This window comes from Cavia porcellus, unplaced genomic scaffold (genome assembly GCF_034190915.1).
Source record: "Cavia porcellus strain 051 isolate PalLab524CR breed Dunkin Hartley unplaced genomic scaffold, mCavPor4.1 scaffold_10, whole genome shotgun sequence".
Lineage (NCBI taxonomy): Eukaryota > Metazoa > Chordata > Mammalia > Rodentia > Caviidae > Cavia > Cavia porcellus.
The window spans coordinates 56696845-56768933 of NW_026947493.1; the positions used below are offsets into that span (position 1 = coordinate 56696845).

Consider the following 72089-nt stretch of genomic DNA (forward strand, 5'->3'; position numbering starts at 1 on the left):
TGAGGTCAAAACAAGAGGAAGGAGATGGGCTGCATCTGTAGGCAATCATCTGCTGATGAGAAAAGATCTGGGATCTACCCTACACTCCCATTTGTCTCCTCAGCCACAGCAACAACACAGACTCAAATCTAAGCCTGCGAGGAGTTGAGAAGACAGTTTTTTCCAGATCCTATTATGGCAGTAGTAAAGCAGAAAAGGGAAGCAAATAAATATTTGTTGGGTCAGCCAATGAACAGTGCCAGCTGCCCAAAGGAACTGTTAAGTTTAGACTAGCAGATCAACTAATTCTAGATGGAATCCTTCAGTTAGGCTTAACAACTCCATGGAAGGGTTTCCATGTATCGCACTTCAGCGAAGGACTTTAGGCATGATGTGACTAGTGCCAATGCCAGTTTGAGTACAACTAGACTGTAAACATTGTTATTTATGGCTAATACTTATTCTCACCAGTATTTACTATCCTAAAGCACCCACCTGCACTTATTGAACATACACTGGCTGCACTATTTTGAGTAGAGAAGACAGTGCTCTTTCCTGTGAACAATGAATATGAGAAAGTGGCTGTTTGAACTTGGGGCTGTAGTTAAAGCCATGGTCATGATTTTATCTGTAATTGTTAATTTCTGGCCAGAAACCTAACTATAGCTTCCGACATGCTAGCATATCTAAATTTGCATTTCATGTTCACTGATCTTACTCAAATTCAAAAATGCATTTTTGGGCTGGGGATTTGGCTCAGCAGCATAAACTCTTGCCTGACAAGTACGAGGTCATGAGTTCGATCCCTGGTACCAAAAACAAACACCAAAAATGCAAGGATTCAGTTTTTGTAATCACTGGCCTCACTTATTTGTGGTGGTAATAGTGTCAGACCAAGTACAGACAAATTCTTAGTATATGCAGTCTAAAATGTCATTTAAATGTCAGAATAAAAAGACTTGCATTTTAATGGACTAACTTAAATAGGAAAAAATTTGGGGCTTAAGAAATAACAAACAAGTTCATGATTATTACACAAAAGTATGACTTATACAAGCCTATACAACAGCTCTAGATGAATATAATTTGGCTTAGGGTTTTTACAAAGAGTTTAAGAGAGTAACAGTTTTTAAGATTAAAAACAAATTAACTGGTCAAGAAATGAACAGGTATTACTACTAGTGGGTGGAAGAGACTCCTCCTGGGATCTTCACATAGGGGATTTCTGTGAAATAGCAGCTGTCAGTCTTAAAAACACATACACTGAAAATTTAAATTTCAATGATTGTTTTTGCTATTCAAAGTCGAGGGCTCAAAAAACAAAGGAGAATGCAGTAAAGGCAATGCGATGAACAGCAATGTGCTTCACTACGCAGCCCTCTGAAGGTCACTTAAGATGATATTAGGATTTCTGTCTGCAGTAGTTGAGTATATGAATTTTAGTGTAATTCACAAAGTCCTCTATAAGTAATAAAATCTATTTCAAAATAAGACAAATTATTTTCAGGACCTAGAACCAGACTTCTAGTATCAGACTGCTGAGCCATATTATATAGATGATACTCTAAGGAACAGCTTTCTAAATAAATGTGCTTTAAGTGGGCGGTCTCAGAGTGGCAGGCAGATGAAACACATTTTAAAAAGCTATGCTGGATGGCTGCACTATCTATACATGAGCTTAAGTCTTAAAAGTTTAAGTTATAAGATCATACACAAAATTTAGTTACAATTTTTTAATTAATATTGGTTACATTTGAAGTGCACTGCACCTATTCACAAATGCTTCTGAAAGATGATCAATGAAATAAAACAGAAACTTAGAAAATCACAGACTCATTCCACATCTGTGATATACGGCTTTTAGATACAATTCAATTTACAGTAATCCTAGGGAGAGGGAAAACACAGAAAGTAGAGGAGAATATGGTATTCGACACTGGAAGACACAGCTACTGTTGTAATGGAAAAAATAATTTATTAAATGAATATAATACTGAGAGCAAAATGCAATATACAAGTAAAAAAGTAAATTCTAAATATAAATAATAGCGGTTTACCTAATTAATAGTTTCTTTCCCTCCATTCAAAACTTTAAATACAATCTTTAATTTAAAAATGTCATTTTAAAATATGTGGTTCCCTTTCAGACAGACATGTAGCACTATACTTACCCGGCACTTGGCAAAGATCATCTTGTTTTACTATTAACATCAATTAGTGTTAATTTAAGTGATTGTTCACAATATGCTTTTTTTTTAAAGCCTAGAATAATTTAAAAATGAATAAGCACACTAGTTTATTATATTTATTTCTGCCTTTAAAAATAATAAACACATTTCTAATATGCTTTGTGGAAAATGTTCTTAGCCAGAATACTTGTGTATTCTGACACAGACCTAAAATCTGGGTACTTTGGTATAGTCTCCTTTTAAGAACAAAGGTTAATAACATCCACTGGATGTGTTGCTTTATGTCAGTAGAATTTTAAACAGCCACACATCAATATGCACAGTAAGATACTGGTAAACTTTTAGGTAACAAAGTAGGAAAAACAAACCCTCAAAGATTGTTATTCTATTTCCCCAGTAGAGTTTTCTCAGGTTTTATAAAGCTTATGTAGTTCAGTATACCAGCTGGGATTTCAAATGCTATCACTGCAATATATATTAACAGCAATATGCAAAACAGTAGAAATAGAGAATCAACAAATAACTTCATACTATAAAAATGAAACAAGGCACTTTTGATAAATATCACAGAGCTGAAACAAGCATAAACATTTTTGTGAAGTTGACTCACACCCTAAAGGATGTTTGTAAAAAGGAAATAGTAAAGGCACTACATAATTCATCCAGTTCAGTACCCTATTAAAGAAATTCACCAATTAAACTTGGCACAAAGTAGTTTAATTATAAAGTGCATCACTTGGCGAAATATATTTAAAAGAAAACTAGCCAACTACATACAACAACATCTTCATAACCACAGAAATAAAAACGCAATGCCAAGTGTCAAGCTAGTTACAGAATTAGTAGTATATATGGCTTTTTATTGTTTTTTAAGCGTTTACTACCTTAGAATCTATATTTCCTAAAGAATATGCCTTGATTAGCAAAAAAAGAGGTAGTATTCCGAAAGAGGAAAACTCACTGAATCTACAGGTAGAAATCTAAAATATAGAAAATAAGCTGTAACAGCAATAAACTAGGATACTTACAGTATCTTGATATTACGAATTGGATTTTAAAATCAAGGCTATTTTGCACTTTAGCTGTATGACAACAGTTCTTTAAAATAGTTTTCCTTTGGTACTAAGAGAATCATCTTATTCTTTTATATATTAACATTTTAAAGTTATTTTTATTTAGAGATGACAAACATGTCAACATTAAATGCTCACTTCATCTTTACCTTTAATATGTTCAATGATTTAAGCCATTAATGAAAACAGTTCATATTACAGATACAAAGAAGTATCACACAGATAGTAACATGCAATTAATTTCCATTTGACTAATATAACTGGCAATTTAAAACAGGTGCAAACAGACACACAGGCACACAACCTAGTTTGGAGCAACATTATAGGCAAAACACCATAATAATTTATGCACAGTATTTAAGAATTGGGCATTGGGTACAGAATTCTAGCTAGATTTTTTTTTTCAGTGTATTAAATACAAGGTTGGATAAAAGACAAAAGCAGCAGTGAATATATTTATGACTCCAATAATTTAGAAAAATTTTATGTAAACTTCATATATTTAAATTCTTTTTTGTAACTGTTTCAGTCTTTTCTTTTCAAATGGCATCTGCCACTCTATTCTAAACTTGCTGATGTGTTCAAATGGAGGGAAATGCTTGCACTGTGTTAGTCTTCTTCAGCATTATATGCCACTTCTGCCACTTCTATTTCTGATAGGGCATTTTCAGGGTCACTGAAACTTAAGTGTAGCTTATTATCAGCTCTGTAAAAAAAAGAGAAATGTGTCAGTGAAAGACTCGATGTATGCTATTTTACCATTTAGTATTACTTTAAAAAATCTTTTATCCATGGAAAATATTTAATATATATGTTTAAATATTTAATATATATGTAATAACATTTTATCAGAAATTTAGTATTTGTAATAACAGGTATCCAGTAATACTTTTGGAGATATTACCACTAAAGTATTAATAATTACCCTGATAGGTATGCAATAAAAATTCTATGTGCTTTAAATAAATTATTTTTTCATCATTCCTATGAGCTAGACAGGATGGTAGCTATTATGGCATTCTACTTTTTGAATGGAAAATGGGTGATATTGAGGGAAATTAATTTAAGTTTTATAAAACTAATCAGTTAACTTTGTCAAAACCCAGTTAATCCAACATTGCTTCAAAATATACAGATTGATGACAAAGATATTTTTAGAGAGAATTTAGTTTACAGTCTTTATTAACTCAGCAGTTCATGATATAATACTAGCAAGTTCATAAAGCACATAGAGTATAAAACATACAGAGAATCATTTCTTTGCAACTATTTAAATGATTAGGCTACAATAAAGTTAACATTATGTACCTAGATTCTTCATCTAAGACATCTTGGTCAATTGTAAATGCAGAGGACTCCACCCTTAGGATCTGTCCATTTTCTGTTTCGGACACATAAAATGATTCTTCAGGTTCTAGAGACAATGTTCTAAAAGTATGTTTAAAAGCAAAAAGTTATTTTCCATGAATAATGTTCATTTCTGTGGACATATGTAGTGATTGTGGTTTTCAGGTGTTATGTCTAATGTGGTTATACGGCTAGCTGCTCTCCATTGGAGTCATCATGGAAATCCATAGCTATAATTGATTTAGGATATGCTAATATAAAGATATATCAGAACTTTCACATGTGAAAAGTTAGCATATATGTCAACAAACAAAAATGCCATTTAGATGCATTACAATGGCTCGTGTTGATGCTGAACAATGGAATGTTGATTTAGCTGATGTTTCCCACCCTTCAAATGTGCAGCTTCCTAAATTAAATATAAAGACAACTTTTCCAATTTACAAGGCCAGGATTCTATAACTTTCAGATTGAGAAACATGGTAAATCATATTAAAATACGAAGGACATTTGGCCCAGAGTACTGGGAGCTGACTTAGTAAGACTACAAACATGAGCATCATCCTTACCTGATTTTGTTTTCTAAGGTGTCAATGTGAAGTTGCTTCTCATTAAGCAATTTCTTCAGGGATTCCACCTCTTTTTGTTTTTCAAGTAGTTCTCTCTGCAAATGGTAGTTGGTCTCTTCTAAAGTTTCACAGAAAGCCTTAAATACACACACACACACACACACACACACACACACACAGAGAATACAACTAATTACTGATATAATATCTTTCTCAAATGCATTACTGAAGCTAAAATAGTATGTATACAATCTAAATGATTTATTTTCTACAGTTTTTAGATTTATTTTGGCATTTTAGTCCTTGTGCACCATGGAGACTTATAATTACAGGTCTCTTTTCTTTATAATTATTATAGTAGTAAGCCAATGAACCTGGAAGTAGATATATATTATAGTAAGATTTAAAAAAAATTTATGTGCTTATATTATGACCTACTTTACATAAATGTATTTTAAAATATAGACAATACTGTTAATTTGCAGAAAAATATAAACTATCAAAATTGATCTCCTCCAAAACAGATAATCTGAATGCAGGACAGCCATTAAAGAAACAAGAACAGTTGTTAAAAATCTGAAAACTGAAAACAAACTGAAGAAAACACCAGACTCAGGCCTACATGCAAGTGCTAGTGTACACTTAAGAATGAATAATATCATTGCAATCCTACTTAAACAGTTCTGATGAACAAAAACTTAGAAAATTGATATTATCTTGTCAGAAATTTCAATGCTGACAGTAAAAGGAAAATTACAGACTCAAAAATTCTAAGTAAAATCACTATCATTCAATTAAAATATGCTGAATTTCTCAATCTCACAAATAAGTAATTTTTTATCATCCGAAAAATCTACAATTAATTTGCCACTTTAAAAATCAAAGAAAAAAACCTCTGATTATCATCGTTATGAATGCTAATAAAAGCATTAATAATGCAGACATACACTTAGCAAATTAGAAATACATGGCTTCCTTATCCTGACAACAAAAATAAGGACAATAAATAAACTTAATTCAGAACTACTAACAGCTCATAGATAACACCCTATCTAATTGTGAAACACAGGATCATTTCCTTTAAAGTTATGGAGGAAAGGGATGTCTACCATAATGGCTTTAATTTACCTACAGAAGACCAAGCCAGTCCAGTAATACAGGAAAATGAAATGACAGATATTAGAGATAAAAAAAGGAAAAAATATAATTGTTCATACTGTTGAGAATATGATTGACTATACAGAAAATCCAAAACGATCTAAAAACTACAGACAGATTTCAGAAGGATGTGACATAAAAAATACATAAAATCAAACACATAACAGTAATACTGTGGTACTCTGGTACCCGTTATTAATTCACTGTGGCACTGCCAAAGCCAATGAGTATCAAATGAATTTTTCCAAAGACAAAATATGATCAGAAAGAAATAAGCTGTGAAAGTTCTTTTAAAAGTTTCACATTTTACTGGGGTATTATTAGAAGGTTCTCTTACAATACAGAAACTTAAAACACAGAAAAGCAATTAATTATATAAACATGTGATAAAAGCATTTTCTTCCGTGGGGCTGTATGGTGACTCAGACAAGTTCCAGCTAGCTGGACAGGTCCTCAGTGAACACACGGGGCCGGAATCTGGAATGATCTTTCTCATCAGAATTCTACTAGAACTGGGTGTGATGAATTCTGAAGCCAGTGATACATGACTGTAATGTGGAATTTTGAAGAAGAGTAAGGCAGAGAACCCTTTCTCTGCCAGGCACTAAGGTTTAAGAAGCTACAGTAATTAGTAGTATACTACTGGCAGAAGGACAGAGAAACACACTGGACAGAGCTGACTGACTACAAACAGTTGTAACAAATGACTTAGGATTGAGGAAGAGTTTCTAACAAATAAAGGAAGGATGAACATCTCAATAAATGATGTTGAGATGGATGACCACTTGCACAAAAAGAATAACAATTAAATAACCTGATGTGAAAAGGCAAAGTTTAAGCTTATTAGGGAAATTTTTTGAAGAATATCTTTATGACCTGAGTTGTAGGGGAGGAACAAAAATCACAAAAAACATGTCAAAGTATGTGACAGGAAATTTACAGAAGTCCTAAAGAGCTACATTTTATATCAGCCGGTAGTCAAGAAAATTAGACTAAAATTAAGAGACTGACAATACAATTTGTGAAGCTATGGAGCAATGGGAAAATATATTGTTGGTAAAAGTACAAACTAATTTATCAAATTTGGGGAGTAATTAAGCATATGTTGTGAATTTGAAGAACATATTTTACTTACAATTCCACTTTTGAGGACTATGTGCTAAATTGTAGGACATATTTATACATACCTTATATAAGCCCTTGAGTTTCTTCCAAGAATAAAAAGCACTCCACTAAGGAATCTTAGGGAAGATGTATACACGAGTAGGAAGCAGTACTTTAAAAGCCTTAGTTTTCCTAACACACTGATGGAGATATTTAGCTCTAATAATGAAATCATAAAAATTATTTGTCTCCCTTCTGTTAATTAAAGGAAACTCTATGATGTATATGATTTTCCTCTTTGATAAGAGTTCATATTATTCCACTGATACTGGAAGATATGCTAACAAATGATTCTAAAAAACAGATTCATTGTATAACTCAGATTGTGTCAACAATCTTTCAAATTTCTCAAAAATAGGAACAAGAAAACAGTTATTAATGCAGAATAATTGAAGATTGGAATTTAAGTGTAGAATAGAAAGTTTAAGGATTTTGGCTTTAGTTACTTGAACAAAAGTTTCTTTAAAGTTAATTATAATTCATTCTAATTATAAACTATTCATTAATGCCAGTGTAGTAAATCTCATTTCTTTCAACTATTTTATACTGATACTAATAGTAGATTTGAATTTCCCAAAATGTAGACTAAATTTATGTCCTTGGCTTTAATCTCTTCTAGTATAGGTACATGAGGGGAAAGAAACGACTGCCTTCAACAGAGTACTGGGAGGACAAGGCTAAAGAGAGATTTACTAGACTTTTGAAATTTCATTATTCTTTGAATAAATTTAATTTTATACTCCACAAGATATGGATTAATAAGTCATTTTAGAATTTTTCTTAAAATGAGAGGGTACCTAAGAACATCTCAGACTGTAATCTCAAGCACTCAAGAGGCTGATGAGGCAAGAGGATCACTATGAGTTCAAGGCCAGCCAAGGCTACAAAGTGAATTTAAGGCCAGTATGAACTACACAGTGAAACACTGCCTGCATAAAAGATTCCCATAATACATAGATATATATCTTACAAGGTCACTGTATGTTTTAGTTTGAAGAAGATCTAGCATAGAATTTGCTTGTATTTATTACTCAAATGAACTTTATTTTCAAGTAAAGTTTTGGAAAATGCTGAGGAAGATTCTGGGAGATATATTTCATATTACTTTATTAAGCATGTAAATTTAATACAGCTTTGATGATTACTTAAATTGTTTCAAACCGAGGGTAACTTTAAACCCAGGATACTCGGCAATGAACTTCTCTTATAATGACTTACCCAGGCCTAAAAGCCTATAGTGTGGCGGTTGAGAAACTCTTGCTCAAACTAACTTCCACATTTTCCTTATCCAATCATAATGCCTAACTGCAGTAGCCAGTGTGTTTTTCAAACTAAAAGATAGTGAAAATATAATAAATTCTTAAAAAAAAATAGTACATGCAAAAATTTCTTACAGGAAGGATACTACATTTAAAGAAATGAAATCATGGAATATGTGAAGTAGAAAAGAAATGATAAGCAATTATTTTCCTTAGTTCAATATATACTTACAATAGGATGCCAAATCTCTAAACAAATGGTAGATCAAAGTAACAAAATGGCCAGAAGCAAGACCACATATTGCTGGGAAGACAAACTCAGAGATTTAGTTTAGCCAAGTTACTAAACAGACAAAAAAGAACAATAACAACCTGTCTGAACCAAGAGTTGTCAAAATACATTGCCTAAAATGTCTAGGATTCAACAAAAAATTATGAGACATGAAATCGAGCAAATCTAAGCACACTCATGAAAAAAGGTAACTCAGAATATCCTCAAGTATTAGCTATACTGGACCATAATTTTTAAAGCCGGTGTTACATATATTAAATGACGCAAAATGATGCATTAGAGACTTTTATTACCCAATAGAGTTAGTCAATAAAGAGAAACAATGATAAAAATAAGCAAATGGAAAGTCCTGATTTGAAAAATAACAGAAATGAAAAATTAACAAGATTTGACACAGCAGAAAAATGAATTTGAAGACAGATCAACAGAAATTATCTAGTCTCTAGAATAGAGAAAAAAATGAAGATAAATGAGCATCACTTCAGAGATGTGGCACAACATGAAGCATACAAGTTTCCAAGAAATGGGAGTCCCAAAGCTGATAAGAGAACGGGACTGAAAAAAATATTTGAAGAAATAATGGCTAACAAATTTCTAAGTCTGATGTAGGGCATTTATCTGCCAAGAAATTAAAAAGACAAAGTCAGATAAACAAAGAGATTCACATCTCCATAACGTATAATCCAATTGTTGGGGGTCGAAGGTAGAGAAGATCTTGAAAGAGGAGACGGTAAACAACTCATGGAAACAACAATATAATTAAAGACTGACTTTATCATCAGAACCAATTAATGCTGGAAGGCAGTGCAATGCCTTCAAAGTGCTGGAAGAAAACACCTGTCAGTGAAGGTATCATTCAGAAATGAAAGTGGGTAATATCAAATATTTTTGAAACTGAAACAATCTTATATTAGTAGTGGGAATGTAATATGGTACAATCACTTTAGAAAACAGTGCATCAATTTTTTAAAAGGATAAACACAGATTTGCTGTATGATCAAACAATTTCTGTCCTGAATATTAACTCAAGAAAAATGAAAACACATGCCTACTTCTATGAAATTGTTCACAGCATTATTTGTAATAGTATGAAACTGGAAATAATGCAAATTTCTCAATGGGTAACTGGATAAAGAAAGTTGTGATATATGTGCATGCATACAGTGGAAAATCATTTAGTAATAAAACATACAGCAATAAAAGCTATAAATGATGCTAGATGAAGATTATAAATACCATATACTAGTTTTATATTTATTTATCTACATATCTGTATGTAGACATTTATAACACTATGTATATGAAATATTTAGAAAAGACAAATATGTAGAGAGTGAAAGATTAATGGCTTCTTGGGCTGGGTATGTAAAATGGTTTACAGAAATTGTTTGGTGGGAGTATAGACTGCTACAACCACTGCAAAAGTGAGTGTGCAGGTTCCTCAAAAAACTAGTATTGGAGGTCCTACTGAACCCAGCTATACGCCTTCTGGCCATTTTCCCAGAAGAACTGAAAACATCATACTACAGTGACATATGTGCACCTATGTTTATAGTTGCACAATTTTTAATAGCTACAACTTGGAAACTCCAAATGCCCATAAACTGAGGAATGAATAAAAAAGATATGGTATTTTTATAAAATGAAGTACTGATTAGCTATAAGGAGCGAGAAACTCCAGGCTTTTATAGGTAAATGGATGCAACTTACTCATACTCATAAGAGAAATAAACCAGACATGCATGTGTAAACACTGTATTGTTTCCCTAGTGTAAAAAACTGAAAGAGTAAGTAAGATCCAAAATGTGTAATACATATTGTGAAAGGAATGGGAGAAAGGAGAAAAGAAAGTAGGGAAAAGATTATACATATGCACAAGATAGATAGTTATACTATTAATCTGTATTAGTTTATAAAAAAGGATGGTTTGTGCTTTCATTGTTTGATCAATTTTTCATGTCTGTATCTTGTAACTGGAACAACTACTTTGAAGAAAACAAAATGCAATATATTCGCCATTGTTAATTTCCTATTATTTTGTTCTGAGATTTTGTCTTTTTTTATTCTTTTTTTTTTTTTAAATTAAAAAAACAAATTTTTGTTTTTGAGGTGATGAGAATACAGCAGGATTATGATGGTGAAACAGCCTATACAGTTATTAAAATATAAATTTACAATAGACTAAAAACAAATGGCTTAGTTTTATGGATGAAGATTTTACTTCAATAAGGTTGTTTTTTAAAAAAGCTGTATTAGTCAGGCCAACATGACGAACTGTCTCAGTTTAACTGAAAAACATCATACACCTTACCAGCTAAGTTTTTACCAATTAAATATCATCTGGGGGAAAACTTGCATAAAATCCAACTTATTATTACCAAATCTGTTTGTAAATCTAGCCCATTGCTTCAAGAAATAGGTCACTCTACCATGTCAACTAATGTAATCTGAATAGCATCAAACACAAGCTAAACTGATAACAGAAAATCACTTCCACCTCTGAGGAGGTACGTTTGATTTTAACTGTCTGATTTTAATTGTAGGTTTGATTTTAATTGTAGGTTCACAGATACTTAGATGAAAGAAAGCTCAACGTACAAATAATACAATTAAATGAAGTGAAGCTAAATTCCAGAAAAATTTTTGGGTTTTGCAACAGTGAAAGAAAGGACTTTATTTTAGATCTTCTATATGGCATGTATAACTTCCACATATTTTAAAGAAACAAATCTTTGGCTAATATATTAAAAAATTTGTGTAAAACTACTGCAGTCTGCAATAATATTTTGCTGTTTGTTATTCCATTTGAGGAATAATGTAGTTATTGTACTGTATTAATTCCTCTTTCATTTGATATATAAAACAGCACTTACCCTGCTTTCTTCTAGGCTATCAAATGGACCTGGCGGATCATCCAGACAAAGAAATTCTCTCACTGCAAGGCTTTTCAAAGTTAAAAAAAAAAAAAAAAATTAGTGTGGGTACAAATTAAGTTTACAAAAGATAGCAAACAGCAGAAGTTATGAAGCTCATCTGTGTTTTAAGCAAACTGATTTTGTGGATACACCAAAATAAACATGTTAGTTACCATGTCTTTATACGAGAAACAAAAACAAGTATTAAATTGTAGAAGATGCAACTTTAAGATGTTTTTTTAAGGTCTTATGAAATTAAATAAAAATCATGAATTTATTATTACATACTACCTATAGATATAAAATACAATTCAGAATAGCGGTATAAGAGACCAACCTAAGTAGTGAATAGTTTCTTTGTAACTTCAAAAGAAAATATTAGTCTTAGCTAGGCTACTAAAGTCATTATTCTATTATGAATAAATGTAATCTTCAATTCATATTCCATTTGTTTCTTTTTGATGAATGTTTCAAAAATAAGTGAAAATTCTGGCTGGAGTGGTGCACTCCCGCAATCCCAGCACTTGAAAGGCTGAGGTACGATTATCACAAATTGGGAGGCCAGTCTGGGCCACACAGAGTCCAGGCCAGCCTGAACCACATACTGAGACCTTGCCTCAAAAAAAAAAGTGAGCTAAAAGTATTTCCTCTGAAGTAACTTAAAGATTTTCCTTGCCATTTTATTTAAATATTTTTAAAATAGTAATTGAAGCAAATATAATTTATTAAATATTTTCTCAGTTTGAGAAAACAATTCTGAAGCTCCCAAAATTTAACTTATTTATGTAACCAAAATTTTAAAATAATGAAATAATATTCTTATGTTAATAATTTGTAGTCAGAAGTAGGTAAAGAAGACAGGTTAGGAAGGTAAGTAATCAAACTTCCTTATAATAAAAATAAGCTCTGTCTCTAAAAAAGCAATTTTGGAGTAAGAGACAGCTCTATCTGTGTGCAAAATCGTAAATGGAGAGCCTTAATTGTTTTCATTTCGTGAAGGTATAAGAACATGATAGATGTACTTATTACATCAACAGATGTTAAGTGAAGTTAAGGGAGTGAGACTTGGGCTCAGGTGGGACCAGACAAAGTTGATCATGGCAGGGTGTCATGAAGAGATGAATAGGTTTTGAGTAGAATCTTTCCAAAAGAAAACCAATATAACAATACAGAGAACAATACTAAGAAAATAATAAAGAATATCCCAAAGGTAGAACAAAGAAGTTAGTAAAGTGTCATGTGGAAAAGGGAATTTTGGCTTATAGAATGCTAATATAGGTAAAAATGGACACACATTCAGGGAAACAGAAAACACTGGAGTATTTATAATCATGGAATAAGAGATGAAAGAGATCTTAAATGTGATCTATCTGAACCATCCGTAGTATGGTTTTTGTCCCTTTTACAGGCTCAGCCACATATATACAGTACCTAAATACTGCCAGAGGATGGGGTAGTATCTTTGCTTTTTATATGAATCAGTCCATGTGTGAATAAATTCCCATACTGCTAAACATATGTCAACAACGTCAGCTTACTTCCTGTGACCCAACATCTTTAAGAATCAACAGTAATAAACTAACATTTTCAAAGTATATTGTATACTCAGGGCTTTGACACACATTATTTATTTAATTTTCACAACAATCGTGTGAGGTTAGGATAGGAACTGTATCTCCATTTTACAAATCATACCAAATTCAGAGAGGAAAAACAACTTACTTGCTGTCACAAAGAACAAGTGACATAGTTGCATTTTAGTCTCTCTTCTGAGTCTAAATATATGGCCTTTTATCTTTAAGTTCTTTTATGTGTCGGTTTACTTATGTCCTTTTTCCTTCTAGGCCATTTCTCTCTAAACACATTCAGTTTGTCCATATACCTCTTTAATCATACATGGCCTTTAGGATACTTAATTGGTCTAACAGCGCACAATAGATCAGAACTACCACACAGTTTTTCTGCATAGATACAATCACACCCACCCATTATTTACACTGCAGTACTTATTATTACATAAAAATGAGCCACAGAAAATGAACTCAGCTTAGCTTTGAGGATAAAAATACGCATGAAACACTAAATGAACAGCATTTAAAATGGAAAGGAAAATGTTAAGAAGCATTTGGAAGGACCTTAATACTTTCAGTGTACGACAACCTAATGTGAAACATTTTCTTACAGTTTTATACCCACATCTCTTCTACTTAATGACTTCCTTTTATGTTCACTACTTACTTTCTGGACTACTGTAGCTAGGCAGGGAAAAATGTGTAAAGGAGTTTATATTCTTTTTTATACCTTTGGTTTATAGCAGAAATTTAGCTAAGATCAACAGTGATATTGGCTCTCTGCTGAAAGGATCTACTTTATTTTACTTTAATGATCTATGGCTCATGGGAGTTCTTAAATTTAGCAGATTCCCTGAGTTTTTTCCAATGTACTAGCTTCCAGGTTATACCAATTGCCCCTACTTTTAAAAATCTTTAGCTTACAAACAAAATTTGAAACTTCTACAATTTAATTTATAGTACACTTTTTAGTGGTTCACTACATTTCTTCTGCTTCAGCAAACTCAGGTGGCAGAGAATAAGCCAGCACCCTCTCACACTATATTCCTATCCAAAGAGAAGGACAGGTCACACAAAAATCTCTGAGAAATGGTGAGGTTTGAGAAACACAGAAATTTCAACACCATCCTCCCCAAAGGAAATCTTCACTGCTGGTTGGGAATCACAGACTAGAGAACTTGAATTAGATTCAATAAATATTTACTGACGGTTTATGTGTGCCATGGTTCTGCTCAGTAATTTTCGGTATATTATTAATGCATGATTTATAAACAAATCAAGTGAATTCTAATAACAAATACCAAAATCTCTGTATTACCAAATGATATATGGAAATCACTTTTTAAAACCTTATTCTTTTTTTGAATTGTTTCATTGAGAGGTTGGACATAGCCCCTAACCTCTGCTTCTATTTGACTATGACAGTGGCGAGATAACAAAAATACCAGGATAGTAGGTATGTTTTTTTCTAAGAGGAAAAATCTAACAATCTTGAATAAAAAAGGCAAGGGAAGATTCTATATTATTCTATTCATCTTATTATTTGGAGTAACTTTTTAGCATATCTGGGAAAACTGTTTTGGAATTGAGATCAATTATTGGCTTAAATTATTCAAAGATAAATGAGACAGTAGATGGTATACTTTAATATTGTTTTTATTTTTACATCAAAGTTGCACTATAATTTCAACTCTTTACTTTAAAAAATATTATTTGTAGTAATTGTATTTTCAAGCCATGATCCTAATAAACTAATTCCATGTATGGAGCTTTTATCTTATATTTATTGTTGTTTTTCTTTCTTTTCTTTCATAGATATGTATGTATTTATGCTTCACAAATCTTTTTTAAAAGACCAGTGATTTAATAGTTAGATGTATTTCAAAGTCTGTAGTTAAAAAAAAAAGGTGGACCCTAAGATTAAGACCTACAATTCATTAAAAGGTCAATTACAAACTAAAAGATAGTACATCTCAATTCTGCCAAAACAGCAAAGTTATTGCCTAGAAACACTGGAGGGATTTCAGACAGACACGTTATATTGGTTAATACTGCTTTTAGTGTTCTCCACCAGTTAAAGAAAAAGATGACATAAAATGCAACCTTGAGGTTAAAGACTCAGGGGTCATGGCTGTGAACAGAAGGGGACAGGGGATGAGACGGGTGGGTGAGTGTGAGGTGGAAGGGCTCATGCCCAGCTTCCTACCCTAGATGGAAAGCTGGGCGGCAGAGGCCCAGTTTAAACCCTGATCATCTCTTACCTAGGCCCAGAAATGTCCCTAAATATCAGTTTTATCCCTCTAATCCAGAATATCTCCCTGTCTACTCTAGCTAAGGGAACAGGGCTAAACTCTTGGGGGTGCTCATAAAGACCCATCCTCCACTCAAGTCTAACGTCTTATCTGATACTCCAGCAGCAGTACCCCTCAGGCCTACAGTGCTTTCATGCTTCCATGCCTCTGCTGTGCTGGCTGCTCCCTGCCCCATCCCTGCCTTCACCTGGCTAACTCTGACTCTTCATGACTCAGCCTATTAGCTATTCATGAAAGCCTTTTCTAAATCACTTTCTCTGAGCTCTCCTGGGCTTGGTATTCTATGAATGACATAGCATCTTGAAGAGATCCTTTCCACAGAACTGACACATTCTCTGTTCACCAAGCAATCTATTCCACTCAGAAGTAGATGATAAGTAATTGGACTATACAGACTATATCCAAATGAACCAACAGAGCACAAAATAAGAATTCAACAAATAATCAGTTGTGAGAGTAACATGATTGGAAATAAAATTTATGAGGCCCTTAAGAATACCAGAAAAGACATCCAGGAGAACATGGCAGATAGATAGCAGCAGCTACGGAGGCTCTCTAAGATACCCCACTTAAAATCCAGGAATGGTGCGGGGCGAGAAGTCCTAAGCAAGGGAAGATATACCCTGCCAACCCAGGAACAAACTAAACTAAGAGAAACCAACTGGAAACACAATCCCAGTGCTATAACAGGAACAGGACAAGGTCTCAGCGCGGAAGCTGGAGCCTGCACCACTGGAAGCCACGATTTGAATTTCCTGCAGCCGCTGCTGCATCCCAATTGGCATGGCAAGCAGAGAGGCGCGAAAGCTCTGAGAGTGGGAAGTGGCGAATGGAGTTGACAGTGGGACTGGCCGGGAGCCCTGCATTGACCTGCAGTGAGTGAGCGGATTGGGGACCCTTCCATAGAGTAGGAGGCTTCAGCAAAGGACATACTGGGACTGGGCAGACTAGCCAGAACAGGATGCTGCAGTGACTTCAGTCACATACTCCCCTCTCAAGCAGGCCTGGCTTGGGTGACGCCGCTGACTAAGACCCAGTAAGCTAGCTCAAACCAGGTCCCAGTGCCTGGAGGTGCACCCTAGCAGTGAAGGCTTTGGTAGGTTGACTTAGAGGGGCGGGCCCTGGGCATAGCTGCCCAGGTCTGTGTCTCCCTAGTACACTGCAGTGGGTGGGAACACCTAGCCGGCACAATTCAAACAAACTGTAACTGACAAAGAAAGAAACTGGGCCTCCTATATACGCTTGTATGGAAGGAACAAAAAATATGGGAAGAGGGAGCAACAAGAAAGGGTCCTGGGCCTCCAACGCTGAGAAACATGCAATATCAGACATGACACCAATAGACATAAAGTGGTATCTCCAGAGCCTCATAGACAAGTTCAAAAATGAGGTTATTAACGACCTAAAGCAAGATATAAGTAGAATAGTTAGAGAAATGCTAAGCATCACCCAAGAAAAAACAGATGGTGGAATGAAAGAACAGAAAAAAAGGAGAGAATTGTTTGATGGAGAAAATAGAGAAAACATATGATACATGAAGCAGGTTCAAAGAGATTACCACGAAACTAAAAACTCTATTGAAAGCTGGCATAACAGCTTGAAAGAAACTAAGGATAGATTATCTGAACTGGAGGGCAGATTTGTAATGTGGGAGCATGAAATGAAAAACTTCTTAAAAATAACAAGAAAACAAACAGCAATAATACAAAGGCTAGAAGATGAGAAGAGGCTCTATAACTTAAGAATTAAGAACATAAAAGAAGAACTAGGGACACAAACAAATGGACTACAAAAGCTATTCACAGAAATAATCCAGGAGAATTTCCCTAATTTAGCAAAAGGTAAAGATACTCAGATGTATGAGACATACAGGACCCAGCCACCTACAACCCAAACAGAGCTACACTCAGGCATATAATAATCAAAATTCCAGAAATCCAATATAAGAACAGAATATTAAAAGCCATCAGAGACAAGAAACAGATCACTTACAAGGGAACACCCATCAGAATTACAGCAGACTTCTCAGCACAAACCATCAAATCACAAAGAGCGTGGGGAGAAATAATTCAAGCTTTGAAAGATAATAACCTCCTGCCAAGATTGATATATCCTGCACAACTGTCCCTGGAAATCGATGGAAAAACAAAGGGCTTCCAGGATAAAGAGCTAGGGGAATTTGCAACCACCAATTCAACTCTACAGAGAATACTGAAGGATATTCTAAAAAAGGAAAATACCAAGATTCCAAAAATAGTGACAGAGAGGCCACAATGAATGAAGCAGTAAGAGAAATGAAGAAGACAAACTGACAACAAACAACAGAAAAAGAGCTCAACAGAAGTGAGGCAGAGAAGGTTGGATGGTAGGAACAGCTATTTTGGAGAAAACAAGACATCATAATAGCTAGTGCTGATTTAGTATCATCTTGTTCTGAAGTTCCATCAAGCTTTTATTCTTCTGTCTCCATCGGTTTTAACAGGTTATATCTTATTGGATTTTATTACATGTGATAATATAAGCAAAAACTTTTATAGACAAGGAGATTATACAGAAACCATTGTTCATTTTCTGTTAGTTGGTTCTAAATACCCTGTAATAATGTCATTCTCTAAATGGTTTTACATTGTCTGGATATGTTTGACGCTACAGTATGCGAAGTTATACTCAAAGATTTCAAGGAAAGAGACACTATGGTAACTACTTTTATGTCAGGATATCTTGTGGTGAAATACTATTTTGCTTAAATGGTTATGTTTGACCTGCGCTGTTTTGTTGTTATGCCCTCTTTTATCTCAATCTCCTTTTTTAAAAATTATTTACTTTTTTATTTTTATCTTTTTAATTAAGGGAAAAATAAATAAAAAATAGCAGGATTCATTATAGTAACCTACTTTGATTTCCTATTAACTTGATTTGAAACACTGTATTGCCCTCACCATCTTGTTTTGCCTGACTTTCCCCTATTCTGCTTTGCTTAATAGTACCAAGTTCGAAAGTATAGGCAACAACTGTGAAGACAACTAGATTCATTATAGCGCCCATTCTGGTTGACATTATCTTCTTTTAAAGTCCTGTAGTGTCTCTAATGTCTTGGTTTTATTCTTTACTGTTTTGTTCAATTTTATTATAATTGATGATATAGGCAATTCTTCTTAAGATAGCAAGAGGCAGTATGGTAATCATTGTTGATCACCTTGTATTTTGTTTTTACATTATCTATTATGTCCATCCTTTTGATTTGACTGACTCTGTTCTGATATGTCGCATTTGGTTTTACTCTCTTCAAAAAAAGTAATAAGAACTCTGGGAGTAATAAAATCCAAAATGTATAATTGTCATTGTACAAAAGAAAAGAAAAGAAATTGCTCTAAAGGTTATAAGTGCATATATGTTTAAGTGTATAAGATAGATAACCATATGACTGAGTTTTGTTGGATCATTGAACAAAACTGTTTGCAGTGTCACTGTTTGAAAGTCCACTATGCTTTAATTTTGTAACTTGAATATCTATTTCGAAAATGAGAATATGTAATCTATTAACTAGTGATTTCTTGCTGTTTATTTTTTAAATTTTGTATTACTTGTACCCTTTTTGTTTTTTTTCTTTTTCTCCTTAAATAAAATTTAAAAAAAATAAGAATACCAGAAAAAAATTCATATCCACTGACAGCACAATTATGAAAGATTTTATAGGTACTCTGACTTTCACAAAAAGTAGGCTCAGAGCAGCAATCCTTCGAGTTAGGAGAATCTTGGTCTGACTGCTGCTGATGCTATGACTTGAAGAAATATAATGATTCATACCAAAGTATAACAAAAAGAGAAGAGCAGAAATTTAGAGTTAAAAGAGGATTTTTACAGAATATCTAGCCCACTGTCTTATTTTGCACACTAAAATTAGCTAAGCAATTTGCCTAAAATTATTTTGAGTTCTGCATAAAGTCTTTGAGACCCAATTTAATCAGTCAAGAGTTCATATATATTTGAATCCAAAATAATTGGTCTTTTTGGCATATTTTATAATTGTCCATAATGTAATTTCTATCAAACTAGTATTTGTGGCAAAAACCATTCAGTCAACCTTGGCAATAATTTGTAATTCTCATGAGATGACATTATATGAACTACAGCATACATAAGTGACTTTTTTTCATTTTATAAAAAGACTAAAATTGAATCCCAGACACTGTGGAAAAAATAACATAGCACAATGATACATGCGCACCTATAATTATAGCAGCACAATTGTAAAAGCTAAATTTTGTAAACAACCCAAATACCTTCAACTGCGGAGAGGACAAAAAAGGATGTCTATGTACCAGAGCACTACCCAGTCATAAAGAAGGATAAACTTGAGACTTTCATAGGTAAATGGATACAACCTGATACTATACTCATAAGGAAAGAGGAACTGGGGCAGAGGAAAGGAGAAAGGGAGGGAAAAAGAAAAAAATACAAAATAGACTACTAGATCCTCTTAGTTCATTGAAAAGAAAGGTTTGTGTTAACACTGGAGAACTTTTATCCTCATATCTTGTACTCTGAGTAATTACTTTAAAGATAATAATACATACTATATTAACTATTGTTATTCTCCCAATTCTTTGCTATGAAATTTTATTTTACTTTTTTCCATAAAATAAAAAGAAAAATATGCTAAAATTAACCCAACCTCTCTTAATATCATTTTATACAAAAATAACTTAGAAACATTAATAATAAAATTTCCTGAGAAAAGTTCAAATATATAAAATAGTTATCTTTGACTATCTGCATTAAAAAAGTAGATAATTATTAAATTTTTATAAAGAAAGGATTTATATTATTTAATCAAATGTATTTCATTTAATAATTCTTTAATACCACTGGAACTCAACTTATTTTTTTGAGACTGAGTCTCACTATGTAGTCTAGATTGGCCTTGAACTCACTCTGTAGCCCACGGCTGGCCTAGAACTCACAGTGATTTTCCTACCTCTGGCAACACCCCCAAGCGCTGGAATTACAGGTGTGAGCCACTTGCTCCTGGCGAACTCAATGGTTTTAAAAGGCTCACCATTTTTATATTGGGCAGGCTGAGAAGACAGGAACCTCTTTCTTATTTGAGCTGACAGTGCCTTTCTCTAACTTCTCACTATTATTGCTAGTTACACTTATTAGCTCTGCTATTATAAATGTCCTAAGATCAGCAGTGTGGACATCACCTAGAAACTTGATGGAAATGCAGAATCTTTTCGGCTACTGAATTATGCTCAACATTAACAAGCTCTCTGGATGATTCACAAGCATGTTACAGTTGAAACACTATTTGAAAGCTAAGTATACCCCATGAGATGTTCTCCCTATTAGTCTTCAAATATGTGAAGGTGGCCACCAATGCCCCAAGTAGTTCTTAGTTCTAAAGGCTAAATGCTCTCATTTCTTTGAATTGTTCCCTCATGTAAATGAGTGGATACCAGTAATTTTATTTATCTTATATCATTAAACTGTTGCTAATCCAGATCCATCCTCAACTTTTGTTTTTGAGGCCATGAAATTTAAAACACTGATTTTGGTACCAAAACCCTTATTGATGAATGGTAATTATAGAAAATATATTGCTTTAACTTGCATTTTAAAGAATTAAAACAAGATATACTGGCAATCGTAGGTATGTGGAATATTTCTGAAAATACAGACTAGTAAAACATTACCGTGCTGAATAATGTCATGTTTTTAGGGTAACAAAAGATGAGAGAAAACAATAAATAACTACCTTTTATAACAGATTTTACAATATAAGACTGTGATTACGTATCACACACCTTGACAAACTGAGTTGCAAACTGTTCTAGTACAGGGCATTCACCTTGCTGCTGCTGCATTTTGATTATGACATTTCCTTTCATCCGGGGAGTTTTTCTTTGCTTGTACAATTATCACTGCTTCTTTAAAGTTCAAATTTGATGACATCCTCTGCGATCCCTTCTCTAATTCCCCCACAAAAAAATTTCTGTCACTCTTTTTTCTAAAAGACATCTATCTCGGTATTCACTATCTCAGTTTGGGGCACGGTTTCTTTTTATCCAGATTTTTGAAAACCCGATTAGCATCTAATTCAACTTTGCATACTCACATCCTTTATATAGTTAGCTCTAAATAAATATTCACTAGACTAGATACAACCCAGGAAAATCCTTTTGACATGGAATATTAAAATGTTTATCTGTTTTCTTACTTAGTATTTTCTAAATGTATCTGGAAACAATAAATTTTTTAAAGCAGTCAAACTAACAATCCTTAATATTCTCTCCTTATTTCCTTGCACTTCTGCGCTGTTACAACAGGAGCAACTGAAATGTTCCAAGCTGATAGTTGTGTCATGAATGGCAAGCTCTTAGCCAACTCAAAAGAAGGTTAGTAACTGTGTGGCAAGGTGCTCAGGATATAAGAAAGAAGGGCGAAAGAATACTTAATATATAGTTACTACTTCATGATATGTCTAACATAAAGAGCCCCTGACATATTGAGAATCATCCATTCATTTTTATAGAAGAAACAGTAATGAAGGTGAGGTGATACACTCCAGTGTAATTCCACAACAAGAACAAGAGCAAATTTTAATGGTTGACTTTTACTTCCTAAGCAGCTATTTGGTAATCTTGGACTTTCTGCAATCTCAGCCTAATATTGTAGGCTTTGGCTACCCAAATTTATCTGCCTAACAACAAATGTCTGTCTTCACAGGCACTTACATGTGTGAAGAAATACAAAGCACACTAGATTCTTTCATCTACAACTTCTTAGAATTTTGAAGAATCTACAACTTATTTGTCTAAGATGTATTTCCTTTCCTGGAACAACTACTGATGAATACCAATGTGGTGTGCAGTTTAGAAATAGCTTGAATGTCCCTTGTAGTGTCTAACTTGAAATCTATTAGTAATTTTTTATAGTAATTTTTTTTTTTGTCTTTTTCCTTTTTATCGGTACCAAGGATCAAACTCACGACTGCCTGCTTACAAGGCAGGCGCTTATGCTGCTGAGCTAAATCCCCAGCCCCTAAATCTATTAGTAATTTTTTAAAAAATGCATATGAATATGTAACTAAAATTAAAAATCAGTAAGTCATAAAATGAGTTACAGTTGTTTATATTTAATATAGTCATTTCCAGAGTAAATCTGATTTTAATTCTTCATAATATTTTCAACACAGAGGTTTACTGAACAGTGGACAGGAGAATAGGGAAAGGAGGTGCTGACTTACTGGTAAAAGTCTTGTTTTATAGTGTGGTATGAATTAAATTTTTTTTAAGTCTTTCTCCATATTTTAACATTTGTTGGTTTTTATCCCTACTTGTGTGCCTGATTTAAAATTAACCTTTCCTCTTATTTTGAGCGATATAAAAAATGTACAGAAAAACAGGGAACACGTGTGTTCCCAGTACCTAGCCACATGCTCACCAAGTTTGTCACGTGTGCTTTAATCTTGGCTGATAAACAATACAACTACAAATATCAACAGTGTGTCCTTCAGTCAAGTACTTCTTGAGAGCTGGCTGTGTGCCACTGTGTGGAGAACAGCCGTGTGACCTGCACATCTTACAATCTGGCTGGAGAAACACAACCAAATAACTACCAAAAGCATTATGAGCTGAAATGCAGCAGTCAAATACAAACAGTTTTTTTCAACTGGGAGTCAATGAGACAATTAAAACCTACTGATGATGATTTAAGTGATTAATTTCTTAATTCTCTTAAAAATGGGCATATACTTAGTACCAACCTAGAAGTAGAGGAGAGATTGTCTCAGGGAGGAACTGAAGGCAGTTACCTAAAGAAGAGACATGAAATTTGAAGGATGTACAGGACTTAGACGTGCAAGGAGCCAGCTGGGATAGTAGTGTAAACCCTGCCTTTCTGGCAAAGAGCATATGTGAGGGATAAAAGGGCAAGGAGATTTAGGAGGCTAAAGAAAGACTAATATGGCAGATGCATACGGAATGGGGGCTGGCAATGAATAATAAAAACCAAGACTGGAATGACAAGCAGGCAGGCAGGGGGCCAGACTTATCCAACTGTGTCACCAAAGACCACTGTGGCTCTAATGGGTGACAGAAATAAGCACACGGAAAAGCAGTGGGAACGCTTCTGCAGTAATCAAGGCAGAGCTGCTTACTTGGACTAAAGTGATGCCTGGAATGTAGGAAAGCAGGCAGCTTGAGTGTGACCTCAAAGGAAGGAACAAGGACAATAGGGATATGTCAAGGATGACTCGCAGTTTCAGGTAGCTGCTGCTGCTGAAAAGAAAAAAAAACCAAAAACATTTTGGAGACTCTGCCTTTAAATTTTAGGTCTGAGGGAGTCATCAAAGAGACAAGTCCATGAATATGGAGTATAAAGAAGGGTGTGGCTTGTAGTTTTCCAGCAAGAATATGAAGGCGGGCAGGTAGGGATTTTTGAAAAGCCACTAAGTCTAGGAAGCACACATTAAAAAGATGTTCATGTGTCGTAGGATTCTGAGTAACACGGTGCCTTGCATAAAGGCAGACTGAGGAAAAGGGACAGAATGGTTTGCTTAATTGTTTTTCATCTTGTGAAAAACTGGTAGACAAGTTATGGAGACATGTACAAGATGGTTTTATACTGTAAATATTCCCTACTGGTTTTCAAAATAGTTCTAATTTAAATGATAAAGGTTTCCAAATGAGACGCTCAGCTGATACTGTCATTAAGCAATTCTTTTATGAATATATACAGAAGCAAAAACTTCTTTTAGATCCTTTTCCTACCTTTTAATTGATTTTAAAATTTTCACTTTACTTTCTACATAAACCAACCCAGTTTTACAATTTTCATATTTTTGCATTACTTTTGAGAAATAAAAAGATATTAGTCTCAAAATTATACAGTGATGTATGAAACAGAAGTTGGCTAATATACCAGGCATTCTGCTTACATGATTGCGAAAATGGTAAATACTAATTTACAGGTGGATGGTTTGAGTACATGGTACACTGACTTTATCACCCTACTGACTTTTTAAAAGCTTAAACAGAAATGAAATGCCAAATAAAATCCTTAATTGAAAGAAATTAAGAAAATCCTACAAAGAATTTTATTAGAGAAGACAAGTAATTACACTCATACTCTCTGCTGCGCGCTTAAATAACTATGGTCCTAGATTTATTAGTTAAAGTTGTTGGAATGCTTTTATAATCTCTTATTTCAATTTGTTACATACCAGTTGGCAATGTCCTTGTGAGCTATTAAATTTTGAAGAAACGCTTGTAATCCTAATTGTCTATCTTCTAAAAAATCGGCATTGTAGTTATTTTTAAACCAGCGTTTTGGTGGAAGTGCTAATCGAAAACCTGGAAACATCTCTTTTAACTGAAAAAGAAAAGAGAAAGTACAATATTTAATTTAATTATACCAATTCCATAAAACTCTACCCTATTCACCATGTGACTACAAAATAAGCTAAAAATAATTCAGCTAAGCTTTCTATGCCTTCTTTTATTTAATTTCTACCAGGTCTGTATATATAAGTTTTAGCTGCTCCATCTTCTTGTCAAAACTTGGCACTGTCCATCTTCAGTGCTGGCCGTTTCAGTGAGTGTGAGCAGTATTTCACTGTGGCTGTAATTTGCATGTCTCTGTTGAAAAACTATGCTGCATATTTTCTCATCCGCCTATTTGCATGCATCTTCTGGTGCATTATTGATTCAAATCTTTCAACCACCCCCATCTTCTTATTAAGTTGTGAGACTACTTTATTGAGTCCATATACAAGTCCTTTGTCAGATATCTGAATTAAACATTTTTCTTCCAGACAGAAGTTTGAACTTTAATTCTAACCAGAGCATACGTTTCAACTTTTAATGTTCACCTACTTTTACTTTTCTACTTTTTAAGATAAGAATTTTTATTATTTGCAACCTTATCCCAAGGTTGCAAAGAGCAGTGCTTTTTTTTTTTTTCCCTAGGAGTTTACGTTTTCATCCCCTATATTTTTGTTTGTGACCCATCTTGTACATTTGGCTTTAATTTTACTTTCTTAGTGTTGTAGTCAGGATTTGCAAGAAGAACAATTTATAGTATTATTTATAATGGTCACCCAAGGAGTCAAATACAAAGAAAATGCAGTAAATCTGTCCATATGCTAAGATTTATGGAATCCAGCTGAGGCCCTGGGTCCCACAGCAATGTCTTACATGAGTCCAGATGAAGACCTAGAGCCCAAGACAAAGTCCACCACAAGTCCAACTGGAGTCCAAGAACCCACAATAATGACTCATGCAAGTCTGTTTCGCAGATCTGCACTGGGAAGGCTCCAAGGTCAGTGGTAGAAGCTAGGAAGTCTGTATCAGCAGGATGAGGGAATCTGTGCCAGTAGGTTGAGGATTCTGCACTGGAGCCAGGAAGCAGTGCTCAAAGTAAGGCTCAGGGCTTGCTTGAAAAGTACCATAGTCATTCTTCAATGACTATGAGGTCCTCAGCTCCTCCAATGATAAGAATACCTGAGTTCCTATCAGGAAGCAGGTGTGAGAAGCTTCTCCTGGAGACTAAACAGCGCACCATTATCCCTGCTGAAGCAAGGAAGTGATACTCAAAGTAAGGAGCAGAGCTCCCCCAAAGTGAACCATAGCCATTCTCAGCAACAAGATCCTGAGCTCCTTTGATAATGAGAATAGCCAAGTTCATATCAGGAAAGAAGCTCAGCAAGCTTCTCCAGGAGAACCCATGGCAACAGGAGAACCAACAGAACCAACTCTCTTCTTCTCCAGGTCTCCTTTTTATGCTGGCTACAATCCTCAGGTGGGCCATCTACAGGCAGCACCACACTGATTCAGCTCAGCAGGTGTTAAATCTTCAATCCACTACATTAAGGGAAGACCTTCCCAACTTGTGAAACCAGGTTAAGTCTCCCTTTATATATCCTTCTCAAGATACTGTATGTGTGCAAATGACCTCTACTTAGAAGAAACAAACACTCATCAAAGTCATAGATTCTGTGTGCCAATAATTCATCACAGGTACAGTGATGAGGACTTATCTCTGTTCTACAGTGAATTGAGGAACCAGCTAGAAGACTGGAAATCTGAAAGCAAGAGTTGTCTGAAGATCACTCACATGTGTAAGCGGCTGATATGGGCTGTTGGCTGAAACTTCTGTGGCTGTCAGCCACAAACCAATACTGCCTTTTCCATGTGCCATGGGTTTTTACATAGCACGGAGGTTAGACTTCAAAGGGAGCATTCCAAAAGACAGTCAAGATGAAAAGCTATATATGTCCTACGATCTAGCCTTGAAAGTTCCATGGCATCATGTCTACCATTGTCCATTGGGTTAAGTAGTCATAAGCTCACTTAGGTTCAAGGGGAGAGTATATGGTTTGATGGGCAGCAGCAAGATTCTGGGAAAGCTTATGGAACTGAAGGCATTGTTGTGATTTTTAAGACATTCTGCCATACACTGCTAAATTTTTAATATATATTTTAATGAAGTCTATTACAATGTAAATGACATTTATTTAATTTTGGATTCTTATTTTAGATCAATTATTTTAAACCTTAGCTGCATACTGGAATCACTAGAGGCATTTTGAAAGATATTATTGACTGTGACCTACCTCTACAGATTAGGATTTAATTAGATGGAGTGTGGCCTGGGCATTGTAATTTTAGAAAGCTTTCCAGGGAAGTCCGAAGTGCAGCTATGATTGAGAAGCATTTTAGTACACTGCAATTGTTTTGACCTAAAAACAGAAAATACTGAGTTCCAAAGTTGAACTTATAGAAAATTCCACTTTTCATTGTCACATTTCTGCAGCTAATGCCTCATCCAGCCTACCCTACAACTCTGTCCACTGCCTCAACTGAGAAAAGCTCTATATGTTCCAGAACCCGCTAAAAACTGCTCTCACTTCCTCACCAGAGATGCTTAGAAAACTCTCAGAGAAACTGCACCAAGAATTTACAAAAAGAAAAAGAAAGTCAGTATCCTTCAGAAAGTTTTCTCTAACTAGTGTTACCTTAACTACATTTAGTAATTTTTATATTGTCAATTGGCTATTTTTTCTTCACTATTTTCTTTAAAATTAGGATGATATTTACAGGGTTTCTACATTACCTCAAATTCCTAGCAGAAAGCTGAATTTAAACTAGTTATTGCATAAATACTTCATGACTAATCCTGTAAGATTTTACTTTATTTTTAACAATTATATTTAACTGTGTGTCAGCTGGCATGTGACATACAGTTTTTTGATCTAGCAAGTACAATGCTAAGTAGTGTTCTCTTTGGAATCTATTCTAGTCTCCAGACTTTCGGTTTCCCATGCGCATTATGGTGCCAGCTATTAAATAGAATATTCCATCAATAAAATTCATAAATTTTAAATTATGTGCTGGTTGGAAGAGCATGATAAAATCTCACTCTGTGCTGTTCCAGTGAGATATGAATTATCCTTTTGCTCAACACATTCACACTGTGTACCCTACCTGCCGGTTAAGACACTCAGGAGCTTGCTTGGTTATTAGATGGGCTGTCCTGGTGCTGCAGGACTCTCTCCAAGTGGCCTAACACTGTATCAATGCCTATCTCACTCACTTTACTTCATCTTCATGAAGGCAATGTTTCACCTCATATCGTCACAAGAAGGTTAAATATAGTACAATACGATTGTTTGAGACAGACCACACTCATATAACTTTTATTACAGCATATTATTATTATTCTAGCTTATTATTGTTAATTTCTTACCATATTTAATTTACAAATTGAACTTTATCCCAGATGTGTACATATAGGAAAAAGCAGTATGGATTGGATTTGGTGCTATCTGTATCTCCTGAGTATTCTAGAATGTATCCTGAGTGGATAAAGGCCAACACTGTACAAGACTGACATGGACTTTTACTATTGATTTTAAGTGCCCAACTTAGAGAACAAGGAGATAAAGAGATACTTAATATCTTTCTTTGAAATGCTTGAGTAATCTCAATCTCAGCTTTCAGAACAAACATTTATTACCTTAATTAATAAAGGTCAATTTAGAGAGCTAAAGAAAAGTAAGTATAAGAAAAATAGAAAGTCATAAAAGATTAAATAGCTCTAAATTGAAACTGTTCAAAATAAGTCTGAATGAGTAAAATAATGATTCTATAAGAAAGCTAAGAATTTTATTTAAATATCTGGGAACTTAATAAATTGCTTTGATATTCCTGTTTAATCATTAAAAAACCAATATAAGTACAGAATTATAGGTTCTTGATTCATCAGTATAATATATAAGGTTTAGGAACAATAAACTGTAAATGATAGAGATACATTAGAAATAATACTTTAAACTCATTCATATGTCATATAGATCATATATACCTCTATCTACATATATCGGTATATATATGTGTCAATCTCATATAATATTTTTAAAGTGCCTGTATTTTTAAAGTGACTGTAACCTGTTACAGAAGTTTTCACCTGTGGTGTTATGTCAGCACTCAAAAAGTGTAGGATTTTGGAACACCATGAATTTCCCATTTTTGGATTAGAAATCCTTAAGTTGTACAAAAAGGCATCAAGGCTGTATCTTAATAAAAGATAAAATAGCTTAGTATTCTATATTTTGCATTTTTTAAATATAAACTGAGATTTTCAGAAAAGCAGAAACTTCTTGGCAGCTAGACAGCTGTGAAGTTACGTAAATGTGGATTCCCAACACTAAACACTGAGTTATACTAACTTTACAAGTTTTAAGTAGCCTAAGGAAAGAGGAAAGGGAATGGAAGGAAATCGAACCAGAACATTTTTCTCTATTGAACACCTGCCAAAACCAGAGACTAGCTTCTAGATGTTCTAAGGTCATCTTACTTGTCCTTTTAAGCTTCCAAAGTATCAACCCCATCCTTCGTCTCATTTGATTTTCCTCAAGGTTTGTCACAAGTTCTACTCTTCCTTTTCCATTAAGTTTCATAACAGCACTTAATTCCTCACTATTAGAAATTAGGTTGGTTCTAAGTTTTCATTATTAAAAACAAGGCAGAACACAGAAAAACAAAATCACTATATATAAAACACTGAAATAAATATCCTTAGAGTTCCTAATATTCATGACTGTTTATGTATAAGATATATCCTACAAATGTGGTTAGTGTGTTAAAACTATACCAATTTTAATGGTATCCTCTATGAAGCACTGGATAATATCATTTAAATGGCTGGCAATCTGCTGCATGAAAATGGTTTTTTTTTTCTTGGCGTACCTGTGATATTAAATGTTCTCAGATATATAGGTCATTTATATTTCTTCTGTGAATTACCCCGTTGTTGTCATTTTTATGTTTTACTTTTGGGTTTGTATTTAAGTGTTTTTAATATATTGAGACTTATTATTAACCAGTTTCATATATGCAATAGGCAGATTTGAAGGTAGTTTCATGACCTTTGACTCTGTGTTTGCTTCTGCAATTTTTGTTATGTTACACAGCAAAGGGATTTTGCATCTGTAATCATAAGGCTACTACTAATTAGTTGACCTTAAGGTAGGGAGATACCTGGGTGAGCCTTATCTTATCACATGAGCCACTTAAAATGTTTTCTCTGGCATAAGTGAAAGTTAGAGGGATTGAAAGGGTAAGTGGGGGACATGGTTCACTGTTGGTGGCTTTGAAAATATGCAGGGAATGCAGACCAGTCTCTGAGTGAAGAATTATCTCTGGCTAGCAGCCAGCGAAACAACAAGGCCCTTGGTCCTACAACTTCAAGAAACTAAATTCCGCCAACAACCTGAATGAGCTTGGAAGCTGATTCTTCCCCAGAGACTCCAGATAAGAGCCTAGCCCAGTGAAACGCTGATTTTAAGCTTGCTTGATGGTAAAAAGCAAGCTGAACCTATCTGAACCCCTAATAAGCAAGTATGTAACCAGGTTTGTGATAATGGTAGGCAGCAAAACTAATATGATATGCTAAAATGTTTTTGTTTACTCTTTCATAGTCATATGGTTTCACAATACAATGATTTTTTAATTTTAATTTTTATTATTTATTTATTTATTTATTTAGTCTTTTTCCTTTTTATTGGTACCAGGGATCGAACGCACGACTGCCTGCTTGCCAGGCAGGCGCTCATGCCGCTGAGCTAAATCCCCAGCCCCTTTAATTTTCATTTTAAAGAAAAAAAAATAAAAACAAAGTGATCTTACATTTCTCACACTAACAAGACTACATAAACAGTTTTACAAATTCAATGTTAAAGATTTCAGTTTCCATTAAAATATTTTTTTTGCATAAAAATAAAGGTCAAGATAAAATTTAAAGCTATTAAAGTGAAATGAACCATTTGTCTTATAACTAGCAAGAGATTTGACTTGATTCAAAAACAAGGTAAAAAGATACAAATATAAAATAAGTGTAGAGTACAGATAAAATACTCAAAAGGCATTCTGGGATTTACTAAAGTACTTACTTTGTCATTAAGCCTAGAGAAGTCAGTATATCTTCTGAAAACTACCCAACTTTCTTCTGGAGTTTTCTTTACTAGTATTTTATATACCTGGGGAGAAGAGAGAGAGAGAGAAAGAAAGATTTTTGAACCAAATTATTTTAAAATCTTTTACTTGATAATGCAAACTGTGAAACTTATTCTGCAAAAAGCATCAGAAATTACTTAGTCAGAAGTACAGATAATCAATGGAGGTACTAAAGGAAAAATTTTTTTGAGAAATATGAACATGACAAATTTAAGACAAAGGCTTTCTTTGTATACACTGTAGCCAACTCATCATCTTCCACAGTGTTCTATGGCAACGTATTTTAAAACTGATAAAAGTACCAATTGGGCTTGAAGAAGCTATAAAAAATAGTTATTTGCAATATATAACTTGCAAATTTAGTATCTATCAAACTATGTTTTCAAGTTAATACTATTTTTATCTCCAAAGCTGAAATGAGCTTAACATATTAAAACAAATCCATATTTGATAAAATTCAATTTCTGTAATTATGAGATATGATAAAAATATGGTAAATGTTTAAACTTTTGAAAAAAAATTATTGCAATAAAAGACACACTGCTTTAACCCTTCTTAAAATGCACCCCCCCCCCCCAATTTGAACATGCGTCCCATTGTTCTTGCCATTTTATGAAACAGTTCTGGTAGTTCTCTTTCATGTCTTTAGTTGTGCTGCTGGTCTTGCCTTGAAATTCAAACTGTTTCCCTTTTATGATCATTTTGATTTCGGGGAAGACCCAGAAGTTATATGGCGCCAGAGCCAGGGAGTCAGGAGGATGCAGACACACTGTTAATGTTCTTACCAGTCAGTCTTTCCACAGGATGGTGCTGAGCAGCAGCATTTACTACATATACTTTTGATTATGCTTCATAAAGACACTTAAGAAAGAGGACTTCTAGAACTGCTTCAGAAAGTGGCAAGAAAGATGGGATAAGTTTGTTTAAAGCTGAAGAGGATCAATGGCAAGGTATCTTTATTGTAATAAATTTTTCTAATGTCCACTGTATATTTATGTATTTACCTTGGGTACTGAGTGGAAAATTTGGTTGAAGCAAGACAACATGTTTTTTAAAAAAACATACGGTGAAAAACTTAGATTCTATTTTTTAAATGTATAATTTTAAAATTTATTATGAAGAAGAGTTATTTATGACAATCTCAAAGAAACATCTAGTAGTTTTTACTAGAGGATTCTGTTAAGCTAACATACGAGGTGTTCTATATGTGTGGAATGTGTGAAATTACTAATTTTCACTTGTTACCCTAGAGCTGCACTTTAGATACACGTGACTATGGATACTGGGCACACGACCAGTTCAAACTGACAAATACAGTGAATTTAAATATACACTGGCCTTCAAGGGTGTGAAAAAGATGTAAATCGTTATTAAAATGGCTTCACAAGGATGATTTATTGACATTACCTTTGGACATATTAGGCTGAATAAAATCTTACTAAAACAATTTCCCTGGCTTCTTAGTTTTGTTAATGTGGTCACTAGAAAAATCTACAATTATAAATGTGATTCACATACTTCTAACAGATAGCTACTTGAGGAACAAGTCATTTAAAGACTGTAGACCGTCCTTCCAATATCCATTTTCTGCTACAGACTGTTTTTTTCATCTATTACATGGGAGAACCAAAAGGGTTAAAAATCCTTTCAAGTAAAAAACATGTGATTTATCTTTGCAACATATAACGGTGTGGAACAAGATTATTTGGATATTCTTTAAAGACTACACAAAGTTCTGAGCTAAGAAAATCACAAAATATATATAGAAGAAAATTAATTTTTCTTCTATAATTATAGAATTAATTTAATCTCATAAAAGAGTTGAATTAATTCAAAGTTCCTGAGTGCATAAGACTTATAAAACCAACTTCTTGTGATAATTTGGTTTATCTACAAATAACCCACATTGACTTCATTTTCTGTTTCAGAAAATGTTCTTTTCAAACCAAGCTATTCTCTGCTGTGGCCCCTAAACATTTCTATTTGTTTAAGAAAGTTAAAGTACAGACTTTTGTGCTTTACCTTTCATAGAAAGCGTTCCTGTAATCTTTCTACGTGTTTAGTACTTCCAATGAAAACTTTGTGTATAGTTCGAATCATTCCCTCCTTTATGTTCTAATACCAGCTATTGTTACTATTCTGAAACTTTATATGTACTACTTTGTGTTAACATTTTATGTAGCTCTTTTTAGGCTTTTAAGTGAATTACATGTTAAGTTAAAAAATACATACAGAAGAGTAAATAAATTATAGGCCTACGATCTGATGAATTTTTACAAAGTGAACAGAACCATGTAGGTAGTAGTGAAGATATTAACTGAAGCCCTCATGCCTCCTTTCCAATTCTAATCATGATCTTTCCCAGTCATTTTATTTTTAAACCTCTTTTCGGAGATTTGACATTCTATACATTATCAGATTTTGATAGTAAGTCCTAATGCCTTCTTCAGTTGAAAGAGCAACTTTAAGGATAAGAGATCAATTCAAAAGAAGATATTTAGGAAAAAATTATTGTGTAAATCTAAGGCTCCCAATCTTGAATGTCTAGCTCTGATTTCTTCTCTAAACTCAATTCACATATATACTCAACATGCATATGTACACAGGATATATATAGGTGGATTGGGTATGCGTGTGGATATGCTCACACATATACCTGACATCACTATCTGGAAGTGTAATACACATCTAAAATCTAACATGTCCCAAAACAAACTCTAATGGTCCTCTCAGAATCTCACATCTAATTAAATGGCAACCTTAGTCTTAGTGTTTAGATCAAAACCTTTGAGGTCAGCTTTGACTTCTTTCTCCCATACTCTACTTCCAAATTATTTGAAAATAATTCTGGCTTTTCCTTCAAGACAGATCCAGGATCTCCAAACTCCTCAAGACCTACTCTACATGCTAGTTTTTATTATTACTATCTCTATCTTGTATTACTGCAAGAACTTAACTGCTTCCTTCTACTCTTCTAATTTAGTTTCAATTCAGCAGCCAGAATGAATCCTTACAACGTAAGGACAGCACATGCCTTTTCTCCAAAAATATCTTCTTAAAGATTCTCATCTTATGCAGAGTAAAACCCAGGGCCCTACCAATGGCCTACATGTCACAAAACTAAATATCAGAAACTAGGTGGCTTATAATAATAAATATTTATTTCTTACACTGAAGAAGCGAGGAAGTCCAAGATCAAGACACTGTCAAATTTGGTTTCTGATGAGAGCTCACTTTTTGTTCACACCAGTTGCATTATAGCTATGTCTTGGGCTGGATATAACAGGCAGCTCTCTGAGGCCTCTTTCATAAGGTCATAATCATAAAAGTTCTATCCCATGATCTAATTACTTCCCAAAGGTCCTATCTCTTCTTAACATCATCATCATGGAAATTAGGTTTCAACATATGAATTTTGGAGGAACACAAACATTCCTAGTATAGCATCATCTCAATGAATGTTTGCTCTTTCATATGGACCCAAGATCAGTGTAAGAAAATGGGGGCACTGGTTTTGTATTTTTAAAATTGCTATTCAAAAACATAGTTCCATGAAGATTTTGCCCTTATATCATCATTGTATCACCAGTCTAACTTTTTTCTAAAGACTGTCACCTCACGAGCTTCACAAATGATGTCAACATATTGTCTTCAAGGCTCTAGCGTACTGATGTAAATTTGTAACATAAAACACTGAAGCAAACATAAAATTTCATGGAAAAAACCCCAGAAAAAATAAACTTCTTTACCTAATAACTTTAGCAAGGTTGATATATATAAACATATAAGGTCAAAATATATAAATTAGTAATAAACAAATAGAAATTAGAAGTATTTCTTCTAAGAGCATCCAACCACACACATATTCAGAAATAAATCTAACAAGAGGAAAGATCTCTGTACTAAAAATGACAAAAAAAAAAAAGCGCTACTAAAAATTAAAGATTTATGTAAATGGTTTATACTCATGGATTTAATCAGTCAGTATGGTAAAGATGTCAGTTATTCCCAGAATAATTTATAGACTCAACAAAATGCAAAGGGCCAAGAATAGCCACAGCAATCCTGAAGAACAGTAAAGCTAGTACTTAAGCTATTGAGTACCAAACCCCACTACAAAAGTTCAGTGATTAAGCTTCTGGAGTTGATAATGGATAGAAATATGGAACATGACAACCTCAATATTTACAGTCACATAACTATGACATAATACTGCAAATGCAAAGCAAGAGTGATATTTTTAATATAAGCTCAACTAATTGATCTCACCCAGAACAAATAAAATGCCATGACTTATCCCACAGACAAAAAACAATTCCAGATGGCTTGCACATCTTAATGTGAAAGGCCTAACCAAAATCTTTTATAACAAAGTAGGACATAATATCTTTGTAAGCTTGGAGTAGGCAAAGATCTCAAAAAGTGCTAACCATAAAAGAAAGCAGTAACTGACTGGGCTATATCAAAATTAAGAACTTTGGTTATCAAATCTATTATTAAGAAAGTGAAAAGGCAAAAAAACAAGAGGATAGTTATGACACATATATTTTTAAAAAACAAACAATTTATATTCAGAATACATAGATACCTACAAGTAAAACTGGAAACCTCCCAAAAGAAAAACAAACAAAAATCTTGAAAGGCATTTCACAGAAATATCCAAATGGCTAAAAAGTTTTAAAATAAATCTTTGTCATTAAGAAAATTTAAAACCACAATGTGATATTCTATGCAAACTAGAATAGGAAAATGAAAAAGATGGAAAAATACCCTACGCTTGGAAGGTACAGAGCAATTAGAAATCACACACTGCCTAGGCAGCATAAACTCCTGCAATTACTTTGGAACACTGCTCGTCAGTCTTCTAAAGCTGGGTCCATGAACTAGCAATTTTATTCCTAGATAGGTAACACATAGAAATGTGTAAACCTGTGTTTGTCAAGTGCTATGTACTAAAATTGTCAAAGCAGTAATACTGGTAAGAATCTCAAAAAATAAATAAAAACTGTATATAAATAGTCAGTATATGTACATAAATAATCATTTAAATAAATAATCAGTAATAACAATAAGCTACCTATAATTCATGCAAGATCAAGAATGACTCCTATAAACATAATGCTGAAGAAATGAGATCAGATCCTAAGAGTACATACGAAAAACTATCATTTATATATAGTACAAAAATAGGCAAAGTAATCTTACGACCAGAAGAGCATTGGGTGAGAGGGCACTGAATGGCAGAGTATGAGGACTTTTAAAACGCTAGTAACGTTGTTCTTTAGTGTATATACTAGCTGTATAGGTGTGTCTGCTTTGTGAAAATTCACTAAGATAAGGTAAAAGTTTACTACAGCATGAAAAAATTTAGTGGTATAAAATCACAGAATTTTGTATTAAGAAAATTTAAGTGTAGGCTACCTTAATTAACACTAGTTTAAATACACAGGCAAGCCAATCTTTCACTTTCTACTGCTTTAATCATAAGTAATACTTACAGTAAATTTGGCTCTTTCTTCCATCACTTCATAACCCAGGATAGTCGGTGTAGATGGTCTATCTTCCCAACTGACTGATTCTGGATTCTGTTCTTCAGTTTCTCTTGGTCTAGTAGAGTACTCAATGGATGAATCTGTACCTGTAAACTTAGTCCTAATGAGAGGGCTGCTACAGACAGATGAAGTTCTGTCCAGCTGATCAGGAACACTTGTCTGTTTATAGTTACCCATATTTGAATCTTCTAACTGGCCTTTGGAGGAGTTTGAGCTTGTGGAGACACTGCCAAAAGAAGAACTTCTTTGATTTCTGTTGGCCGTAAAACTAGAAGCGGAGTTTCCTATGGGCATAGGAACTGGGACATAAGGAGTTGCCATTTTCTGCCTTTGCAACAAATCTGTACACTGCTGTGTCCAAATGCTTAGCAAACAACTACTAGGAAATCCATTTTCTTCTTAGGAATTCACTATCTAAAAATAAGAAGGACATATTGAAAGATTAGTCTTTTATCTGAAGCACAATCCAAAAGAAAAAAATGTTCTTTTAAATTTTGTGATATTTGGAATAAAAACAGGCTTCGAATCCCTTTTTACAATTCTTAACAGTGCCTAAAAATTCTCATTCACAAGGTAAAAAGAGTAAAACTTCTTTAGAACCCTTTTCTTGACCCTCATATCATGTTATCCTTTTATACTCACTTTGTTTGTGAAGGAAATTTGTGTGTGGGGGGGAAAAGGAATCAAACTGACAACCTTGCATGTGTCAGACAGGAGCTTATGCCACTGAGCTGTATTCTCCGCCCCTTTGTGAAAGACTTTTAATGTTCACTTTTAACCTGATTTGATCCCCAGCACTGCCAAAAGAAAAAAAAAATAGGACAAAAGAGTAGGAAAGACTCTTCTGAAGCTTTCTTTTAGAACGTCCTGACAGTGCTATATACAGTAGGAAGGAGAAAAGGAGGAAAATCGCACTACATTTTGATTTAGTGCAACTCTAAACACTTACATGAAAGAATAACAGTGAATCAAATGAAGTAATAATAGTTCTAAAAGTAACATTTTATAAAACACAATCAAATGTATTTGACACAATCAAATTACTCAAATAAAATCCAATTGAATACTAAGCATATTAAACACGATCAAATGATTTAAAAGCATACTTCAGTTTTTAGGTGAATATTTTATAATTAACTGAGAGGACTTAAATCTTTATAAACTCATATTCAGTAATCTAGTATCAAAAGTAGTAGTATGCCTTGTATCAGAATAAGTTCACAGTAACAAAGGAACAATGGTTTATCATCAAATTGTTAAGTAACAAGCTTATAACAAATTGTAGTACCTAGGCCAACAAAATGACAGGAATGCACACAGCAACCAAGGATCTGCCTGCCCAACTTTATCTATGCATTTCTATTGGTGAGAAGGGTAGGAAAAGAATCCCGAGGGTTTGGTAACAATATTTTAAACTCAGCACGTTGCTCTCGGCTTAATGAAAGATTCCTCATCAGCAAAGCTTCAAGAAACTCAAGTGATTGATTCACTGCTCCTCCATCCCATCTGATCGCCTCCCCCAAAAGAAGTACACGAAAGTGAGATCCTCACCTTCTCAAGGCCTAGGTGATGGCCCTACTCTGCCACTCCACTACCTGAGGCTCCAGATAAAGCAGCTTATTAACACAGCCACTGACAACCAAAGCAGTGAGCGCTACTCAAGAGTTAGGAAAACACATCGTGCACTTTTGTTCTTGCATGGAGATGCCCAGGAAGAATCCTTTAGTCTCACCTAGGTCAGGTGAGAAGGTCGGATTTTGAGCAACCCACCCCGGTGGGCGAGATTGGGTGGAGGGAGGAAAGTGGAGAAACGCTTAGGCGGAGACCTTCGGGGTCTGCGCAGTGTAGGGATCTCCCGCTCTGTGGGCAGCAGGACGTACAGCTCCCAGGGCTTCCTGGGTGCCAGCGATCCTCCTGCCTCCGCCGCCCCGCCAGCGGTCAGAGCCTTCCAGACGCCCGGAGGAGTCGGTGGTGGCCGGACGGTGGCAGGGGTCGGGTGCCGGGGCCTGCCGCGTCTCTCCGCACTCTCGCGCCTCCCGCCAGACATCCCGAGTGCAGGTGTCACCCACCCGGGAGCCCAGCACAGACGGCGTCGCCACCGGTCCTTACCTTAGTGCACTCCATGATTCAGCTTGAGCTGTGGAGCTGTAAAACCTACTTCTCCTCTCTGCAGCTTCTCGCCTCTGTGACAGAATCTAGTACTTCACGTGACTTTCCGTTCCCAAAGAACCAGCTCAGCACGTTTCTCAGACTCGGTCTGGCCAGGGGGCCTGGGATCCCGCCGAGGAGGAGGGAGGGGTTGGCCAGGGACTCCGTCCCGGAAGTGACGTAAAGCAGCGCGCCCATCCCGGAAGTTCCCGAGAGCGTGTGCCTCAGGCTGTCTGACAACTAATTTAAATCTAGTCCTGTGACAAGTGGTTGATATTCTTTGTACTAGCTTTAGTTTCCAAAGTGGACTTCTGAGTAACTGTTCGGTTCTAGGAGAAACCATAGCCAACGTTTGTCTGGGCCCCTGCTTTGCATCATGGGATTGTAGTCCATCACTAGTTTGGGCCGGTTCTTTTCTGTTAAAGAATTGTTTTCCAGAATTAGCAGTGCTTTAGGGGGTGAAAGTTGATCTGAAGAATAGCAAGATGGAAGATACACTACTGTCCATCTACTCTACGTAATTCAGAAGACCTTGTTGGTTAGAGATTTAGACCAGGGTACAGGACTGTTCATCATTAGACTGGTGCAATTTTGAAATTTATATATATATTTATTCCTGGCACTGGAGATCAAAAGAATGGGGCAGTTTGATTAAAAGGTCATTGAATGATTTCTAGGGCTCTGGAATAGTACCAAGATTGGAAAAAATTCGCAGTGGTAATTTCAAAATGAATGTAGCAAATTAATCTTATTTGAGGCATAATGCTGGCTTTGGTTTAAGAGGTATTGCCCTTTCAGTAAGAGTGAAGAATGAAAATAAGAGTTCCATAGAAACAAGGAACTAAAACAGTTTTCAGAATGGAGTTGGCAACCTTGATCTTGTTTTGGCAATTATGTACTTGAGTTTTGTGAATAAGGGTAAAGCACAGCAAAGAAAAAGGGGCCTTAGAAAATTTCTATGGATAGGACTGACAGTAGTACCAAAAGAGACCTGTGAAAAGTAAAATATGTAAGTTCAATATCTAGGAAGCCAAAGAAAGTTAGAACTTTCAGGAAATAAGAGGGTACACATCCTACAGCTAGAAGGACAAAGGAAATGTGCTTGAAACTGTCCATGAGGAACTCCTTTCACAGACTGGGCAGAACATAACAGAATATGCATATTTATTTATATTCCAGAATATCTGGTATTGGTAAATATCTAGTTTTTATTTTAAGAAATAACTGCATAGTTTTAGGAATCAAGAAAGACTTTCCTGTGGTTGGTCAAACTATTTACTATAGTAAAACTATTATCAGAGACAATTTTTAAAAATCGATACTGGGTATCGAACACTTGCAAGGCAGGTAATTATACCACTGAGCTAAATCACCAGCCCCCAGGGGGGCTTTGATTTGATAGCTAGTCTATTATAGTTCAACTCCTTGATGCCTCTGTGTTGTGTGCATATCCAAATGAATTGTTTATATCTTAATATATCGAATAACAAAATATTATTTTTTCTGCTTCTTTCATTAATTTTGTATAATTATATATCCCTTGGAGGGCATTTTAAGTTCACTCAGGTTTAATTTAAAAAATCATATATATATATAGATAGATAACGACATAGTGATGCAAGGAAGGAAGAGGTAAATACAAGAGTAGAAAAAAAGCTTATGAAATTGATAGGCATCTTTCTGGACCACAATGTTTCCTCACTCTCTAAAATTGGCCTCTCTGGGACCTGGCCTTTGATGGCTATTCATCATATATCACTCTTGAATAATGTTTTTAATCATAGTTGATTGTGTGCAAGTAAAATATTTGACCTAAATTGCTCTTTCCTAGGAGTTAAAATTGGAGTGTGTTATGGTTTGTGTCTAGATGTCCCCCTAAAGCCAAATACAGTCATGGAGTGGGGCGAGACTTTTCAAAGGTGGCTAAATCTAGAGTTTGTGATTTATTCATGTCTAATGCTGAAGTTAAAGGTGTGGGTAGTACACCTGCCTTACAGTGGTACACCTGCCCCACATCCACCGTGAGGCTTGCCTCTCCCTCCAGTTTGTTGCTTTTGTTGCCTGCTGTCATCATGAACTGTTGCCATATGCCAGTCTACCTGGAAGACAGCTGATTTTTGATGGAAACTTCTACAAATTGTGAGCTAAATAAACGTCTCCCCCTTTAACTTTGGGTGTCAAGTATTGTTGCAGCAATGAGAAAAGTGATCGAGATAGAGTGTTTGAGGAAAGATTCAGGTTGAGGGTCTTTGGAGCTAAAGTCAGAACAATTCTGTGGTGAGAAGTCCCATAAAGTTCCATTGCCAAGTTACTTGAAATTGATCTGGTCCCTATCACTTGATTTCTCCTGGAACTCCAAACATAACCTAGTGTACTTTCATTATGTTAATTTTGTATTGCTGAAAACCAAAGTACAACTAATATAGAAAGTTGGAATGAGGTAAACTGAAAATGGTAGATGATGAGATGGTGATAAAATATTTTCCTATTTTTATTTTGTAAATAGCTATTAATAATTCATAACCCATTATTTTAAAATGTAATATTTAATAATCTGCTTATTTATAACATAATAACTCGATAATTTATAAGCAAAGAACACAAAAATAACTCTATTATTTTGTTTAATTTCATAGATTCTTTAATTTATGCATGTTTCCACTGGCAGTGTTCCTTTAATCTTAATATTATGCATCCATACTGTCCTTACCCTTTACTTTTTCACTGCTGTGAAGTTCTGAGCCCAGAGAAAGAACAGCAGATAGTCTATTTTTAGATCCTCTGAGTAAATAGGAGATGACCAAAGTAGTAACACAGTGACATGAGAGTGGAATTTATCTCAATGAACCTGTAACCTATACAATTTAGTAAAACTAAGGTAGGAATTTTATGATATTTATAATGGCATGGGGAGGACACACTTGAGTACTGTTACTACTTATTAGTAGTTTTCATTCAACTTCTTACATAAGGAAACTTTTAATAGCATTGTAATTATCCTATCATGGGCATAAGAAAGTGATAAAATGACTGCTCAACATCACAAATTCATAATCTTACAATGGAAAAGAAAAATAATGGCCATAAAGATACTGCTTCAATTTATAGTTAAGGATACTGAGGAAAAAGAGGCCAAACCATCTGTCTGAGGTCACAGATCTGATTAATTCTTGCTCCCAAAGTAGTAACTTTCTTATTACACTTACTGACACGTTTCTTTATTTTAAATTTTATTCAAAGAGAAAAGAGAAGCAAACCAGAAAAAAGGGTAGAAATAATACAGAATTAAAAAAAATAAACACTAAGAAATCACAAGTTGATAAATTACATACTGTCATCTTAGAAATAGTTGTTCAAGTTACAAGATTAAAGCATACAAAGTGGGCATTCAGACAGTGAGGCTGCAATAGTTCTGCTCAATGATCCAACAAAACTTAGTAATATGATTATCAATCCTATAAACATACATGCACTTTTATCCTTCAAAGCACTTTATTTTCCTCTCTTTTTTTACAATAGCAATCACATATTTTGGGTTTTATTACTCCTAAAGTTCTTATTAGTGTTTACACTAGAGACACAATGTGATATTTATAAATATGATTCTTACTTATTTCACTTAAGAGGATAGTTTCAAGTTGCCTCCATTTACCCATGAAGGCCTGAAGATCATCCTTTTTTATAGCTGAGTAATATTCCACTGTAGAAAAATACCACATTTTTTTTCATCCACTCTGTAGTTGATGGGCATTTTGGTTGTTTTTAAGAGTTAGCTATTACAAATTGTGCTGCTATGAATATGGGTGCACATATATCACTGTCACATGACCTTTTCATTTTTTTCTGGGAAAATACCCAGGAGAGGAATAGCTGGATTGAATAGAACTTCCAATCCTGGTCTTTTGAGAAATCTCCATACTGATTTCCATAGTGGCTGAATCAGGCTACACTCCCACCAACAGTAGAGCAGTGTTCCTTTTCCCTCGCAGCCTCACAACATTTGTTATCAGTTGATTTCTTGATGACAGCTATTCTTTCTGCAGTGAGATGAAATCTCAATGCTATTTTAATTTGCATTTCTCAAATGACCAGTGATGGTGAACATTTCTTCATGTATTTATTTGCCATTTGTATATCTTCATCTGAGAACTGTGTTCATCTAAGATGCCCATTTTTGGAGAGGGTCTTTGAGTTTTGGGGGCTTGATGTTTTCCAATTCTTTATAAGTTCTGGATATAAGTCCTTTGTCTGAGGGGTTGCTGGCTATAATTCTTTCCCATTCTGTGGGTTTACTTTTCACTCTGTTGGTGGTTTCTTTTGAAGTGCAGAAACTTTTCAACAATATGAGAGTCCAGTTGTTGATTCTTTGAAGTGTTTCCCATGCAGTTTGCATTTTATTCATGAATTCTGTGCCTACCCCTATGTCTCCAAGACTTCTACCTATGTTATCTTCCAGTAGATTTAGTGTTTCTGTTTTAATATTTAGATATTTGATCTATTTAGATTTTAGTTTTGTGGACAGTGATATGCATGGTTCAGTTTTATGAGGAGAGCCAATTTTTCCAACACCATTTCTTAAAGAGGCTATCTTTCTTCCAGTGAACATGTTTAGCATCTTTGTCAAATATCAGGTGGCTGAGGGTCTTTGTAGTTGTGTTTCCATCTACTAATCTGTTACATTGATTCTCAGGACCATTTCTTTGCCAGTACCAAGCTGATTTTTATCACTGTGGCTTTGTAGTATAGTTTCGAGTAAAGAATTGAGATGCCTCCTGCCTTGGTTTTGTTGCCCAGAATTGCCTTTGCTATTCTAGGTTTCTTCTGTTTCCCAATGAATTTTGGGAGTGTTTTCTCTAGATCTGTGAGGTATGTTAATGATATATTGATTGAGATTGCATTAAATCTGTGTAACAGTTTTAGGAGTATGGTCATTTTTCACAATGTTGGTTCTTCCTAGCCAAGAGCAAGGAATATACTTCCATTTTTTAGTATCCTCTTCTCTTTTTTAGCATAGCATAATTTTCAGCATATAAGTCTTTTATATTCTTGGTTAGGTTGATTCCTAAGTATTTCATTTTTTTAGATGCTATTGTGAAAGGTGATATTTCCATAATTTCTCTCAGTGAGTTTTTTGTTTGTATATAGGAATGCTATTGATTTTTGAGCATTGACTTTGTATTCAGCTATACTGAAGAGTTTATTACCTCTAGTAGTCTTGTAATGAAGTCTTTTGGATCTCCTTATATAGAGTATCATGTCATCTGCAAATAGTAATCGTTTAACTTCTTCCTTTCCTATCTTTATTCCTTTTATTTCTCTCTCCTGTCTGATTGAACTGGGTAGTATTTCCAGAAATGTATTGAATAGGAGTGGTGATAGGGGAAATCTTTGTATTGTTCCTGATTTTAGAGTGAAGGCTTTCGGTTTTTGTCCATTATGAGATAATATATGATCTATTTTGGAGAATATCCCATGTGCAGCTGAGAAGAAAGTGTATTCTGATGTGGTTGGGTTGAACACTCTATAAACATCCACCAAGTCCATTTGTTCGCAGGTTTATGATTCAGTTCTGTTATTTCTTTGCTGACTTTTTGTCTGGTTGATCTATCTCTTTGTGACAATGGATGTCAAGGTCTCCTATTACAATTGTGTTGTGTATTTGATTTTTCATGTCCATTAGTATTGGCCTTATATAGTTGGGTGCTGTTTTAATTGGTGCATATATATTTATAATTGTTAGTTCTTCCTCTTGTAGTTTTCCACTTACAAGTATGTAGTGGCTTTCCTTATCTCTTTTAATCTTTTTATGTTTAAAGTTCACTTCATCTGCAAACAGAATAGCTACCCCTGCTTTTCTCTGGGTTCCTATTGCATGGAATACTGTTTTCCATCCTTTGACTTTTAATCTATGAGTTTCATTTTGGGTCAGATGTGTTTCTTGTATACAGCATATTGTGGGATCATGTTTCTTGATCCATTCTGTCAACCTATTTCTCTTGATAGGTGAGTTGAGGCCATTTATATTTATGGATATAACTGATAAGCACTGGCCCGACTTTGCCATGTTATGTTTCAGTTGTTTGCTTTCTGCTTTCCCCCCTTGTTTAATTGTTCATCCTGCCTGGTGGTTTCTTTCTGTTGTTGTTCTGGGGATTGCAGTCATTTTTATCTCTATCTAGTATGTCCTTCAGTACTCTTCTAAGGTTGGTTTGGTGAACATGAACTTCTTCAGTTGTTCTTTGTCATGGAAGTATCTTGTTTCTCCATTAAATTTGAATGAAAGCTTTGCTGGGTACATCAGTCTGGATTGAAAGTTGTTTTCTTTCAGGGCTTGAACTACCTTACTCCAAGCTTGTCTTGACTTGAGGGTTTGTGCTGAAAAGTACTCCATGATTCTAATGGGCTTTCCTTGATAGGTGAGTTGTAACACATGTTTTCTGAGCACAGCATACTCTTTAACGTCTTAAGTGTTTCAGACTTCTAATACGGTCAGTTTCATTCTCAATTGTCACTTGACATCTGGTAGTCTGGGTTTCATATATGGGAAAAATCTATCTGAATTGGGCTTTTAGGGGTCAATAGTAATTGGATGAATAAAGAAGGAAGGCAGGGCAGTCAGGCAAAGCAGAAGAGTTGAGAAAGGACACAGTGGCATGTAAGGTGTTGTTGAGATAACTTGACTGGACTGAAAGGAGTGTGTTTAGTATATCTAGAAATATATGAGCTTTTGCTTATCCTTTGAATCCACTTTAAATATAATCTCATTGGTAATATCATCCTTCTTTGCTCCCATGGAATTAAATAGTTCAGCCTGTACATTACGTTGTATTTTTGCTTATGAATGGAGATAATCATCATTTATATCACGGGATTATGTATTAGATATCTATGTGCTGATAGTAACTTGTTTAATACCTGAGTAAGATATGCCCCCATTTTATATCTGGCTCCCTTCACTTACATTTTCTACAAGATGTCTGTAGACATTCGCATTCTCACCTTTTATTTTGAGAATAAAACATTAATACCTTGAACATTCCCATAATCTCCTTCATGAACTGACTTTCATAACTTATTTCCTCCAGAATAATTATTTATTATTTTCAGAGGGCATGTCATGTGCGGTGGTCATCAGTCCATATGTACCAATTATTTCCCATTCTAGGGTCTCTGTTTTTTCTTTTTCTCGCATTTATTGATGTTTTTCTCTATAACTGTCCCACTTCCTTCATACCATTTAGAAGGCACAGCTCTAGATCACCTCCTGTCAAAACCTTGTCTCAGTTCCTCTCCACTATGTGCTCACAGTCCCCACCTCAAGCCTCTGCTGGAGATTTCCTCCACTGATGTGGTCATCCCTCTGCCTCTGTGACAAGAATGTAAGCTTCTTGAGGCTGAGATAGTGTTTTTCTTCTCTGCTGGAGGATAGAAACTTTGGAACATGGTGGGGCTAGATTGAATGCATTAATGAATGAAAATGAATGAATACAATATTCTTATTGGTTTATCTCAATAATAATGTAAATGTACACATATTCCCAGTGGAATTTTGTTTGAAGAAACATTAAGTGGAAGCTAACTCTATAAAATGTGAAAGTGAAGGAGCTATGGTTAAAAAGTAAAAAGGATTCCTTTAATTACTCAGTCATTTGTAGGCGGCTATTGGATTAAATAGATGATTTCTAAGGTTCACTTCAGACATAACACTTTTTAAGTTTATGTATATCCCTTGAAATCTGAACTAGGTATCAAAATAAATACATAGTGTAGTTAGCAGCATTAAGCACCATAAAAGTATTCTGTGGAGCACAAACGTAAACAAAAACCAAACCAAAAAAGCTGAAGTCCTGAAATTAAACAGAACAGTGGGATCAGACATTATTGTACATTTGTGTCCTTGTCTTAAGCAAGTTTAAGGTATACTCAATTCCTCATTATTTGGGTAATGAGTGAAATCTGTTGTCTGAGTTTTCAGTGCCAGGGTTTTCAATATCTCAGTATGTAAGGGACCCTGTCAAAAAGAAAAAAAAAAGTTTCCAGGTAAAAAGCTGCAATTTGAGACTTGCAAGGGCAACAAATTCCAGTCTGTCAACATCACAATTACTGCTTGTTTTGTAGTAGAGAATAATACCATCTCACAAAGGATTTAAACAGCTGTGTTACACCTGAGTATTTAGTTTGGGAATCTTCTGACTTTTTTCATCTATAATATGGGCAATAATAATTTCTCCTATAGGGTTTATGAAACATAAAAGTGATCATCCTTATTGTTATGGCCTGTGTCTCATGTCCCTCCAAAGCCTCATGCTGTCAGAAGTGAGGCTTTTTCAGAGGTGACTTTGTAATGCTGGAAGTAGGGATGTGTAATTGCTAAAGTAGCCCAGTGATTGGTCTGGCATAGCTCTGAGTGTGGATAATTAGAAGCCCCATTGTGAGTGTGAGTGTTAGCCACCCTAAGGGAATGTAGCCTGGATATAAGGGACAGAGAGAGAGCTGCCGTTGGGCTTGCTGCGGCATGAACTGTTTCTTTTCTGCCATGTTCCTCTGCCACGCCACCTGCCTTGGAAACAGCCCTTTGTGAGCTGAAACTCAGCTGTGAGATAAATAAACTCATGCTCCTTAAACTTTGGATGTTGAGTGTTTTGTCTCAGCAATGAGAAAAGTAATAAGACACCTTTTAAGTACTTAGTATAGTGACTAGAGAAAATAACAATATTATCTTTACCTCTTGAATTAAATAGGCAGCTCAGCTACTTACAAAAGATGTAAACAATTTTAATGATAATGCATTTAGATATACTTTGAAAGAACGATTACCAATTAACTACATGGAGAACTGTTTAATGACTTTATGTGCATTAATTAATCAATCTTTTGACCCATATTTATGTTTTCCTGCTTTGTAGAGAAACGATTTTCAGATAAAATCATATAAATTTAAAGTGTAAAATGCAATGATTTGATATTTGTATGTATTTGAAATAATTAGCAATGAAGTCAGTTAACACATTGCATTAATCCTCACAATAATCCTAGGAGACAATTTTCTTAAATGACAAGTTATCTTTAAAGGTTATCTTGTTTGGGATGGTTAGCATTTACTCAGTTCTAGCTCCAAAACTAGCACTCAGATTCTTACCCCTTGCTATATGTTTCCTTGCTGTGGAGGGTGGTGAGACACCGGATTTTCAAAGAGTCACACTGATGAGACACTGGTTGAAAACTGACTCCAGATTTAGTGCCAGGAATTTCTGGCTTCTTCACATCATTCATTACACATAATGTATAGCCCAAATGACTTCATTTCTTTTTTTCTATTTCAGGGATTGCTGGCGAGTTCCAGTGGGAGTTCTAACTGTGACTCCTAAAAATATTTGATAAACTAATGCTACCCTACGCTTGCACACTCCCCAGCTTTTCTACTGTTATTCTGGCTTATTCTCTGGTGTTGTTTCTGATGTTACTTCTTTCACTCTCCTTTTTGAGAGACCAGATAAACAGAAAGATTGGGTGAAGTATGTTTCTGGAACAGGACCAACTGAGTACAGTTGAGTAGAGGATTATTTTAGGCATAAAGGTGTAAGGGATTTTCTACAGAAACTTCTTAAAAAGTGAGAGGTAATGTTTTTTGAAATGAAATAAAGTTTTGTAGAGAAAAATTTTGAATTTTTATTAATAGTCAAATGACCTCAGCTTTGTGAGAATCCAGATCTTAACATTCATTCAACAAATACATGTGGAGTGTCTACCATATGTGCCATTTACTGTCACACTTAACTTTGCAGGAATTTATGAGTAAGATGTAGAAGATGACTGTTCTCATGGAGTTAACTGTCTGGTGAACATTTATACAGGGACAGTCAATAAACTTAAGAAATAAGTTTTAAAAAACTAGATTTGTGTTCTCTGAAGACGGTATAATAGACCATAAAATAAGAGTATTGAGGGGGTGAAGCAGTCATTGTTTGGGGCAGCACATAAATGGCTCTGAGAATATCTTGAGTTGCTGAGATTTTTATATCTAGAGGAAAGCAACCTTGCAAAAACCTCGTGACGAAGCCTTCCAGGAAAGCTACCTCACATGTTCCACAGTAGAAAAAAAGAAACCAACTGGTGAGCAAAAGTGCTCCCTTTTCCTTCGCTGAAAAGCTTCAATTCCAGGAAATAAAATGCCAGATGTTTCCCTAGTCACAAATGTGATCCATGTGTCCCTGAGATATTTGATTTTTAACATTAATACTTGGTTCTTGCTGGTTTCAAATCCTGACTTAGAAATTTTGTCTCTTGTAAATTTTCTTTTTTTAAAGAAAGATATTCTGGCATTCCCAGAGGTGCTTTTAAAGCTCCCGGGAACGTGTTCTGGTTATTGTTCCCTGTCTCTGTTGCTGGCTGAGCTGCTGGCTGAGTCATGCTTGTCTAGGTAACTGTACACTAGCCTTTGCCCTAACAGAGATTAGATGTGCAGTGTCTTTTGACTTAAATTCTGACTCCACAGCTTCAAGTTGGAGATCTTCCAGAAACGCTACCTGATTCTGCTGACCCAGAGACACACAGTGCAGCAATCTGCTGCTACTTGATGTGAAGTTTCTTTCACTTTTGTTTGAACACTGAAGTGCTACAGAGTTTGTTGGACTAGCCCGTTCAGTTTTATTTTCACCCCTCTTTTCCTGGTAAGGGCCATAGCACAAGGGGGGCTCATTTGACAAATGCTCTAATAACAGTCACGTAGTGGACTTTACTGGCTGCCAAGTCTCTGATCTCTGTGTGTTTGCACATTCCTGCCATAATAGTCTTGGTGAGAGGTCTGAGCCCATGCCCCACTATAAATTTTTTATGTGTCATATACTTGCTTTCTCAACCTCCTTTGAAGCTATGTACAGAAAAATGTTGCAAACATTGCTAATCCCAGATGAACTGTTTCCCACCATTATCTGGGATACAGGGTCTAATGCTTAGTGATAGGAACATCTCCCTGAAGACTAGTTTTGTGGTTTGCTTTTAATCTTTGTTTTCAAGCTTCCTTGAATTTCTGTAAGCTCATCTGTATTTAAAGAGCTCTTCTTAAATTGGATACAGCTTGTCATATGGGCTTGAAAAGAAATAGGCCCAGAGACAAGTCCTTGAGAAGGAAAAGACATATTTCTTGTGCTTGGGAAGAATATTTTAATTTCATATAAGAAAGAAACTAGAGTTCTGATTGCTATTGGTAGTCATCTTACAACTTCCTAATAGCAAGAGACCTTAAATTGAGATTTTTCTATTGATACTAACTTTAATATAATAAGCACAAATAGGAATGCCTAACATTTGTTGAAAACTTAAAATGATGCAGAAAGTTCTTTCATGCAACGAATATTTATTGAGAACCTACATGTATTAACTCACTTAATCATTATAAGGACTCTTACAAAAATAAAGTATTACATATACAGTTGGATGTACTTAGACATATACATAGATATTGTGACATATATGTAAGGAGATGTAGACACAGGCATGTATGTGGATATATGATATATAAATGTATAGGCTCTGTAGATGTAAGTTTTGGTATAACTACAGGTTTGGCTATTGATGTAACTATAGATATGAATACAAACATGCTACAAATGAAATTTCCATGTTGTCTTGAAATAGCTAAAACTCAAGGCTGAGGATAGAAATTGCTAAATATTAAATGTTTTAAGGATGTAATGCATAAGGAGTTGAAGCCATCTAAGATTCTTCTTTGTGAGGTTCCAGTTCAGAGAACTTGCTCTCTCTCCAGGAGCACCCAGATACAAATAGAGGAGACCTGAGGAAAGAGGATGGTTTACTCTTTGGGAGAATGTTATGCTTGTGAACAGAAGATATTTATTTTCCATCACAACTAACAGTTAAACAAACATTTTTTTCCCAACTCATTACCAAGATGGCCAACTACTCAGCCTGAGATGTGCTGCACTGTGCTCTTTCTCTCACCCAGAGTTTACATTTTAAAACTAGCTTGTATATTATTATATACTGAGGAGGGGTAAGTAACAGAAACAACTGCTTGAAGTTAGGTTGCTGAAACTCAAACAAGGAAATTTATTGGCTCAATTAGCTGAAAAGACAGAAGGATAACAGGTTCAGGTTTGGGTGTTTGCAAGACTTTATGGTTCTGTTCTGTGTTCTGTGGCATGAGTCATCCAGTACCTGGTAAGTCTTTGCTTATTTATTCCACTGGGAGAAAAAACTTCCATGTAAATATCCCAACCAAAATCATGACATTTATCCTGATTGAACTGTTCAAGTCACATGCCTAACCACTGTGACTGTGCTTCAGGGAACAGAATGTTTGCTTCCTTGAGTCAATCATTTGGGAACTCTGAGGCAGCTTAACCCCAGGGTTCATGGGGCAAGGAGATGAATATGTAGATTTAAGTATAAAAAGTATTTAAAGAAAGAACAGAGCATGGATGATAAAAACATAATATTATTAATAATATTTTCTTCCAGGAGAGCTGATGACCTCATGAGAGATGGTAAATATCCTACATAAAAAGTAGAAGAATTTGGATAATGTGCCAGTAATAGGTAAAGATGTGCACCTTTGAAAAAACAAGATGGCATAGTTTTGAAGAAGTCTTTCTCATTAAAAACCCTCTTACACTCTTGGGTTCTATATATCTGCCCTCTGGGTTCTATATTCATTTGTAGAAATCAGACTGGTTGGTGTCCCATCAGGTTCAGGATGAGTATCTCCTAGCGATTCACTGATAGAGGGGCTTGACTGCATTACGACTGCTCAGTGATTAACAACACCTGCCTGCTAACAACAGTACAGCAGGAGAAATGCTAACATTAATTATATCCCCATTTCTTCTTCCTTAGAAGTGATGTACTGTATGAAACATAAACCAAAAGTACATCACCTATGTGTATTTCCAAAAGTCGGCTGAATGTTTTTATGTGTAGTTCTGCTAGCAGTTTAAAATCACCGTATCTTCCTTGCCCATCTCCTTTCTATCTCAGTGTTCCCTGTTCCTCTACTTTGGCTGGTGATGTATTGCTACCTACCAGGCCACCAAAGAGCAAAACCTGGGAGTTGTTCTAGATTTCTACTCTTCTATGCCTTAGTCTTTGTGAAAAGAAATTCCTGTCAGTGGTTTTTCTTCCTTCAATAGAGGAGCAACTGTACTTGAAGTTGAGGATTACATGTCAGACTCAGTGCTGGTCACTTAACACACATATTATCTAATTTTCCCTATCAACAGGTATTTATTATCTTCTAAGCCTGCTTGCTCTTTGGACGTCACTCTGAACACCTAGCTGAGGCACTGGCACTCGCATTGCTCTCCTTGGCTCTGCACATCTGTTTTCCACTTTGCTGTTACAGTGACCACACTGGAACACAAAGCCATAGGCATTATAATTCATCTTCTCAGTATTCTTATTATTTCTTGGTGATAGCAAAAAAATTCTTTATTATTTCAGTCACTTTTGCGATGAAGTACAAAGCCCTTTAGCCTGCTAGCTGGCATCCAGTGGTCTTTATGATTTAGTCCTGCCTACTACTCTGAGACTTCATTATTCCTACTTTTATTTTTGTCTCGCCTTAGTTCAGGTTCTGGATGGATCACTTGTCATAAATGTGAAATGCTTCTTTTCTGGTTCACGCTGTTTCCTTTGACAAACCTCATTTATAAAGCTCACATTTTAAGTCTCCCATATGGTTTTTCATCCTTTCAAGCTTATTTGGCATTTCTTTCTCTATGCTTCTGTTTCACCTTTTTATGAATTTGGCCTTTATCACACCATACTGAAATTGTTTCTGTATTTGTCTCCCTGTTGATTTGGTCAGCACATATTTCTCGAGCATCTTGTGTGTGAAGAACAATTCTAGGTCCTGTTCATATAAAAAACAAACACTTTATACTTACTGACTTCAGTCAGCAATTAAGAAGAATAGACTTGTAAGTCAATAAATATGAATGTGTTCTAGAGACTGAAATAGATCTATCAAAAGGTTACTGATCAGCATGATGAAGAGAGGAGCAACTGTATTTGAAGTTGAGGATTACCTGTCAGACTTATTGCTAGTCATTTAATGTATATTATCTAATCTCTCCCCTATCAACAAGTGTTTATTGAACATATATGGCTGCCACACTGTGAAATAAGTGATACAGTGATGATCAAAACAATTAGTTGTTATTCTCAATGCATCTTTTTTCTGATACAGGGTTATACTCTGTGGTTCAGGCTGGCCTTGAACTTACAATGTAGCCCAATCTGGCCTTGAACTCACAGTGTAACCTCTTGCCTCCCCTGAGTGCTAGGATTACAGGTGTGTGGCATTTCACTGCATTTGCAGTAAATTTGGAAGGACATACATAGATCACTAATAATATGGTACTCTAATCATAAGGTGCAGTAAGTAACAGCTTGGTAAAAGAGAGGAGAGTCACCAGGCTTCCTGGTGGGAAGAAGTGATAGAAAAATGGTATCACTGAGGGAGGAACTACATCTGTCAAGAGACAGAGAAAAATATTTTTTTAACCAGTTACTAAGAGAGGAAAATCTTCAGAGAAATAAGTTAGGCAAATGAAATGGCTAGGTACCTTTCTACAAAATTCCCTGCATCATTTCTTTCCCACTTATTTAATAATTCCATTTTAAAGACTGACCTTATCTTTCAAAGATTCAGAAACAAAACTCACATATCTGTGACTGAAACACCAATAGAAACTGTAAGAAAAGGGATAGAAAAAAGTCCAGAGAGTCCATCCGCAGAGTATAGATTGGCTAGAGCAGAGGTAAAGGAGGACCAGACTACCAAGGGGCTTGAAAGCTAGGATGAGGAACTTAGAAGTTACCTGTTGAGAATGTTTAATGAGAAGACAAGAAAACACACACAGTATCAGAGTAGCATTTCATGTGGATTATTTTGGCTCTGAGATCTTAAATAAACAGGAAGGAGGCAAAACTGATGGAAAAGAGGTAATTTGTGAGCCCTCTTATCCTTGTGCTTCACATCAATGAATTCAACTAAATTCAGAATCACAGCTCAGCCCTGTTGTCAGCACTACCTCGGATGGTTTGTAAACTGGGGATTGGGATACCTGCAGCTTTATTCACATGAATGTTAGCCAGATAATACTCAAGTTGCTTGGCTGAGACCTTTGGCCAGAGCAGGCTTTTCCTTGTGCCTGTCTCTTGTTCACTTACAACATAATGACTTCATTTCACAGATGAGCATCTTTGGAGAAAAGGAGGACCCCATTGAAGTTGTATCACTTTTTCTAACTAAACTTGAAGGTCACCACATTGTATCCATTTAGAATGCTTTCCTAAGACTAGTCCATTTCTGATAGGAAGAATGTTAAGGAATTTGCCAACATGGTTTAAGACTTACGCCTATCTCAATAATAGCTAACCCTATGAAGTAGCTAAATGTAGCACGTGGTATTCTACAACCTTTGTTTATATTGTTATTTAATATGCATGACAAATTACATTATTTTATCCATTTTCATATGAGAAAATGTAGATTTAGCAAGCATTGTATCAAAGATTACACAGGTAATAAGAAGTGGAAACATCACTGGAGCCTAGAGAATCTGGCTCCAGGATTTATATTCTTAACTATTAAACAATATTGTCATTTCAGGGTCTGTACTATAGGTTAAACTAATGTATACTGGTTGAGGGAATGTTTTATATTTTGAGTTTCCCCTAAGTACTAGTAAAATGAAAAGAATGATTGCATATGCCACCTTACCTTGAATTCTGAATAGAAGAAATAATATTGTATTAGTGAAAAAGAGCAAACATAGATTTTTGGGTAAGTTATGGAAGAACGTTTTTGAAGTGACTTCAATTTAGGAACTGCTTTTGTAGCTGTGTTAGTCAGCTTTATAATGTCTGAAACTAAATATTGACATATACACTTTAAAGGAGGAGAAGTTTACTTTGGATTATAGTTTCAGAGTCCAGGCCATGGTTGGTTGGCTCCAAGGCAGAAACATCATGGCATGAAAGGCGTGGTAGAGAAAATCTGCTTACCTTATGGTAGCTGGAAGCAGGAAAAGAAGGAAGAGAGCTAGAGGAAGAGGAAGGAACTGATAAGAAAGGCCATGCTATAGAATTTCTGTGTTTGTTCTATCCAGGCTCTCTGAGAAGAGTACATTGTGCCAACTTGCAAATGCTGCCTCATATCCAGTATTAAACCTTTTGATTCTACTTAGTCACACCTTGTTCCACAAGCCCCAAATTTACCTGTGGTGTCCCTTATCCCCTTGCATCTCATTTCCAAATTTGGAGTCTCAACAGAACCTCTCTACACACTCAAGCCTTACAATGTCACTGTTTTGAGTAAAATTATCTACTCTAAATACTCTTTCCACAAATACTTCTGTGTAAGTTCCCAAGATAATCAGATCCCTGGATTTTCACCTCAGTTTAGGAGCCAAGGGGAAGTCATAGCTTGGTTCTTGGTAGCTCCATCATGCTAGCATTTACATCTGGAATCCTTCCTAGAAATTTCCTTCAAGGAAAATGATGGGCTCCGCTGCTGTGAAGCTCTGTCAGGCTCAGCATGGCACCTACCCAACATGGCGCTGCACCCTGAAGACAACAGCTTGTCCCTGCACTACTAACTTCTGCGTTCTTCCAAGCGGAAATTGAACTTCCTGCTTTTTGCATGTGTGCTCCAACATTCCGCCAATCAGCTGTCAATACCTTGTTCTGCTCGCCCCTTCAAACTCCACGCCCTGTCAAACTGAATGAAAGCCCACTACTTTTTGTTGGCCTCAGGGGGATCTTGCGCTCTTCCACTGCCCTCTTCTGTCCGCAATAAAGGCCTTATTTCCTTTTTTTCCTCTTTCAGCTCTTGCTTCGCTACCGCACCAAGGAAAAACCTAACAGAAAAGTCAGTCAGGCTATCCACCATTAGGTCTCCTTGGAGCCATGGATAACAGCACTACAAATCTTTCATAGTCATGAAAGGGGAACAAAACATCAAATACATGGTTTAAACATCAAATATATGGATTAAGAACTGTTAGTCAACTTAACGCCAGCTGGATTACCTCAGCATGGCACTGAGCGAAGATGCTCCACCTGAGGAAAGTTGCCAGCATAAATAGGTGGAGAAGGAGAAGGAAGGCATTAGGACATTAATGCATTTGAGGCATTGTGGGTTTTCCTACGAGTTGCTGTTTGAGCTCTCGATTCTCCTGGAGAAGCTTTGGTCCTCACATTGACCATTGCTTTCTGGCTCTGGAGAGGAAGATGTGGGCCACTTGGTCTCCAGAATGAACTCATCACGCTGGCTTCCTGGCATGTACCCGACTGTGCTTGTCTTTGGAGGAGCTCGGGGCCTTCATGTTGCTGAGGATGGCTGTGGTGCCCTGGTTTTTGTTGTGAGTGTGACTTCTCTGCTCCAGTGTCGAACCCTCATCCCACCAGCACAGTTCCTTCACCCAGCTTGCATGGACTTTCTGGCTTCCATTGCTGACCTTTGGGCTGTCCCAGCATGGATCTATAAAAGAGACTGGCCTGAGTCCTTCTTGTGGGCTCTGGACCTGCAATTGGACTCATGGGAGGCTTTGTCATGAGCTCTGGGTTTTCATCTGGACTCATGTGGGACATTGCTGTGGGATTTAGGCCCTTGACTAAATATTCTCACCCACAGACTTCAGCTGCTGTACTGGTTTCAACTGGGTCTATGTAATTAAAAATTCTTCTCACTATCTTGATATGTTTGATGCTATAGTATATAAAGTTGTACTCAAATATTTCAAGGAAAGAGACACTATCATAACTACTGTTATGTCAGGTTATCTTGTGGAGAAACACTATGTTGCTTAAATTGTTCTGTTCTGACCTGTGCTATAGTGTTGTTATGTCCTCTTTTATCTCAATCTCCTTATTTATTTATTTAAGGGAAAAATAAATTTTAAAAAGCAGGATTTATTATAGTAACCATTTTGATTTCATATTAACTTGATTTGAAGCCCTGTATTACTCTCACCATCTTGTTTTGACTGATTTTACTCTATTATGTTTTGTTTGATAGTATCAAGTTTGAGGGTGTAGGCAACTACTTTGAAGACAATAAGATTCACTATGATGTCCATCTGGTTTTACTATTATCTTCTTTTGAAGTCCTGTAATGTCTCCAATGTTGCAGTTTTTTGGTTTTGTTCTGTACTGTTTTCTTCAATTTTATTATACCTGCTGATATAGGCAATTCTTTTTAAGATAGCAAGAGGCATTATGGTAATCATTGTTGATCACCCTGTATTCTGTTTTTACATCATGTACTATGTCCATCCTTTTGTTTTGACTGACTGTGTTTTGTTTTGTCACATTTGGTTTTATTCTCTTCAAAAAAAGTAATAGGAACTGTGGGAGTAATAAAACTGAAAATGTGTAATTGTTATTGTAAAAAAGAGAGGAAAAGAAAGTGCTCTAAAGGATATAATTGCATGTATGTTTAAGTGTGTAAGATAGATAACCATATTACTGAGCTTTTGTCGGATCATTGAACAGAACTGTTTGAAGTCTCACTGTTTGAATGTCCACTTTGTATGCTTTAGTTTTGTAACTTGAACAACTATTTCTAAGATGACAATATGTAATCTATTAACTAGTGATTTCTTAGTTTATTTTTTGAAATTCTGTATTACTTGTACCCTTTTTCTGTTTTTTTCCTTTTTAAATAAAATTTAAAAAATTCTTCTGATATGAAGATGGAGACTCGCCATTCATTGGAAAGAAGTTCATCAGTTATTATGGCTGACCAGTTCCAAAATTCTAGGAAAAGGAAAGAAAAGCCAAGCCTGCAAAACTCACTGCAATTGCCATCTCTGGGCTCACCCTCCCTTCTTGAGGGTGTACTTTCACTACCCACAATTGCTACCACTGATTCTGGCACTTGGAACTTTTCCAAGTGTAATATTCTTATGAAATTTAGCCTTATTTGGAGTGCACTATGTTTTACAATTTTAGACAAGCTTGTTAAAAACTATTACTTTCTGACTCTTGAGTTCTGTTTGTGAACCTCCCTGAAAATATTCTTAGGCAGGATCCAAGACTGATTCCGGCATATATCATGAGGTGGCATCCATACATATTCCCAGGTCATGGCTCTAGTCTCACCTCCTTTACCAGTCCTCACCTCCTAACAGCACATTCAACTATGAACTTATGAATAGATCACTCTAATGATCCACATGTTGCCTCCACGATCTAAACACCTTCCAAAGCTCCCATCCATGAACACATAAGTCTTTTAGGGGACATTTTATATCAAACCATAACATTTTGCTTCAGTGCACAAAAGACTCAGTTCCATCTAATTATGCAAAATACATTCAGTTCATCTCCAAGAGCCACTGAAGTCTCAACAATCCTGGCATTACCAAAAAGTCCAAGTCAAAAATTATCTCTGAGGCTCAACACAAGCTCTTAGCTATGAGACTCTAAAAATAAAGAGGAAATTTAAATACTTCCAACATGAAAAGGATTAGGGCAAACATCCTCATTCCTCAAGGGAGGAATAGTGGAATAGCAAGGGATTGGAACAAAACCAAGACCATGACATGACATAACAGGTCAAATATTAAATCTTGTAGCTCCATGTCCAGTATCCAGGGCACTTCCTAGAAAATTGTGAGTGCCAAAGGCTTTGGAAAGCCCCAACCTATGGTTTTGCTATTTGTAGTCTACAAGAATTCCCTTTGGAGTTCTCTGCTTACTGATTACAGTTTTTTTTCAGAAGGCATTGCATGTTTCTGGCATCTCCAATTTCTAGGGATCACCACTACAACTTTGGATTTACTCTCACAGCTTTATGCATCACCCTTTCAAGAGCTCCTGGTATGGATTCCAACCATGACACATTTCCTATTCTCCCAGGTTTTTCTTTGAAATCTGGATGGATGCTCCTATGACTCCATTCTGCAAGCAAAGTCAGCCTCAGTTGGATGGTGCTATGGTCTGCTACCAGCTCAGGCAGTAGTCACACCCCCTCAGACCACAGCTGCAGTAATTTCTGGGTGTATAGATATCTGATCTCAGGGGATCCATTTGCCTAAGTATCCCTTAGTGAATGGGGTACTCTGAAATACTCCTATGAAGCAAATTCTTTTATATCCTTGAGAGTGAAGTGGGTGAGGTCTGGGCCAATTCCTGAGATTCCTTCAAGATATCTTTTCTGTTGTTCCAGCAAAAAGTTCTTCTTAAATTCTTTTTAATAGCTCTAATTTCTCCAGGCATTACTTTCTTGGCCCCTGACCTTAAATATGCTTGTTATCTGACCAAACTGTACATTTCAAATTTTTAAAAAAGATTTTATTTATTCTTAATTTTCTTTTAAAATTTTTTTATGTCAAAGAGATTAAGACAAAACAGGACATAATAAAGCAGATCAGAATAGAACAATGTAAGCAACACAGTATTTCACTAGAAGACAACCTGTAATTAATAGTAACTACCACAATGTCCCTTTCTTTGAAATAGTTAAGTATAACTTCATATAAAATAGTATCAAACAACAAAATAGTATAAAAACATTCAAGAAAATGAGAGTATTACAGGGCATTCAGAACCAAATAACAGAAAACAAACAACGGCTACTATATTATCTCATTTTCCATGGAAAATTTATTTATACTTTCACACATAATACAGTCCAATAAGGTACAACATGATAGAGCCAATGGAAACAGAAGAGCAAGAGCATGGTAGGACTTCAGAGTAAGATGATATTATATCAGTACTGGCTATTATAATGACTTGTTTCCTTCAAATTAGCTGCTCATATCATAACAGAAAATAAATCAAACAAACCAAGACAAACCCATTCCAACTAATAAATGCAATCATTATAAGGCTTCAAAACAATGTAATGGGGAGTCATAATTACCATAAACTCTTATGTCTTATGTACTGTGACTATTTCTTACACTAGAGAGACTATACAGTATTTATACATGTAAGTTTGATTTATTTCACTTATGAATATGGTCTCAAGTTGTGCCCATTTATCAGTAAATATCTCAATGTGATCATTCTTTATAGCTGAGTAGTAAGTACTTCATTGTATAAAAATACCATAACTTTTTTATTCATTCCTCAGTTGATGGACACTTAGGTTGTTTCCAAGATCTGGCTATTACAAATTCTGCTGCTATAAACATGGGTGCACATATATCACAGTGGTATGATGTTTTTAGTTATTCTGCAAATATGCCTAGAAGTGGAATAGCGGGGTAGAATGGAACTTACAATCTGAGCTTTTTGAAGACTCTCCAGACTGACCTCCACAGTGATTGCACCAGTCTACAATCCCACCAACAGAGCAGAAGAATTCCTTTTTCCCCACAGCCTCCCCAGCATTTGTTGTTGTTGGTTTTCTTGATCGTGGCCATTCTTTCAGGAGTGAGATGGAATCTCAGTGTGGTTTTAATTTGCATTTCTCTAATGAGTAACGATGATGAACATTTTTTCATGTATTTATTTGCCATTTGTATTTCTTCATCTGGGAAGTGTGTATTCATCTCAGATGCCCATTTTTGGATTGGGTCCTTGAGTTTCAGGGATCTGATTTTTTATAAATTCTTTATATATTTTAGATAGACATACATTTAGACAGACATTCTTTATATGTTTTGTCTGAGGAACAGTTCACTAAGATTTTTTTCCCAGTTTGTGGGTTTTATGTTCACTATGCTAGAGATTTCTTTTGACATGCAGAAAATTTTTTAATAAGATGTGATTCCAGTTGTTGATTCTGGGAAATAGTTCCCATGCAGTTTGATTCCTGTTCATGAATTCTCTACCTACCCCTATGTCTTCAAGATGTTTACCTACTTTGTCTTCCAACAGATTTGTGTTTCTTTTTTAATATTCAGATCTTTGATCCATTTAGATTTTAGTTTAGTATATGGTGATAGGCATGAGTCTAATTTTAGTTTTCAGCATATCAAGAGCCAGTTTTTCCAGCACCATTTATTAAAGATACTGTCATTTTTCCAGTGAACATGTTTGGACCATTTATCAAAGATCAGGTGGTTGAGTGTGTTGGTAGTTGTGGTTGTATCTTCTAATCTATTCCATTGATCTTTAGATCTGTTTTTATTCCAATACCATGTTGATTTTATTACAGTATCTCTATAGTATAATTTCAAGTCAGGGATTGTGATGCTTTCTGCCTTGCCTTTGCTGCTTAGAACTGCCTTTGCTATTCTAGATCTCTTCTGGTTCCAGATGAATTTTAGGAGTGATTACTCTAGGTCTATGAGGTATGTTGTTGGTATTTTCATTGAATCTGTATAACAGTTTTGGGAGAATGGCCATTTTCACAATATTTATTTTCCCTATCCGTGAACAAGGGATGTCTTTCCATTTTCTGAGATTATCTTCGATTTATTTTTTCAGGTTATTATAATTTTCCCTGCATAGATCTTTTACTTCTTTCATGAGATTAATTCCTAAGTATTTCATTTTTTTGGATGCTAGTATGAAGGGTGTGGCTTCTCTTATTTTTCTCTCCGTAATTTTGTTGTTAGTGTATAGAAATGATACAGATTTTTGAGCATTTATTTTGTATCCAGCTACATTGCTGATTTTATTGATTATATCTACAAGTCTTTCAGTGGAGTTTTGAGGGTCTTCTTTGTAGAGTATCATGTCATCTGCAAATAATGATAATTTAACTTCCTTTTTTCTATCTTTACCCCTTTTGTTTCTCTCTCTTGTCTAATTGCTCTGGCTAGTATTTCCAGTACTATATTGAATAGGAGCAGTGATATGGGACATACTTGTCTTGTGCCTGATTTTAAAGTAAAGGCCTTCAGTTTTCGGCCATTTAATATGATACTGGCTATTGGTTTGTCATAGATGACCTTTATCATATTGAAGTAAAGACTATCTATTCCAATTTTCTGTAAGGTTCTTATCATGAATGAGTCTTGGACCTTATCAAAAGCTTTTTCTGCATCTATAGAAATGATCATATGATTCTTACTTTTGGCTCTATTGATATGGTGGATTACATTGATTGATTTATGTATGTTGAACCATCCCTGCATGCCTGGGATGAATCCCACTTGATTGTGGTGTATAATCTTATTGATGATTTGCTGCATCCTGTTTGGCAATATTTTATTGAGAATTTTTGCATCTGTGTTCATTAGGGAGAATGACCTGTAATTCTCTTTTTTACTTGGGTCTTTCACAGGTTTTGGTACTAGAATAATATTTGCTTCCAGAATGACTTAGGAAGGATTGCTTCTCTTTTGATTTCATTAAAGAGTTTGAGTAGTGTCGGCATTAAGTCTTTTTTGTATTTCTTGTAAAATTCCACAGTGAATACGTCTGGGCCTGGGCTCTTCTTTGTAGGTAAGGACTTAATTACATTTTCAATTTCATTGATAGAAATTGGGTTATTCAGAAGTTTTATCTCTTCTTGATTCCGCTTTGGTACTTCATATGTTTCTAGGAATCTGTCCATTTCTTCGATGTTACTGAACCTATGAGAGTAGAGGTTTTTGAAATAGGTGTTGATGAACTTTTGCATTTCCACAGATTCTGTAGTGATTTCTCCTTTTTCATTCCTTATTGCATGAACTTGAGTTTTTTCTTTCCTTTTTTAATTAGGTTGGCAGGGGCTTATCTATTTTATTTATTCTTTTAAAAAACCAACTCTTTGATTCATTGATTGGATTGCTTTCTTAGTTTCTATTGCATTAATTTCTGCTCTGATTTTTGTAATTTCCTCCCTGCTTTTGGCTTTGGATTTGACTTGCTCTTCTTTTTTTAGATGTTTGAGGTGTAGCATCAGGTTGTTTATTTGTATTCATTCTGTTTTCCTGATGTGGGAACTCAGTGCAATAAACTTTCCTCTGAGGACTATTTTCATTGCATCCCACAGATTCTGGTAAGTTGTACTTGTATTTTCCTTTGCTTGTAGATTTATTCTTTAATTTCTTCTTTAATTTCCCCAGTGACCCACTGATTGCTCAAGGGTGTATTATTCAATTTCCATGTGTTTGTGGGTTTTTTCAGTTTCTTTTATCATTAATTTCTAGTTTCATGGCACTATGATCTGATAACAAGCATAGGATAATTTCAACTCTTTTGCATTTATTTAAATATGTTCTGTGGGTTACTATATGGTCTATTTTAGAGAATGTCCCATGTACTGCTGAGGATAATGTATATTCTGATGTTGTGGGATGGAAAACTCTGTATATATCAAGTCCATTTGTTCACAAGTGTGATTCATTTCTGTTATTTCTTTGCTGATTTTCTGTCTAGTTGATCTGTCCCTTTGTGTCAATGGTGTGTTAAGATCTCCTGTTTTAATTGTGTTAATGTTAGTTTGATTTTTCATTTCTATTAATACTTACTTTGTATAATTGGGTGCTCTGGAATTTGGTGCATATATATTTAATATTGTTATGTCTTCCTCTTGAAGTTTTCCCCTAACCAATATGTAAGGACCTTGTTTATCTCTTAGGATCATTCTTGGTTTGATTTTGACATTGTCTGCAAACAGAATAGCTACCCCCACTTTGTTTTTGGTTCCTGTTGCATGAAGTATTGTTTTCCATCCTTTGACTTTCAGACTGTGAGTTTCCTTTTGGGTTAGATGGGTTTCTTGTAGAATATAGCATATGGTTGGACGTTGTTTCTTGATCCATTCTGTCAGTCTGTTTCTTTTAATTGGTGAACTGAGACCATTTACATTAATGGTTGTAACTGTTATATATTGGTTTACTGTTGACATGTTATCTTTTTGCTGTTGCATCTTTATCTTTCCATTCCATTTTATTGTCTCCTTTGTTTAGGTTTTTTCCTATATGCATCTAAACTGTCTTTCAGTATTCTTTGCAGGGTTGGCTTGGTGATCATGAAGTTCTTCAGCTGTTCTTTGTCATGTAAGTATCTTATTTCTCCATCCATTTTGAAGCACAGTTTTTCAGGGTACATCAGTTTAGGTTGGAAGTCATTTTCCTTTAAGATCTCAAATACTTCACTCCATGTTCTTCTTGACTTCATTGTTTGTGTTGAGAAGTCTGCTCTGATTCTGATAGGCTTTCCTTTATAGGTGATCTGTCTCTTCTCTCTAACAGCTTTTAATATTCTATTTTTATGTTGGATTTCTGGGATGGTGATTATTATATGTCTGGATGTAGTTTTGTTTTGGTTATGATTCTTTGGAGTTCTATATGCTTCACTAATCCTAATGTAAGTTTCCATTCTCATCTTTGGGATATCTTCAGCTACTACTTCTGTAAATAGTCTCTTGATATCATTTGTGTTATCCCCTTCTTTTTCATTTATCCCTATCAACCTTATGTTGTTTTTCTTTGAGTCATCTTGCAGCTGTTAGGTTATTTCCTGATTCTTTGTTATTTTTAAGAGATCTTTCCTGTTCACTAGCTGCAATCTTGTCTTCGAGATATGAAATTCTATCTTCACTTTCGTTGAGGTGGTTTTGACAACTTTCAAAGGAATTTTTGATTTCCTGTATGTCTCTTTGAATGTACTTTATGCATTCTGTTTGTTTCTTATATTTTTCATCCAGAGATTCTTTTTGTTTTGTTCATCTAATTTTTTAACTGTACCTTTTTAGATGTGTTCAGCATCTCTTTCATTATTTTTATCATTTCTTCTTTTACCTAGGATATTATTTCTAGTTTGAATTCCTTTAAAGCTTCCTGGAGTTGCTTCTTTATTTCAGTTACTATTATTTCAGGTATATGGCATATATTTTCTTCTATGTACATGGCTTCTAGAGTTTCTTGGGATGGGCTGGATTTTTGAGATTGCATTTTGGTCTTTCATTTTGTCATTTTCCTATATTTCTGTGTTTTAAGTGTTGTTCCAAAGCTTCCCCTGGGCGTGTTGGAAATTGTCTCCTATGTCCTGGAACTCCTTTGGTAGCATAATTCCCTCCTTGGGTAGCGAGGCTCAGGGATTAAAAGAAGGATACCAGGCTCAACTCAGGCAGGACTAAAGCCTCCTCAAGCTGCGCAGTTCTCCCCTCCAGCAACAAAGCTCCCTGGACTGAAAGAAGGCCCCAGGCATAGTCTAGGCAGGCCCGAATCCCGCCAAGCTCAATCTAGTGTGGCCCCAAGCTGGGAGTGCCCAAACACCCAGAGCATGGATCTCAAATTTGCAGACTTTCCTAACAGCAATGTGAAGAGAACAGACAATTTATAATGCAGATAGTAGTGAAGAGGGCAGTATTTGAAAAAGAATAACATGGAAATAAGATATATCTTAGTTAATTGTTTATTTTGAAGGTAGTAGAACACAGAACAAGACAGAACAAAGCCAATCGAGACAATGCAGTGAAACTGGTACAGAACTTCTCAGCAGGATACTGGGATTTATCATAATTTAATATTGCATGTATGCTTAATCACTTTATATTATCTCACTTAATCCAAACAGTTCTATAAATACTATTTTCATTCTGCTTTTACAGACAAGGGATTTGAGTATTACACAGGTATTCTATCTTTTTAAAATATGTTACCAACTAAGTTTTTTTTTTTTTTTTTTTTTTTAGTGGCCATGACTTGTGAATCAAGAATTCAGAGATAATTGGCTTGTCTCTTTGTGGTATCAAAGTTCTCACCTGGAAGACTTCAATGCAGAGTCTGATCATTTGAAGGCTCCTTCATTCATAAATTTAGCAACTTACTGATAAAAGAACTTTTAGGGTTTCTATGTGTGCTATTTTTACGTAGGTCAGTTTTCATTCTCTAAGAACATGACAGATGGCTCACAAAGGTGGGTATTAATGTTGAGAGTAGAGAGAAAAAGAAAAATGTGTGTGGGGAGTGGTATCAATTTTTTGGATCAGCTTTAAACCTTACGGCAGTATTAACTTTTGCTACATTCCCTGTATTGAATGATTGTGAGGAACACCCAATTTCAAGGAGAGGAGTCATTGATTTTTCTTAATGGAAAATTGGCAAGGTTGGGAGAGAAACTCTGCTATGGCTACTTTTAGAAATTACAGTTTACCACACAGTAACTCAGGGAGTTAAGTGACTCGTAGTCAAAGAGCGAGTAAGTGGAGCAGCCCTGGTCAGAAATCAGATATACTTGTCTGTAACCACATGTACTTGCCTCTTGATCTCACAACACAGTAGAATGTTGAAGCAATAAAATTTCAGAGCATAAACTATTACAAAAGATGCTTTAGGTCTAAAATATACAGGTTACTACACCATTGTTTTCACTTTTTTTCTGTATCTTTCTAATGGCACCTGCTCACATTTTATTTAAGTGACATTATTCATAGACATATTTTTTATACCCACATATGTCAAAAATACACTATCTGATTTTTAACAATCTAATTTAGTTCATTTTTCTAACATGATAACATTTAGAAAATCTAACTCATAGGACGCTCTTAGTAAGGACTGGTTAAATGAGTAAATATAATCTCATACTGGTATAAAATGGAGCAATAGTATAACTGTATTATTGTTGAGCTGTTGTAAGTCACACAAATTATAGTTATTGTGAGGGTCAGATCAGGTAATTAGTGAAAATGCTTTAAAACAAAGAATGTCAAATGTACTTTGTAATTAACACAGCAGCAGTAGATTTAGTCTTCAATCTTTTATAGACCTATGAGGATGACATGGAGGTGTTTAGTTTTTAGTTTTTGACCTATGGTATAGCCTGGACTTTTAGGAAGGAAAAATAAACTATTGGTAAGAAATCAAAAGAAATATAGCATTTTATCATGTTTCTATTATTTAGTATCTATTTGTAATTTTTATTTTAACTGTTTTGATTTTACTTTTAAAACGTATCTTAGAGATCTTTTCATATAAACACTTTAATATTTTCCATAGTCTCTTAAGTTACCATAAACAATTTTGTAATGAACAATCATTTTGAAATATTCCACTATTTGTGGACATTATGATATTCCTATGTTTGTGGTAATCTTAAGTAATCTTAAGTAATGCTTCAACAGGATGATTATGAATAGCAAAGATGGATCCCTAAAATATACTCAGTGAATTACTGAGTAGAAAGATAGACTTGATTAAATTTAGATGCATACTGGCAAATTACTCTAAAATTGCTGCATGGATAGTGTTACTCCACAGCCTTGTCAATGATGACTTTGATTGAATTGAGGAAATCGTAGCAAAGTAGATTAAAGACTTTCCCTAAAAAAAAAAAAGAATTTCCCTAAAAGGTTTATGGATTGACATCTATTTTAAAATTCTCACTCTATCCCTAACTCTATCCCCTACTCTAGCCCTAAATCCCTAGTGGTGATTTTAGATAAATTATTGTCAAGAAAAATGTTAAAAGAGTGAGAGTCAGTGAAATTCATGCATTTGCAAGGTAAACTAAACTGCGTGTCATTTCTTACAATGAGGTGCTAGCTATCCCCCTCCTTGGGAGAGAAATGTTATTTACAGAAAACTTTGAGTGTGCTAACAGTGTTTGTCTCCTTTAACCTAGACAAGGTTGGAATGATCCTTTCAGCTATGCAGCACTATTGGCACTAATTCACTTTTATCTGAATACAATACTTATGAAACTGAAAAATTGAATGTGATGTTTTTTGTTTCAATTGCTGAAGACTCTGTGTCATGCAAGATCCTTTCCCAGAGGACCCTCCTTCATCTTTGGTGCTGTCTCCTGCCTCATTGTGTGGTAACATATTATTTGACTATGCATATATCTACTGTACTCCTATAATAACCTTATTTCATCTTTTAAAAATCATTATGTGACTCTTTTCTGCCTGTGCAGATCTGAACTTCAAATTTCTGTGACTTCCACTCATGACTCCTTACTATTATAATTAACTGCCTGTTTTCTGCTTCATATTCTTCACCCATAAAATACAGGAAATAATAATACCTTTCCTGAATCATTGAAAAGAATAAATGAGATAATTACATATGCAAATTGTTTTATGGAATACTTGGAGTTAAGAATTTTGGAGTTAAATTATTTTTCCTTTCCTTCATCATATCCTTACTTAAACACATTATTCATCAGAGTATAGATCTTATTTTGATCCCTACCCACCATATTAAAAAAATTTGACCCCTAACCACCATATTAAAAAATTCTGTTTGGTTACTAGTTTTCATAAGATAGCACTTCTGAAATTATGGTTTCAGTTTTAAAGAATACATAGTTAGAAGAATGCATCTTGATATTGCTGACTTTAAAAATCCAACATCTGTAATTATAGTAATTTTTTGTAACTTCCTTTGGTTTGTTCTCTTTGGTTAATAATAATAATAATTATATTTCTTGGCATATTTGAGCCTTACAAAATGTACTTTGATAGTGTCATATTTTACTAATCATGAATAAAAGATAGTTTTCTTATTTTCAAAGATATATTGCTTTAAGATAATATTCCAGAAATTTACAGTTTCTGTTAATAGGTTTTTTTTTTTAAAGAAAACGATGGACAACATTGAAACTTCACAACTATATTGTAATCCTTGACTGTTTTTATAGAAGTTGCTTGGACTGAATAAAACTGTTTGGTTTGTAATGAGTTTTAGAAGAATTTGAGAGAATAGAGATATGGGAAAATGAAATATATCTTTTAATTGAAAAGACTTTGATTGTTTTTTCCAATCTAAATCAAATTATTATGGCAGTAGCTTCAGGCAATTGGAGGGAGGAATTATTCTCTGGAAATAATGACCTCATTATATAATTTTAAAACTACAAGTTAAAAAAAGCATTTAGTTTTCATTCTGCTGAAATAATTGAAGAGTGAAAATATTCTTATTATTTGTCTGCAGAAGTTAATATTTTTTCCTCAAAATTATACATAAGCATTAGAAGCCAGGCCTGATTCTTTATTGGAATTTTTATTTAGGCTACCTTGAAATATAATCTACCTATGTAAGTTTCAAGAAATTGCTTTCTAAATGTTCAACTTGATATAATTTAAATTTTAAAGAATATAATCTACTTTTTAAAAAAATTTAAAGAAAGACAACAAAACAGAAAATAGGTAGAAATAATATATACCTTCAGTGAAAAAATAAATATTAAGAAATCACTAGTTGATGATTACATATTGTCGTTTTACAAATAGTTCAAGATACAAAAATGTAACATATAAAGTGGGAATTCAAACAGGGAGACTGAAAATAGTTCTGTTCAACTGTCCAACAAAGCTTAGTAACATGGTTGTCAATCCTATACACTTAAACATACAGGCAGTTATCCATATCTTCATTTATGCTGAGATTAAATAAACTAAAGCAGGCTAAAATCATTCTGAACAAAGAATAATAGTATTGCTGGATTTCACATCATGACACTCCGGGATCAGCACTGGGTACTGTAGTGTCTTTTTTTTTTTTAAAAAAAAAATTAATTTAAAGAAAAACTGGACAAAACAGAAAACAGGTAGAAATAATGCATACTTTCAAAGAAAAAAAAACAGTAAGAAATCATTAGTTGATGATTATAGATTTTCCTCTTACAAATAGTTATTCAAGATACTAAAGTGAAGCATATAAAGTGGGGATTCAAACAGTGAGATTGCAACCAGTTCTGTTCAACTATCCAAAAAAACCTTAGAAATGTGATTATCAATCCTATACACTTAAACATACATGCAGTTATCCATATCTTCAATTATGTGGAGATTGAATAAAATAAGCAGGCTAATATCTCTGAACAAAGAATAATACTATTGCTGGGTTTCACATTATGACACTCCAGGATCAGCACTGGGTATTTTAGTGTCTCTTTTTCTTCAAAGCATCTGTTCATTTCATCATGTGTCATACGATCAGTTCTCATAAACTGTTTATAGATTCTACACATGCATGAGTCTTAACATGTATTTCTATCCTTTCTATATTAGAGGGAGAAGCAAAACAAAGCAAGACAAAACAAAACATATTCCTATAAACACATGAAATGAAAAAGACATATAAGACCATTGTACAAGGATTTCTACCATAGTTTCTGTGTTGTCTCTTGTTATCTTAAATAGAATTGGCTATATCATCAGACATAGTATAACTGAATATATCATTACATAACAATATTAATAAAAACACAACTTTGTATATAGTATAAAACTTCAAAAACAGGCAGTTATTAAACCAGAATATATATAATAGAGTCTTGTCATCTTCAGTGTAGTTGCCTATACTCTCAGACTTGATACTATCAGTTTTGAATAAAACCTCTCAATACCAAACAGCAATAAAACAAACCAGATTTAACTAAGATCAGCCATGATAAAACAGTATAAGTCATACAGGACTCCAGATTAGATAATAGGAAATTAAAGATGATTATTGTGCTATATCTTGATGTTTTTGGGATAGCTATCTATGTCCTCAAATCTAATGCAAGTAGACAGACTGGGTCAGAATAAAATCTATCTAAGCAGAGTGGTGTGAGTAATGTGGGTTTTAACAATTAACAATATTGTTAATTGATAGACTATTAACAATATCTTCTGCCATCTTTTTTAAGACTCTCCCTCCCTTTCACTTCCCCAGGGTACACTGTGCATTTTTGGGTCTGACCAAGACCCTTGGTTTTAAGTTGTGGGGGCAACTGGCTATTTACCTAAGTGGTTCTGAACCTTCTCTCTCCTGGACTTGATATCTAATTGTATTCCTCTACCTATCAAAGCCTGTCCTTCCAACCTATCCACAAATACTGCTCTAGTTGCCCCTGTTATTCTCTGGTTCTCTGTCACATGGAGCATTGTTTTCTCATATTTGATTTTCAGTCCATGTACTCTTTTTCATGTTAATTATATTTCCTATAAATAGCATATTGGTGGACTCTACTTCCTGATCTACTCCACATGTGGTTCTTTTTTTTATTTAGTGTATCAAAGCCATCTATGTTAGAGATTATAACCAACCTTCTCTGCCTCATTTCTGTTATGCTTTTTTTTTTGCCACCAGTTGTCTGCTTATCTTCTTCACTCTGTTTTCTGCTCCATTCATTGAAGCCTCTCTGCCACTGTTCCTGGAATTCTAGTACTTTTCTCTTTCTAGAATGCCCTGCAGAATTTTCTGTAGAGTTGGATTGGTGGTTGCAAATTTCTCAAATTCCTCTTTGTCTCGGAAGCATCTTGTTTCTCCATTAATTTCTAGAGACAGTTTTTCAGGGTATATCAATCTGGGCTGGAGGTTATTTTCTTTCAGGGCTTGGAATATTTTGCTCCAGGCTCTTCTTAACTGGATGGTTTGTGTTGAGAAGTCTGCCATTATTCTGATGAGCCTCCCTTTATAGGTTATCTGTATCTTGTCTCTAATAGCTTTTGATATTCTTTTCTTATATTGAATTTCTGGGATCTTGATTATTATATATGTGGGTATAGCTCTGTTTTGGTTGTAGGTGGCTGGAGTTCTGTATGCCTCATACATCTGAATATCATTTCCTTTTCCTATGTTTGGGAAGTTTTCCTTAATTATTTCTGTGAATAGCCTTTGTATTTCCTTTGTTTGTACCCCTGCTTCTTCATTCACATTCTTTATTCTCAAGTTATAGACCTCTTGTCATCTTCTAGCCTTTGTATTGTTACTGCTTGTTTCCTTGTTATTTTAAAAAAGTTTTTCCTTTCATAATCCCACATTGCAAAACTGTCTTCCAGTTTGGATAATCTATCCTTAGTTTCTTTCAAGCAGATTTGCCATCTTTCCATAGAGTTTTTAATTTCCTGGTAATCTCTTTGAATCTGCCTCATGTATTCTATATTTTGTTTATATTCTTCATCAAATGGTTCTCTCCTTTGTTTGAGCTCCTCCCTTTTTCTGTGTCTTCTTGATTGATGCTTAGCATCTCTTTTATTAATCTTCCTATATCTTGCTTTACTTGGCTAAATATTTCACTTTTGAATTTGTCTATGAGATCCCAAAGATATCTCTTTATGTCCACTGGTGCTGTGTCTGATACTGAATGCTTGCTATTTTCTTTCTCCTTTGTATTTACCTGTCGTGGTTCAATGTTCTCAGGCTTGGGACCTGGGGACTTTTTGTTGTTGCTTCCTCTTCTCATCTTT

General features: G+C 34.9%; 1 protein-coding gene across 2 annotated transcripts; it reads right to left on the reverse strand.

The window, feature by feature from the left end:
- Positions 1-1697: 1697 nt before the first annotated feature.
- On the reverse strand, positions 1698-39222 carry Snx16 (sorting nexin 16). Of its 2 annotated transcripts, XM_003480029.5 has the most exons (8): positions 39008-39221; positions 36845-37312; positions 31283-31369; positions 25055-25203; positions 11904-11973; positions 5158-5294; positions 4550-4669; positions 1698-3947 (listed from the first exon to the last, which is right to left on the reverse strand). In XM_003480029.5, exons 2-8 carry the CDS (start codon positions 37217-37219, stop codon positions 3851-3853), a joined length of 1035 nt encoding a protein of 344 aa, XP_003480077.1. In that variant the 5' UTR covers positions 37220-37312; positions 39008-39221; the 3' UTR covers positions 1698-3850. The 2 variants fall into 2 exon arrangements, with proteins under 2 accessions (XP_003480077.1, XP_012999559.1); XM_013144105.3 differs by lacking the exon at positions 4550-4669 and having other exon boundaries at positions 39008-39222.
- Between the last annotated feature and the right edge of the window lie 32867 nt (positions 39223-72089).

Bases quoted from the DNA above. Each gene is read 5' to 3' on its own strand.
- Snx16 (XM_003480029.5), bottom strand. From the start codon at position 37,219: ATGGCAACTCCTTATGTCCCAGTTCCTATGCCCATAGGAAACTCCGCT. The intron at 25,204-31,282 runs GTAAGTACTTTA...TTTCTTTTTCAG, and splicing joins TCTCTAGGCTTAATGACAAA to TTAAAAGAGATGTTTCCAGG. The intron at 11,974-25,054 runs GTATGTAACAAA...AACTTTGAAAAG, and splicing joins CACAAGGACATTGCCAACTG to CCTTGCAGTGAGAGAATTTC.